This window comes from Pteropus medius, unplaced genomic scaffold, assembly GCF_902729225.1.
Source record: "Pteropus medius unplaced genomic scaffold, Ma_sr-lr_union100, whole genome shotgun sequence".
Lineage (NCBI taxonomy): Eukaryota > Metazoa > Chordata > Mammalia > Chiroptera > Pteropodidae > Pteropus > Pteropus medius.
In genome coordinates, this window is record NW_024340699.1 from 14,094,982 (window position 1) to 14,151,831 (window position 56,850).

The 56,850-nt window shown below is 55.1% G+C and overlaps 2 protein-coding genes across 2 annotated transcripts in view; both read left to right on the forward strand.

The window, feature by feature from the left end:
* The first annotated feature begins 14,689 nt into the window (after nt 1-14,689).
* On the forward strand, nt 14,690-38,781 carry MMD2 (monocyte to macrophage differentiation associated 2). Its single transcript, XM_039878796.1, has 7 exons — nt 14,690-14,773; nt 29,766-29,847; nt 30,393-30,553; nt 31,198-31,272; nt 34,579-34,680; nt 35,430-35,499; nt 37,924-38,781. Exons 1-7 carry the CDS (start codon nt 14,727-14,729, stop codon nt 38,125-38,127), a joined length of 741 nt encoding a protein of 246 aa, XP_039734730.1. The 5' UTR covers nt 14,690-14,726; the 3' UTR covers nt 38,128-38,781.
* Nucleotides 38,782-53,624: 14,843 nt separating this feature from the next.
* RADIL (Rap associating with DIL domain) overlaps nt 53,625-56,850 on the forward strand; it is a 50,381-nt gene continuing 47,155 nt past the window's right edge. The window contains exons 1-3 of the mRNA XM_039878840.1: nt 53,625-53,770; nt 54,612-54,752; nt 56,236-56,815. Of these exons, the coding sequence (XP_039734774.1) occupies nt 53,765-53,770; nt 54,612-54,752; nt 56,236-56,815 (727 nt within the window). The 5' untranslated portion in view covers nt 53,625-53,764. The remainder of the gene's footprint in view (nt 53,771-54,611; nt 54,753-56,235; nt 56,816-56,850) is intronic.

Below are 56,850 nucleotides of genomic sequence, written 5' to 3' on the forward strand. Positions count from 1 at the left end.
CAACCTCACAGGGTGTGGTCTCTTAGCTGGCATCACAACTGAGTCTTCGGCTGGCCATTCTACTGAGATGGGACATCGCTTGTAAAATTCTTAATCTTAGCAGGAAATGAAATGGGACATCTCTTGTAGAGTTAATCGTTTTAGTAACCCTAGTTAAGTTTTCTTCCCTCCTTTGGAAAAAGGCCCTCTCCCTCAAATCTTGATAATTGCCCGGGCTACTCGGATCCCTTGGCTATTGATAAGGGTCATCAGCCCATTGTTAAGCAGAAATGGTGTTAAACCAGGCAGGGCCCTTAGAGTGGGGGGCGGGGATTTAAGCCAAAGGTCTTTCTTTTTACTCTTTAAGAAATATATTAACCGAGCCTGTTTCCCTTTACTCACTTAATAGGCAAATCAATAATAGAAATTAACAGATGTATGATTTAAATAACGAGTTTGTATTTTCTTTTCCTTGTCTAGGGACTGAGGTGGCACTTCAGAAGGAAACCTGAGACCCCACCCTGACTGAGGCAGGAAGGGAAAGATCTCCATGAAACCCCTGTAGGCAGGGACTACCGGCCATTCTCAGCAGGAAGCAGGTACAGAAGAAGAGACTTCCCATCCCCCAACATCCATACTGATAACAAGGGGGTTCATGGCTCTTAGAAAGGAGGTAGGCAGGAAAGTTAGGGGGTTTTGGGTCTGCCTGCAAAGACACTGAGGTCATCCTATCTTAGAAGGGGTCTGCTCTAATCCGCCCACAATTAAGCAAGACAGAGGCATTTTTTAACTCACGCAAGGAAACCAGTAGGCAGAGATTTAGGTACCAGCTTAAGCCAGTCACTCGCACCTGCGCAATAAAGACCCCAACAACCTTCGACTCACCTGAGTCTCATTATACCATCATTATAATATGACGCATATGCCCAGAAGTTCATTAATATCATTATAACAGACTGAATTCTGGGAACAAACATGCGCAGAAAGCAAAATGATGAATCACTGAGTCCTGTCAATCTTAGTTGTCAATCAAGGAAGCCCACTCCTCTAAGAAAAGTGACCACCCACAGCAAAAAAGGAATAAAAACCCTGAAGTCTTTGTTACCAGGCCTTTTGAGCCACGCTTCTCTTGCTCAGGCCCACTTCTACTTCTGGAAGTGTACTTTCCTTTCTAATAAAACTTTTCTACTGTATTTCGGTGTCTTGCTCAATTCTTTGTTCGAGACATCAAGAACCTGGACGATGCGCCAGGAGAGGACCCCGCTCTCCGGTAGCACTACCACCTGTCTGGGTAATACGGCATATGATAAGGACGGTGAAGTCCAAGGACGTGAGCCCGTTGTCAAACTTCTTCCACTTTATTGTAATTTTTTGGTCAGAGGGAATTGCTACGGACACCTGGGTAACCCTATTAAAAATGGTAACCTCCACGCTTTCTCACATCGCCTATCCTTTTCCCTGTTTTATATTCGTATATAACACTTATCACCTTCCAATAGACCATATAATGTCCCCTCCCGACTAGAACATAAGCTCCATGAAGAGAGGATTTTTGTCTGTGTTGTTCACTCTGTGTTCCCATTACCTAGAATAATGGAAACTTGATGCTCGAAGAACTGAACTCTGGACCTCTGTTCCTGGCCACCCGAATGGGCTGAAGTGGGCTGCTGTCCACTTGCCCAGTTTGTTTTCACTGCTTTATTACCTGGGTTTTATTGAGAACCACAGACAAGTGTCGTTGGAGAATAGCCTGGATTTGTGCCAGAAAGCTCGACCTGTGTGTGACTCAGTAATGCACCCACGTGTCCCAGCTCACCTTGAGCTCAGCATGAGCTCACGTGCCAGTGATGGCGTGTAGCGCAAGCAGAATGCTCGGGAGCTTCGATCATCACTTCAGACTTCCTCCAGGTGACTGGCCTGAGGCCAATGCCAGAAAGAAGAGCTTTCCTTCCTCCTTTCAACATTAGAGCAGAGCCATCATTTGTAAGTGCTGACAACAGTCCTCAAGTATTCTCATGTGCTGCGTTCAGAGATGAGCAATCCTCCCACAGGCAAATTCCTCAATAAACTCATCGGATAAATGGCATGGAGGAAGGAACTCAGGGCTGGAACGAAAAGGTGGTGGAGTGCACCTTGTGGGAGGCAAGGCAGTAGGAGGGAGGGCAGGACACGGTGAACACTGAAATCAGACGGGCATGTTCAGGTTCAAATCCTGGCTCCGGTTCTCACAAGGTGTGTGACCTTAGGTAAGTCACCTAACCTCTCTGGGTATGTTTCCTCAATAATAACCGAGGCTAAAATAATTGTCCTCTTGAGAACTCTACGAAGACCGAACGAGTGGGAGAAAGCGCTTCTAGAGCAGCAGAGCGAGAATCTCCCCAAACCGTTCGTCCATAAAAGCAGAGAGAACACGGACGAAAACGATCAAAACCAACTTCTTCAGAATTCTGGAAATTAACTAAAGGCTTGCAACAATCTGAGAAGCATTTTCCAAGGAGAACAGCTAAAGCTCAATAAAAACAGTGAGCTTGGTGGCCTTTTAATTTGCCCTGATCCCATCGCTCTCTTCAAGATCCGCGGTCGCCTTGAAAACCAGCAGACTTGCAACTGTGAGAGATACGAAAACAAGCAGCCTATCAGCCACCAGAAGGGGTGAAATAGGCTTGGAATTTCCCAAAACCTCCCTCCACAGAGAATAGTCACTATCTGACCCGTCTGTCAGTTTGCTGAAAAATGCCTTTCTCAAAATATGTCTTTATTTCACCTAAGAGTTTGCCAGTATCTGTGTGGGTAGCCCTACCCTGAAGACATTGGTCCGAAACAATCAGCAGAAATGTGTGATATGGCAATTGCCTGAGGCAACCTTACCAGTTGGGGCTAACAAGAGACTGATTAAAAAAAAAAAAAAAAAAACTTAAAAGGACTAACTGGGGAATGAGATTCCATAGAGGCTTTGAAAGGTCCCCGGCGTATTCCTGAGAATCTAAGGGGCTGTGTGTATGTGCAGGACGGTGCGCATGCCCAAGAAAGACCCGAGAAGACCGTACGATCTCACCTCTGGCCGACTTTGAGGCCCTGAGTAGGAAGCGAGGCCTGAGCGGAGTTGAAAGATGCCTGCTGGAGTGTTGAAACATAACCGATATGCGCAGAGAGCCCTTGGGAAAAGGCTGGCAGACTGATCGATTCAAGGAATTTAAAGACATCTCAGTCCAATTATTAGCTGACCCTTAAGATAACTGAGCAATGACTTCAGTGTTTACACATGACAAAGAATACAGACTTTATAGAATTAGTCCAGAAAAGTCACTAAACAAGCAAAAAATAGGAACATCAAACCCCAGGGTGGGAAGGAGAATCTGATTTCCGGAGCTGCTATATTATTTTAAATGTCAAGTTTTCAACAGAAAACTATGAGACACACAAAGAAACAAGGAAGCATGATTTCAAAATGGGGAAAAGCAACTGCCTTTGAAGAGGCCCAGAAGGTGGACTTAGTGGATGAAGACTTGAAAGCATCTATTATAAATCTATTCAAAGAACTAAAGGAAACCATACTTACAGAATTAAAAGAAGGGTATGATAACAATATCTTACCAAAGAGAGAACCTCAATAAAGAGACAGAAATCATGAAAAGAACCTAACAGAAAGCAGGAGTTGATAAGTACAATAACCCAAATGAGAAGTTCACTAGAAGGGACCAACATCAGATTTGAGCTGGCAAAAGGAAAAATCAGCAAACTTCAGAACAGGTCAGTTGAGACTATCCGGTCTGAGGAACAGAAATAAAAATGATCGAAGAACATGGACAGAGTCTCAGAGAGCCATGGGACACCATCGAGGATGTAAACTTATGCATAACGTGATTTCCAAGAGGACGGGTTAGAGAATAAGGCGCTGGGAGCTGTGCGTGCATGCGTGTGTGTGTGTGTGTGTGTGCGTGCGTGCGCGCGCGCATACGCACACGCCGCAGGTGATGTTGGTGCAGAGGCGTGGCTCAAAAGCACAGACTCCCACTTTTACAGACGCTTAGCAGATTTTCTCGCATGAACATTTCTCCGTTCGCTGTGTGCCCTCACTACCAATTCCAGAGACTCCGAATGACTGTTTTTGGATATCGCCCCCAGTTTCGTTGCTTTGCTGGAGAGAGTCTGCGAGTCCCCTCCTCCATCACTGTGGAAGTTCCAGCCCTGCACCTGGCTTCCTCACCTGACGACACACCCTGGGGACATTTCCAGGCCACTTCGGAATGCACGCCCTCTTCTGCGAGTAGCGTGGGTTTCCCCCGCAGGGCTGTCCTCCCGCAATCACACGGCCTTTACCTGGCGATGGGTGTCTAGACTGTTTCCACGTTTTCACTACCTCAAGCCATTTGTACCTTCTCTTGTACCATCATATTTATGACTTCTGGATTTATTCCTTCTGTCCAGACCTCTCCCCTGAGCTCCAGAACGTTCGCGCCCACTCTTCCCTGTTGGGGAGCTCCACGTGGAAGTTTCACAGGCGTGGCTAACTTAAAAACCCCACACAGGTTCTCAGTTTCTCCGAAATCTCTCCTCCCTTAGCCTTCCTCATCACCATCAGTGGCCCCATTCTCTCACACCTGTGGGCATGGACAAAACCACCCAAACGAGGACGAGCAGACTATTTATGCAGCACCTGCTATAGCGAGGGAGTCACCCGCTGTCGCTTGCCCTTGGAGAGATGCGGGCAGGCGGAGGAAGGGGGAGGCTTCACAGTGAGAGACGAGAAGGCTTGGGGGGGGCTCAGATTGGAGGCTGTCAGCTGAGGGCTGGTTACCTAGAGGCAGGACATCCCACGTCACCGGTTAGGGGAGCATATTTGGCTTTCTCCAGTTAGTCCTAAGTTGGAGGTAGGACAACAATGAGGGAAGCTGCCACTTGTTGATCAAGTCCCGAGTCTGGGGCCGATGCTACGGGAGTGGCTGTTTGGTGTGCTGGGCTGGTCGCCACCGGTGGTCGGTCACAGTTCATCCTCATGTGCGGACTGGCCATCATACATTTGTATACTCCGTCTCCATGCCTCAGTTCACAGTGCAGATTCTACTTCCAAGATAGTTAAGCCCTCCCCTCCCCCCCCACCCACACATGTTGTTAATTTTGAGCTTTCCTGCCTCTACCTTGGGGTGGGAAAAGGCTTCTATCCGGTTTCCACACTTCCGCCCTCGCCCCCTTTCCACCTCTTGGGAGCAGCGCTCAGAGGAATCCTAACGGCGGTGGGATCACGGACACTGTCCCCACCCCGCCTTCCAGGAAAATCCAGTTCCTCGCCAGAGTCTACCGGGGCCTGTTCTCTGCGACTCGGCTCACCTCCTCCACTCGCCCGGGACCACCTCCCCTCGACCCCCTCTCGACCCCCTCTCTCCAGCCCCGCTGTTCTTCTTCCAATGTCTCTCTCTTCTCTCTTCCATTATGAACGCTCTCCCTTTGCTGAGCACCTGTCCCCACCCCCAGCTCCCCTCTCTCAGCTCTCAGCTTGAATAGAAGCCCTGGAGACCAAGGCCGGCCACCCGCGAGGCCATCCCAGTCAGCCAGCTCCCCATCCGGATGTCTTCTCGGTTTCCCTTTCAGCCCTTAGATTTTTAAAAATTATGGATGTTTTCACATACACCAAAAGCAGAGAGAAAAGCACACGGATTTGCACATACCCGTCACCAGCTTCAACGGTGAGCCACGTTTTGCTATGCTCATTTGCTATACTCCCCGACATCTGGTAGGAATATTGGAGAAGTAAACCCCAGACACCATTTAACATGGCCGCGATGCCATTATGTCACCTCCCAAAATGAACAGGTATTCCTTAATATCACCTAGCATGCCCTCGGGGTTCCATTTCTCCTGAGGTCTCAGGAAACTCCTTTCACAGTTGACCCCTTCGAACCAGGATCCCACACGCAGCTCTGCATTGTATGGGTTGATGAGGCCGGAAGTCGCTTTTCAATCAAGAGTCTCCCCACTCCCTGCTTTTATGCCAGGTGTCTGTTGAAGAGGCTGGGTCAGTTGGCCCGCAGATGGCCGCACGTTCTGAATTCGGCTGATTACTTTCCTGTGGTTTCATTTAACACAAAGATAAGAATGTTCCTTTTATAGGGAAGAGAATCAATAATGCCGTAGTAACTACGTGTGGTGACAGATGGTGGCTAGACTTATCGTGCTGATGACTCTGTAAGGTATATAAATGTTGAATCGCTATGTTGTACACCTGGAACTAATGGAATATGGTATGTTGTATGTCAAAAATAAAATTTGAAAAACAATGAGAAAAAAAGAAGTTTCCTCTTATCTCTTTTATTTAGAACTAGAGGAAGTAGGTTTTGGCCAGAGTACTTCTCTATGATCCCCAGAGGTGGGGTCGATAGGCCAAAGGGCACGTGCGGGTCTAATTTTGACATGGAGAAGGTTATTCGGATTTACAGTAACTGCCCTCCCTGCCCTGCTCCGCTGCGTGGATGAGCACACTGGGTCTCCACCCCAAGCCCCATTATTATAGACAGCCCCCAGAGGATCACATTTTTAATGTATGATAATTCTACTTTTGGCCACAAGAGGCCAGCAAGGCCCAGCACATTGGACCCGTAGGTACCCACCAGGGTGGCTCCTGGCCTTTGGCTCCTCTCTTGGGGGCCCCGGGATCAGGGGTGTCCAGTAACCAGGAGGTGGGTAAGTGGGGCCAATGAGGCAGGGGTGGGCGAGGGGGCTGGCGTGTCACAGAGCGCCCCCCCCCCCATGAGAAAGGGCTGAGTGTCATCGCTGCTGGAATCTGATTACTCCAGCTTTGTTCTCCTTTTGGTATTGTTAGATTTTAATTTTACGATTTTAGAGCTAGAATGCCTTCATCTTAGAAATGAAAACTGAGGCCCCGATGGGGAATGTGAGTTGTGTGAGATCACACCACTGTCAGAGGCTGGACCAGGCCCAGGCCCCCAGTCTCCCACCCCATCCCGGCCCCCCAGGATCAGCTGCTCCTGTCTACCCAAACTTTACATGTACATGTGCAACAAAAAACAAAAGTTTTGATAAGCAGGGTCAGGCCTGGTTAGTACTTGGATGGGAGACCACCTAGGAAGACCAGGTGCTGTAGGCTTAAACATAAAAAAAATAAAGGATTGTAAGCTGACAAGGTCCTGCAATCTGGGAGGTCAATCAAGGGTTGCCTCACCTGAAGAAAAAAAAATTTAAAAAGTTTTGAAACCTATTATATTATGCTGGTTTTTGTGACTCTTTCGAACATGGTATTTTTGTCTCTGCCCCACATGGAATTTTAAATAAAAGTCTGGAGGATTTTCCCAATGTGGGGAGCCACCTCACCTTCTAACAAGATGTCTGGTAGTCTTCTTACGACGAGTCAGGTTCTTATTATTGAAACCACCTGCTTGTTTTTTTCTTTTGCTCTTTAAAATTTTTTTTTTTTTTTTTTTTTTTTTTTTTAATCTAAACGTCGAAGTCAGTGGTGAGCCTGGATTTGAATTTGGCTTCATCTTCTAGGACAGTCTCTCCAGCCCCAGTATCGTCTTTGCAAATGAGCCTGTTTTTGATTTGCATGTTGCCATTGGGCACTTTGCAAATGCAGACAGGATGCCAGTTTCTCCTGCTTGGGGTCTGGACAGCAACTTCTGGGCACACGGGTCTGAGATCAGAGGTGTCCAAAAGCTGAAAACCGGAGGACTCAGCACCTGGCCCCACGTGGCTCTTCCCCTAGTTTGCATCCTGCTCTGGAAGTTGGGGTTTGGATCCCCCCGGCTCGGTCAGGAGTGGAGCAGAGGTGAGAAGGCCCTTTTGTCTGGAGGAAGTGGGAGGCTGGGAAGAGAGTAAAGGGGACCCAGGGAGAGGGTGGGCAGTTCAGAAAAGTAAGGTTCCCATCAGAGGAAGCTCTGATCGGGAATGGGGGGGTGTCCCCCCCAGGCTGTCAGCCTGTCCCTCGCCCTTTTTCTGCAGTGGAACCAGTGACTGACGGGTGGGGATGCAAAGATCCAACTCGCTCAGCCCTTGGGAAACCTCTGAAGGGGCTCCCCAGCTTCAGAACCCCCTTCCAGGCCTGCTGAGGCCACTGTCAACAGAGCCCTGCGGCCCAGCCTCTCCCCTCCCCCCCTTGCCGTAACCCCAAGAATAGCCCCTTAATAAATCCCCTCATGCTAATCTTGTCTCAGAGCCTGCTTCCCGGGAACCCAGCCTGTGACAAGCTGGGTCCTGGGAGCTGCTTCTCTCCTTTTTGGGAAAACCGAAGCTGACTCGGTGTTGGGGGGCAACCCCTGGAAGAAGGAAGAGCCCCCCATGGCTTCCCTAGCTGGGCAGTGGCTGGACAAGGCCTGTTCCATCAGGCCCAGGGCCTGGCACACAGTGGGCTGAGCGAAGAATGAAGGTTGGGAGTCCAGCCCTTGGTGACGACACAGGACAGAGGAGCCTGGCTGGTCTACCTCTCCCGCAGTTATACATACACATGTATAAAATAAAATCTGGAATATACATTATAAAATATGAGCTATATATGTACATATGTAAACTATTTTTAATATATGTGTATGTAAGTATGTACACACGTACATAGATAAGATATAGGTATAGATATAAATAGAGACACTATTTGAAAGTAGTGGAGAGTGACAAGAACAGACAGAAATGAAAGAGGATCTCGAAAGAGTGACATTTGCAAGTTTGTGGCTCTGTGCCTGAGGACGCTCCCCAAATCTTATAGCCTTTCTGGTTTGGAGTGTCAGAGGCCAAAGTTAGGGGCTGACAAAAGATCCAGAAAGTTTTTTTGGGTGGTGATTCTGGAAGGGAAGGAGCTATAAAATCTGATATAAATCCACCTAAACCTTGGCTGACCCCTAAACTGAGTGGAGATTTCCACCACTGAGGCGAAGTTTTGAGCAGTGTTAACTTCCCGTTAAAACAAAAAGTCAGCGCTTCCGAGGAACATGACAAAATACAGCATCTCCGCAACGTACCATTTTTAATGTCCAGTATCCAATAAAAAGTCACCAGACTTGCAAAGAAATGGGAAAACGAGACCCATCACAAGAAAAAACAGTCAAAAGAAATCAATGTGGCCCAGATGTTGCAATCAGCAGACAAAGACGTGAAAGCAATGATTATAAATATGCTCAAGAACCGAGAAGGAGCTATACACATGATCACTGAAGAGAAAAGGGACTTGGAAATAGAAACACAACAAGGAACCACAGGGACATTTTAGAGCTGGAAAGTATAATAACTGAAATCGAGAAGGAACGAATTCCTTCATGTTTTAAGCACGTGTGTGGTTGTTCCGAGGTTGGTGGGCCCAGAACCTTGTATGAAGCTGGATGACATGGCATAGTGCTTGTGAGCTTGGGTCCCAGAGGCAGATGTTCTGGTTTCTAACCCCAGCTCCATGTTTATTAGCTCTGTGTCCTTGAGTAAGTCAACCAGTCTCTCTAAGCCTTGGTCTCTTTACCTCTAATGCTAGGTTCACAATATAGTTGAGTGCCTTGTTGGGAGCCTGGAAGGTCAACGTGACACGTGGTTAAGATTATCCCGAAAAACCCCTTCGGTGACTCATACAGTACAGCGACGCGCTCAGCCAATAGTATGATTTTCACCCCAACTAAGTTTTGAGACCCACTCAGGCTAACTTTGAGGAGGAAAGCAAAAGTCAGCTTCAATGTACATATTGGAACTTTCAAATATATTTGTGTTCAAGATAGCCACGTTGTCCCTAGTAGTGATAGGTGGTGACAGAGGATTTATATATCGTTCGCTCAGGCACGCTGAGCGGCCCCCTCCCTCGTCTCTGGGGTGGGCGGCTCAGCGGTCCGGACCCAGACTCTCTGGGCTGGCCCCTGACTTCTCCTCGCTTTGCCATTCGACTTCCCATAAGAGATTTAGCCTCTTTCGTATCTTGGTTTCCTCCTTTTGGACGCTAGAAAGATTCAATGTGTGAACACGCACAAGCGCACATGTGCAGGTAGCGAGCACCTGATTCACGATGACTTGTACTGTGCTTCTCATCTTGGCAGCCCCCAAATCAGAATGTGTCTTAAAACCGATGGCCTCTAATTGGCAGTAACAGCCAACCACTGGGAACAGCCCAGGTGTCAATCAACAGCCCGGAAAACGACGTAGCAGTAAACAGAAATGAACCGCAGGTATACGCAAGAGCTTGAATGGACCTCGCAGGCTGAATTATGCTGAGTGTCAGAGGCTATCGAAAGATATCAAAGGCATTATTCTGAATACAGATCGATTCCATTTATAGGAAGTTCTAGAATAGGGAAATCTAATCAGAACAGAGGTGGTGGGGGGTGGGGTGGGGACAGACTGGCACAGGGCATGGGGTTCTGTATCTCGAAAGGCGTTTGGCTTACACACGTGTCTGCGTTTATCAAATATTAGCAAGCGTTTGATCAAGATGTGTGCATTTTGCTCTTTGTAAATTTCCCCTCAAACAAGGACCATAAGCATATAATCAACCCTCGTTAATGATATGCATGCTAAAGGGTCTTGTGACGTCTGCAAGCTACTTTGAAATCCATCGGAAACAAAAGATAGATTGATGGATGGATCGAGGAAGAGATTCATGATAAGACAAGATGTTAGGGGTACGTTCCGGGTGGTGGGTACATGGTCCCTGTACAATGCTCTGGACTTCTCTGCGGGCTTGAAAAAGTTCAAGGACGTCTCGGCAAAATTAATCACCAGTGATTTATCTTTTTTAGTGGTACGCAAAACCACACCTTATAGTGGATGCTGTCTTCAATTTGATGAAATATGGCATTATCGTTAAGAATCTGGGGCTCAGCCAGGAACTGGTGGACCGCCCCCGATGACTGCTTTTCCCCCATTTCTGCCCCCCGCTGCTTTTCTATTCTCTGTTCCCTCAGCTCAGCTGGGTGCTCCCCGCTCCTGCGCTAAATGGCAGCCCCCCCATCTCTGAACACCAATGCCATATCTTCCTGTAGCATGGAGAGTGTCGCTCACTCACTCCCTTGCTTAATACTATTTGCATCCAGACTCCTCCCTCAGGTTTCAGGAACCAGCATGCTGCTCCAGGCCACTGAGCCTTTGCAGATGCTGTTCCCTCTGGCTGGAAGGCACTTCCTCACTGGGCTGCCTCGTGTCCTCCTGGCTAATTTCCAGCCACCTTACAAGCCTCAGCTGGGAAGATTTCCCTGTCTTCCTCCATCCTTGTCCCCCCACCCCCCAGGCAAAGCTGCTTCCCTTTCCTGCTCGGACCCCTCCTAATACCTGGTCTGCCCCTTAGTTGCTGCTTCAACAGGCGCGCCACCCACATCCGTCTGTGCTCCCAGAGCAGGGAGGCTGGGACATTTAAAGGGCAATTCTGAGAAAGAGCAGGGCGTTTGGAATGAGGGCAGCCTGAGTTTGAGACCCAGCTCCATCCCTTCCTACCTGTCACCAGCTGCCTCTCCAAGCCTCAGTTTGCTGTCAGTCAGTCAAAGGGGAATCATTTTCTGGTTGTTGAAAGGATTCGTGAAATGAGGTATGTGAGGGCACAGGCATGTGACATTGACTCGAATTCGCTGACTGAGCGAATGAACAAACGTTCGCAATTGTCTCGTGTCCCTTCTTTCGTAACAGAGCCTAAGGTGGCCAGGATTGTGCCTTCTTCTAGGTCCCCTCCAGCACCCCATTACTAGGCACACAGTAGGCATCCATTTCATACCCACTGACTGGGAATTAAAGTCACCAAGGGTGGGGGGAGAAGGAGAAGCAGGTCAGAGAGTGAGGTGGGGGTCCCAGGGACAGACAGCAGAGGCTGGCTTTGTGCGGAAGCTGATGCTGTGGTCAGGGCTCCAGGGATGGGGAGAGAAGCCTGGGAGTTTGGGGGGCTTTACTCGCCTACCTGCTTCCCTCTCTGGCTCTCTGCAGGGCCGGGAACTCGGTAAGCTCGATGGATGTTTGCTCAATAGCGCAGGGGTTTCGGGGCTCGACAGACATAGGTCTGATTTCCAGTCCGGCCGTGTGGCTTGCCGGCGTGTTTGGCGTGTTTCTTGGTCTGTGAGTTAGAAACGGCAACATCTACCACAGAGAGTTATGGAGTGGATTAAAGGGGAAACAGTTTCAGTGATAACCTCCGCCTATGCCACAGAGCCGGCAGGAGGTGGGCTTGCACCAAAGGCAAGTCCTCAAGGACCACCCACCAGGCCAAGGGGGCTCGGCGGTGAGCAGCGGGGGACTTCTGATCTGGGGGCGGACAGGGCAATGTGGCGGACCCGAGGCTTGTCTACCAGCCGCTGCTGCGGCGGACCCGAGGCTTGTCTACCAGCCGCTGCTGCCCTTGGGCCCGCCTTGTCACCTCCCCCTGGCGCACACACAGTCCAACCCTGACTCCAGGCTCAGGAGTCAGGCCCTCGGTTGCCATAACAACCGATCCTGGCAGTAAAAATAGTAACTTATTTCTTATTCAACTTCTTTTGCTCCTGGAGAAAAAGAAAATCCGTTTCTAGCTTGTTTCCTTTTAGGGGTCTTCTACGGGTGCCCTGCTGAGCCCACTGCCAAGGCTGCTTGAAGGTTGACTGTGGGCGGAGCCAGGAGCCTGGGAGACCCAGTTAAGACCTGTGCCTCCTTCAGCCTCCAGGAGCTGTGGTTACCCCTGCACGCCCTGGGAAGAGGGGGCCACAGGAGGTCAGGCCTCTGGGGGCTCCACCTTTTGGGGAATTGAGGTCGAGGGCTGAGGAAGGAGGTGTGGCTGGCTCCTGGGTATAGGTGTGTCCTGGTGCAGCTGACAGTGAGGCCTGAGGTGGGGGCGGGAGGTCAGAGCCATGGTGATGGAGGTCAAGGTCAGGGAAGAAGCCATGAACTCAGGGCCGGGCCCGACCTGCTTTGGTTTCACTTTGGCTCCTGGAGTTGTGTGTTGGCCATGAGCTCAGAGCCTGGAGAGCTGGGCTCCAGTGCCGGTCCTGCCCCTCAGGCTGTGTGACCTTGGGAGGGTCCCCTGATCCCTCTCGGCTTCATTTTCCCTCCTTCATACAAGGGGACAGGAGCCCCTGGTCACGACAGTCATGAACCTCACCTGCTCTTAACCACGACCCCCAGTATACACCTTCCATCCTAACCAAGCACAGACGACTGAAGCGAAAGTTTCCTGAACGTGACTGCTCCATTGCTACTGCAATGCTGTCCCACGGAACTTTCCATGGTGTTGGAAATGGCCCCATGTGATAGCCATTGGCCACATGTGTCTGTTGACACTTGAAATGTGGCTCACGCGATCGAGAAATTGCATTGTAAATCTTATTTCCTTTTATTTAACGGAGAAGTCTCATGAGGCTGGCATAAGGGAAGTCACAGCTCTGGGAGGTCCAGATGGGCGATCTGAAACCCATGCCTCTGAGAAATCCTTCCAGTACCGTCCTCCGGCCCCTCCTCACTGGTGAGCGCGCTGCCCTGCCAGCCCCTCTAGCCCACCGCACTCTATCCCTTGGCCTTCTGTTCATATCAACCTTGACCTCAAGTTCACTTGGCCAAAACCCAACTCACGCCTTCCTTTCCTTGCCTTCCTGCTGCTCCCCGTCTGGTCTCCTCTCTCTGCCCCCCAAATGGTACCAGTGCCTACCCACAGGGCCAGCGGTCACCCTCCACCTCTAATCCATCAACGGGGTCTGGTGGATTTTACCTGTAAACGTCCCTGGAAACCTTTTCTGGTCCCCACCTCCAGCCGTACCTCCCCTCAGCCACCACCCCCAGCCCCGTGGTGGCCTCTGACCGCATCTACCTGCAACCCTCTGGTCCTCACCAATAACAGGTGTGGGTGTCCGTGGATGCCCAGGCTTTGGAGTGCAGAGATGAAGTCCATGGAGTCTCTGTCTTTTTCCTTCATCTTGCTCTAGGTACCTTGGGGATGATTTTCTGAATGTGTAGTAAGATGTCAAATAAAGCGTGGGTTATAAAAAGTAGCAGGGGGCTGGGACTTGGGAACTAGAGGGGAGGGGAGGGGAGGAGGTTGACATGTATGGGAAGGAGGGAACCTCTCTTTTAATTTGGGGACCTGTCCTTCCCCATTGAAGACTGTCCTGCCTCCAGCAACCCCCCAGGGTGTCACCCCTTCCAGTAGGTGGCTTCCCATAGCCCAGAATCCTGGCCAAGGTCTACTGAAAGAGAAAGCTGGATTTCACAGAAGACAGAAGGCATGGGCAGATCATCGGCGCCCAGGAACCCAGCGACCAGTGCACGTGCCCTGTCTCGGGGTTCTGAGGGTCACAGCCTCTGGGAGTAAGGGGGTTTCCCCAGAGACTGCAGCCATTCGGGGAGGATCTTTTGGGGCCGCGCGCCTCAAAGGGACCAGGCAGGTGGCGCTGGCGGTGGGAGAAGCTACAAGTCCACGCGGGGGGCCAGCCACGCCGGGCCGAGGGCGGGCGCGCAGGCGGTGTCCAGGGCCGGCAGCCTTCTTGCTCGAAAAGCTACGGGCGGAGGGGACCCAGGGAAAGAAGGGGTTGAGGTGCAGGAGATCCCCCCCAGATCTCCTCTCCACTCTCCCTACCCACGCCGAGAGCTGGCGGGTCCGCCCCGCACTGGGAGGGCGCTGGGGCCGCGGGGACCAAGGCGATTGGCCCGGAGCCCCCGCCCCGCCCCGCCACCATCTGCCGGGGCTTTGCATCTCCGGCTCCTGGCGCCCCCGCTCCGCCTCGGCCCGCGCCCCCCGCCTACCTGCTGCGCCCGCGCCCCGCGCCCGCCCGCCCCCCGCCAAGTTCGCGTTGCCTGGGCCCCGGCCGGACGCCCATGGAACCGCCGCGATGTTCGCCCCGCGGCTCCTGGATTTCCAGAAGACCAAGTACGCGAGGTGAGCCGGGGCGCGGGGGGCTCCCGGCGCAGGGGGTGCGCGGCCGCGGCCCCGGCGCTGCGCCAGCCGCCCAGAGCGTCCCCGTCCGTAAGGGGACCCTAACCCTGCGGGAGAAACCAGAAACCCGACACCGCGGGCTTTGTCCGCGGCTCCCGGCCTGGCGCGGCGCCCTGGACCCGGGGCGCGCGGGTCCCAGCGCCTCCACTCGGCGGGGTGCCCTGAGGCCAGTCGCTTCACCTCTCTGAACCTCAGTTTCCGTGTGTGCGAAACGGGGGTGAGAGTCCCCAGCCCCGGGGGCTCCGCGATGGCGCCGCCTTGAAAGCACTTGCACAGCCCGGAGGCAGAGTCCTCGCTTGGTGTCTGGCGCTTTTGTTAGTGAGGAAAGCGTCGACCCTGTCCCCACCCCCCACCCCGCCCCCGTCCCTGTCCCCAACTGTCCTGTGCCCCCGCACCACCCCCGAGCCCGCTCATAGCAAGCAGGAGGAATGGGGAGCTGCTCTTCTCAAGTGGGGAAACCGAGGCTCAGGACCCAGGAAGAGCTGCCTGCACCTGTTGGCCGGTTCAGTGTGCGGTCCCTGGTCCCCTGAGCCTCTCTTTTCCTAAAATGGTGATGGCAGATACTCCCGCGGGATCGCCAAGCTCCTGTGGCTTTTGATTCCTAATTAGGGGACGGCAGCGGGTGGGGGACACAATTATTAAGTTCCCCTAAGAGTTTTGGGGGTGGGCTTGCCTGAAAGCTGGCATGAAAACATGAAGTTGCCCCTCAGCACCCAGGCGTTTCCGGGGCGCGGGGGGTGGGGGGGAACAGCCCTCCTGAGAGAGCAGCCCGGGCCTCTCCTTCTGCCCCTGCACTGAGGGGGCATCCAGGCCCCCTCTGCCCCCCCGCACCTCCTACGCTTCCCCCCAGCTCTCCGCTTTTGTAGGGAGCGGCAGGGGGTGAATCTGAGCGCTCCGGCATCACCTCTGAGATCCTGTCCCGTGGCTCACTGTTAAGGGTCCCTGGTGCCATGAAGTTTCTACAAGTTCTGGTCAAACTGAGCACAACTGACCCCCAGGGGGCGGGGCTGAGTGTGGCCCGGCTTGGGGGCAGGGAAGGCGGGAGGCGGGGCTGGCCCTTCCCCTTCAGGCTCACTCTCCATTTCCTGGGGGAGGGGGCTGAGTGTCTTTTTCCTAAAGTGGAGAAGTCCCACAGGGGAAAGGGGGCGCCAGGGAGAAGGTCGTGAGGACCAGTTCCCGTTGGTTTTCTCCTGGTTTGAAGGTGGGAGGGGCTGGCTGCAGAATCGCGTGGTGTCTTCTAAGGTGTGGTCACTGGTGTTTTCAAAGTTCTCAAGGGTCCTGTGTGTCGTTGTTAGATGTGAGTTGGTGGCGTGTTCACCCAAACGGAAGGGAGAAGCCCAGAAATCGAGACAGGAGGGGAGAAGCCTCCACCAGGGGCCTCGCCTGCCCCACACCCGCTGCGGGATCTTGGGTAGGCGTCCCAAGGTCTCTGGACCTCAGCTGGTTGATCTATAAAGACAAGAGGCTTGGTCTCAGTGACGTCCAGATTTGAACACTGGTGCTGCCCCCTCTGTAGTCGGAATAGAGCTCTCCAGCCGGGCTGGGGGCTGGACCACGAGCTCCTTCTTTTAAGCATCTTCTGTGGGTGGTGAGTCCTTGTGAGAAAATGGGATGCGTCGATAAGAACTGTTTCCCTTCCCTTCTCATCGTGGGGTCCTTAAAACCATGCAGACCACAAATTAGGTCCTTAAATAAAGGCTTCGTGATTGAGTGAATATAATAGTTTAACCCAGTTCTGTCTAATAGAAATATCATACAAGTTTACAATTTTCTCGTAGCCGTTCAGGTTAATGTGTGGCAAATTTCCTATTTCACTGTCCTAAAAAGGAAAAGAAGAAACACGTGAAATTAATTTTAAGGATATATTTTAGTTAACTCTTTATAAAAGTGCTATCATTTTAATATGTAACTAAATAAACATTTATGAGACATCATTTTACATCCTCCCCCCCGCACCGCCCCGACGAGTCTTCGAAATCTGGTGTGTATTTTGTACTTACAGCCCATCTCACTGTGGACTAGCTCTGTTTCAAGTGCTCAAATGCCACATGTGGCCCACAGCTGCCATGTTGAACAGGACAAGAATATTCTCCAGGGCAGAGATGAGTGTTTATTTTGGTCTGTTCTGGCTGCTATAACAAAGTTCCACAGATCGGGTGGCTTATAAACAACAGAAAATTATTTCTCACAGTTCTGGAGGCTGGAGATCTGAGTGCCAGCACGGTTGGGGTCTGGCGAAGACTCTCTTTTGGATCACAGATTGCCGACTTCTTGCCATATTCTCACACGGCGGAAAGAGAAGGAGCTGGCTCTGTGACCTCTTTTTATAAGAGCACTAATCCCATTCATGAGAGCTCCACCCTCATGGCCCAATTATGTCCCAAAGTCCTCATCTCTTAGTGTAAGACCATCACACTAGGAAGTAGATTTCAACATAGGAATTTTTTTGGAGGGAGAGGGACACAAACATTGCATTTTTAACGGCGCTCCTAGTTAAATGCTGTGCGTCACTGCAAAAGATGATTTCCCTCTCTGAGCCTCTGTTTCTCAATGGATGGTTGGACCGGCTGATCGTTAAGGTTCTCACTTATAGAGTCTTCGAATGGTTTACCTACCTCAAGAAACATACTTGTCATAAAGGCCAAGAAAACTGGCTGATGGAACAGCACAGAGAGGCTGGAAACAGACTCATGCCTGTAAGACATTTGATTTTGACAAATGGGATGTTGCTGATCAATGGAGGCAAGAAAGGTCTATTGAATAAATGGCACTGGGACTGTTGGTTATCCAGATGGAAATAATGAAACTGGAGCCCAACCTCACACCACACAGAAAAAAGTATTTCTAGATGGATTAAAGATTTAAAAGTAAAAATTAAAAAAAGACTTGAAAACTTTTAGAATATATAAAAGAATATGTTTAGGACGTCGTGATAGGTAAAGATTTCTGAAGGCATAAAAAGTATAAACCATAAAAGGAAAGATGGATAGACTAGACTACGTTAAAAATTAAGAATTTCTATGCACCAAAAAACGCCGTAAAGAAAGTAGAAGAAAAGCCACAAACTTGAAGGATGTATTTGCGGCACAATTAGCCAACAAGTAATTAATATTCAGAATATGTAAAGAACTACGATAAGAAAAAGACAAACAAGTCAATAGAAAATGTAAAAAAAGACAATCATTTCATGGAAGAAAGAACACGAATGAGCGGTAAACCTGCTCTCGTTGAAAAACAAGGTGGGGGAGAGACGCCGTTATCGTATTCAGTATATAAGAAGTGTGACAATACTGTATAAGTACTTTGGGAAACAGAAATTATCATGTGACTTTGGACTGGACAGGTGCGCATCCCAAGGCACAGCCATTCTCTTCTGGGCGTCTGCCCTGGAGAAGCTGTGCACAGGTGCGCCAGAGGGAGTGGACAAGGACCTTCTCGGTGGCATCGCTCGCGGTCAGCAAGACCGAGGCGACCCAGACGCCCGGTGTTGGCGGAGTGGTGTGTGTTCGCATCATGGAGCCGCATCCCACAGACAGCAACGTGGGTGCAGCCCATAGACGTGTTGAGCGGGAGCAACACGTAAGAGAAAGTACGATTCCAATTATGTGACACCCCAAAACAGGCGACCCCCTGTTCTGTTTAGGAGTGCAGAGGAAGGCGGGTGAAAAGCCAGATGATGGTTACTGCAAAATCAGGTCAGTGGTTACTTCTCAGGGAGGGAGGGAAGAAGGCAGGATCGGGAAGGGGACATGGGTGCTCTGGATTCTGGCCATGTTCTCATTCTCGCCGTGGGAAGAAAAACAAGCTGGGTTCTACGTGCCCCAGAAGATCGCACAGTCTCACCTTCCCTGGGGGAGACCTACTCACATGGCCACGCCTCCCAGCAAAGGAGGCTGGGAAGAGTAGTCCAGCCGGCTGTCCGTGTTCCCCGCTGCGTCCTCCATGCCCGGAACAGCTCCTGGCATCTGCGTAGGGACCAGACAAAATCCGTTGAATGAATACTGGCTGTGTGACTTTGGATAAGCGAATTAACCTCTGAAGGCATCGGTCCCCTCTCTTGTTGAATGCAATGTCGCTTTCAGCAGATCTTGTAAAACAACGTTACAGTTATAAACGCAGGACATGCTCCTCGGAGAACACTTTTTAAATCATGAGAAGTGGGTATAAAAATGCAAGAAACGGTCACCACCATCTCGAGGTCATCACGGTAAACATGTTGGTTTGTTTTCTTCCAGTCTTTTTTCTATACTCTGCAGCCAGCCGTTCGTCCTAATTTTTAATATTTGACCTGCTGTCGTCTCGTCTCCCTAATCTTTTCGTCATTATTCGCGATCTCAGTTTACTGTGCACCAATTTTCTATTCGATCACCGTACCCTGCGCTTACTTTATCTCCCAGATCTCACTTCTGTAAACAGTGCGGTGGGGACATTTCTGCGGCGAGGCGCCGGCGTTCAGGAGAACGCTCTGTGTGGACACACGCCCGATCCTTTGTCAGCTCTGGCCATTGGCCAAGTCCCGTGGGTCACGAGGGCCATGTGCTGCTCGCCGACTGCCCAGGTTACAATGACCAGGTCCGAGGGCTCCCACCGGGGGCGGCCCCCACAGCGCAGTCTTGTCGTGAGGCCCGGAGTTGCTTGTCAGGTCACACAGAGGTTGGGTCCCAGCGTGTCCCGCGTGGGCGGTGGCCTTGGGAAGTGGCAGGGGCTTGGTGCTTGTGCTTTGATTCTACCCTCCTCCTTGCTGGATTCTCTGGGGCAAACGACTTACCCACCACGCCTTGCTTCCTTCCTTGTGAATGAGGCTAATGTGGGGGTGGTGATGCTCGAGGTGGCCATGGTAGGCCTTCTGTCGATTTAGGTCCTGTCCCGCTCTCTCATGTCCCTTCAAATCCACTTAGAACCAGTCCTAGACCAGCCACGGCGCTGAAATCCTGAAGGTTACGGGTTCGTAAACACGTTTTTGTTCTTACGGCGATTAAAACAGTGCAGGCGAAGCATTTGGCGCAGCCGTACGGTCAGTGCTATGGAGCGGTTAGTTATGTCATAGCTGTTGCTTACAGCCTGTCTCTCTCCAGAGAGGACTCGACCAGTTTGTAAAAAGGAAGTTTCTGAAGATCCACGGGACCGTCAGGGAGCTGAAAGTCGGCTTTCTCCGACTTCAGGAGGCCCGCGTGGAGGGAGGGGTGCTGGGGAGGTGGGGTTCGCGGGAGTTTCGCCGTGCTGGGCTACTGCGGGCCGGGCCGGCACAGCACTTCACGGAGTCGGGGACATGAGCCCGAAACCCTTTCCACACATCGGGGAGATGAGCCCAAAGCACTTTCCACACGTTGTCTCAGCTCATTGCTGGCAGGCCAGCGAGCAGGGACAGTCTTGTCCCTGTGGGGTTTGCTCAGGGTTGTAGAGCTAACGGTGGGGTTCGCACCTGGGTGCGCATGGACTCTGCTCTTCTGCCAACCACATGACCATGGGGACAACGGTCATCGTGATTACCCAGTCGTAGAGTGTCACCCCACCCGATCGCGTCCATGCGCCGCTCCGAACCGGACGCGGAGGTTGGAACTCTGCATCCTCCCGCCGCCCACGCCTTGCAGGGCCTGGCAGGGCTGGCAGAGCGTGCCATCTGTGCCTCAGCCCCGTCCCTTCATCCGCGGGCAGGCCCGCCCCGCCCCGCCCCGGACGCTCGCGGCCCACGTGCCATACGTCCTACTATTTAAAGTTAAAAATCACGCCGACGACCTTTTCAACAAGATGGGCTCTGCCCTCCTTTCCGACAAAGATACTTCCATAGTGACGAAACGGAACAAACAGTAGCACGGTGGCCGTTTTAGGATTGAGGGCTGACCAGTGTCAGAAACGGCCGAGTTTATTTTTACACGTGTCTCGGCATCTGTTGCTGGGCCAGCGGCAATGCTCGGGTGAGAAAGAAAATACAGACGTACGTAATTGATCAGTTATGATGTATATAATACGATTTGTTATTTTCTTAATTTTGTCGCGGCAAAATTACTAACTATGTGGTTTATATTCAAGGTTTTCACTTACATGCGGGTTCTGTTAATAGTAATAATCGAACGAAATGGAATTTAAAAGCTTGTCCCTTAGTCACACTCCCCACGTGTCAAGAGCTCAGCAGCCACGTACAGCCGGCGGCTCCTGTACGGGACAAGGTAAACACATAACATTTCCATCGCGGCAGAAATTTCTCCTAAAGAGCACTAATCTAAATAATTAAAATGAAAAATATAATTTAAAAAAATCCCACAAACGTAAATTAAAACACATATAAAAAATTGGGAAAAATTATTTTTGTTTTAAATTAGCCAAAAATTTCTATTAAATGTAAAAAGTTAAGATGAATTAAGTACAAAATTTAAAGTTAAAGAAGAGAAAAAAAGAAAAAAAATTTAAAGTCAAAAAGTATTTAAGCAAAGCCGAAATACTTTAGTTTCGTTTATTAATGTATTTTTGCAAATGTGATTGAGTCTTACTTTGCAAAAATGGAAGCATTCGCATCTGGAGTTTCAAGCCCACCTGGTCGCCAGTGCAAAGAGCAAGAATCCTGCCGTGTGGACGTTAAGTCTGGCTCTGCACAAACACGGGTGTTGTGACATCCGTCAGTGTTTCTCGGCTGCATGGCACAGTGATGGCTGAGCTCACGAAGTCTGAGTGCGGGCAGGGGCTGGCTCGCCGTGACTAAGGGAAGTCGCTTCTCAAACAGCAGGGCACCCGAAACTCATTGTGGAATCTAGAATTTCGTGCTTTGAGGGCTCTGTGGGAGCTGGGTTTGCCTTGGCCCCCCGCCCCCCACACGTTGGCTGTGTGATCCTGAGTGTGTTACATGGTCTCTCTGTGCCTTGGTTTTCTCTCTTGGAAAATGAGAAATAATAGTAAGTCGTACTAACCTCGGTGATTGACTCTCTGAGCCTCAGTTTCCTAGTCTGTACAATGGACAGTTTGGAAGAGGGCGAGTGTTTGGCCCAGAGCCTGGCACACACTGAGTGTTCCGGCGGTGTATTGTCCATCCCGGCCCCTCTGAAGGTGCCCTTGAACTGGTTCCCTAGCGTCCCTGGGCGCCTGGTCCTCCATAGCTGCATGAGGGATGGGCCAGGTGCACGCACTCACAGAGTGTGGGACGTGTCCCTCTGGCCTGCAGGGGTCTGGGTGGCCACAGAATGGACAGTGAAGAACATAGAACGAAGCAGAGTCATGCAGACCCCCTGTCCTTAAGAGATCACCAAGAGAAAGACTCGTCTTGGGACTAAGTACCTGTCCCGCTTTTCAGGAAGCTCTGTCGTGCGGGCGGGCCTCCCCAAACAGCCGGCAAGAGCCCGCACGCCAAGGGCGAGCTGGGAGGAGTCTGTGGCTTTGATTTTGGTAATTACTGCATTGGTCGAAGTCATCAGCTGGGGCTGGGGCTGGAGAGGGAGGGAAAGAGGTTGGGGCTGTGCCGAGCGTGTTGTTTGATTGACCACAAAGAGGACAGACAAGCAACACCCGGTCCCTCACCAGGGACACTTGGCGGCACTACGTGTAAATCTGCATTCCACTAGTCCATCGATTCGGCCGGTAATCGCCGAGCACCTGTGACGCGTCGGGCACTGTCCTGGGTGCTGGGGGTACGTGCTCTGGCCTCACGGAGCCCGCGCTCTGCTGTGAGAAACAGACGACAAGCAGGTGACTGTGACAGAACTTCAGGTGGAGACGTGGCCAGGTGAGGGGCTGAGGAGCAGGGATAGGTGAAACGGGAAATTTGGCTTTCCTCACGGGGTGGTTCGGAGGGCAATGTAAAGAAACGCATATGAACCGCATGCCGCGGGTGCCAGGTAAGTGACGGGCCGCAGTGCAGAAACGCACCTTCAGATTCGCCCCGACACAGTCACCGTTCCGGGTTTGTCCCAGGTCCCCATAGTGGAGCAGGGCAGAGCACGGGAGGTCCTGGATCTTTGTTTGCCATCCCTCAGCCAGACCGTGAGCCCCTTGGAATAGGGGTGCTCTGGGGGCTGTTCAAACCCTCTGCGTCCCCTGCGGGGGGGCCCGCATGGTCGGCATGTGGCAGGCATGCCAGACTTGTCCACTGGGTGGGCACCCACTGTTGGTTAGTGGGTTCATTGATTCATTCAGAAACTTGATTGAGAGCCAGGATCTGGGGTGCAAACCTGGATCTTTTGCGGAGCTTGCCTCCTGCCCTCCAGAAGCTTCAAGTTTAGGGGAGGGCTCAGTCTGCCAACGGCCCCGTGCGATCAAGCGCACAATTGAGATATCGACTAATGTGCTGGAAACGCGGGTGTGGCTCCTGCTTGCGTGCCCAGGGGAGGCGGGGTTTGGAGGTGAACTGGGGGCTCTCAGCTACAAGGAACAGAAGGCTCCTCGCGAACTGTCTGTCGTAAAGGAAAAAGAGAAGAGGGGGTTGGAGGAGGAGAAAAGAGAGAAGGAAGAAGCGTTGCCGGCCTTCAGGAGCGGGAAGTCGGTGGGTCTGGGCGCAGCTGGGTCCAGGATCTCGGACGGGACCCGCTGTCTCCCTCCTTCTCCGGGCGCTGTTCCCTCTGGGGCTCCGCTGTCTGGACCACTCACGGTCCTCATGACGAGGTTCCTTCCCTGCAGCATCGCCTGGCATTGGTTTCCCCTGTCCTGCCTTGCATTACATGCCCATTTCAGAGCTGTCACCGGGCCAGGTCTAGATCACAGCGCCCCCTTTTGGAGGTTGGGGATTGGGAGTCAGGCATGGCTTGGGGTGGAGATGGGGTGTAGCTCCACCTGAACTGGATGGAGAGAGGAGGGAAGGTGGGTGCTGTCATAAGACCGAGTGGCAGTAGATGCTGGAGGAGCCGGCCCCCCCTCAGAGGGCTGGGGAAGCCCTGGGGAGGGCGAGGCACTTGGGTGGGTAATTCAGGGCAGATAGTTCTTTAGGGAGGCTGGAGGGGGTGTGTGTGGGAGAGGGAAGGGTGGTCCGGGAAGAGGGCAGAGCATGGCAGGGCCGCCTGGGAGAGAGTCGGGGAGGCCGGGCCGTGGGCAGGATGCTGGCTCTGGTCCCTTTGTAATCTGGGTGCAAAAATTGTAGAGGTGGGAGCCTCACCCCCAGGGTTTCTGGCTCGGAACGTCGGGCTTCCTGTGAGCCCTCTTACCTGTCAGCTTCTGGCGAGGCAGGGAGGCTGGGGGTGGTCCCTGCTGAGAGGTGGTCGCTCACTGTCACAGTGGGAAGCGCTCCCCAGGGGCTGCAGCACGCGCACACCGCAGGGCCGCCCTCCCCATGGCCCGCCACGTGCAGCGTCCAGGCCTGCGTCCTCGCCTAAGGGCCGTGCCCGCGTTCCCCAGGCCGGGCATCGGGCTCAGCCCCCGCGCTCCCACCCCTTGTCCAGTTTCCCCTTCCTGTCTCTGGCCCGCTCTACCCTGGGATTCGGATCTCACAGCCCTTCTGAGGTGGCACCAGCCCAAGGGCTGTTTTTCTTCCCACTCTGTTTCCCAAAGACTGAGCCAAGATGCTGTCTGCCTCTCAGGAGCCGCAAATTCATGAATGGACACAAAGGGTGCCCGAGGCCAAGCTGGGGGCAGGGGTGGGGGGAGGCCCGAGCCTGGGGCCGGCTCGGCCCTGGGCTGTCCTCGCCTCTGCGAGACGGACAGACAGACCCCTTTTGTCTCCCAGACAAACCTCCTTAGTCCTCTGTGCTGGGGATCCAGAGCTGCCACTGCCAGGTACCAGCCCAGCCCCGAAGGGGCCGCCTCACAGCTTTCCTGGGCCCAGGCTTGTTTAGGGGAGAAGGCTGCTTCTCTCGGGGGGCTCCGGACCCACCCGCCCCAGGCCGGAAGGAGAGGGAGAAGCCGCAGCTCTGCGGCTGGGCCTGGCTGCTCCACATTGAAGGAGGGACAGCAGCTGGGTGCGCTCAGGGAGGGAGGCCCAGGTGGTGGGGACAGGGGCAGATGGGGGGTCAGCAGGTTTGGGCTGTGTGTAGTGACCGCAGGGCAGTGGTCTGAAAGCGCCCCGCACCCCCAGACCCAGCCAGGCAGCACCCGAGGCAGCGTGCCTTTCCCCCACCACTCGCGAGCTCAGCGTGTGTGTGGAACCGGCATTTGGACCAGGATGCCCGCGTCGCCCGTGTTTGGGGACCTCCTCACATCCCCTCTGGTCTCCGCCCCCACACCCGGGGGCAGCCGCTGTGCTGGCTGTGACGCGCGAAGCCCCCGCTGCTGGGTCTCGAAGTTCCTCTGTGCGCAATCCAGTCGCACGCGCCGTCATCCGGTGCTGTGTCTGGGCAGCGCCCGGACTTCGGGCGGCGGTCACCTTCCCTCATTCTCGCCGCGGCCTGGATAGTCCACAGCTTATTCTCATTCTGCGGGAGTGGGCATCTGGGGCTTCCCAGAACTCTCTTGGGGACCAGCCCCTCCACTCCCCTCCCCCAACTCAGACGAGGCAGGTTCGAGAATGTCTCAATAATTGATTTCAAAGGCAGACTTTCGTATTTAACGTGCGTTGCTTGACGAGATGTTTAAAAACATTACTAAAGTATAAGTGAACATTGCAGTCAATGAAGCAACACAGAAATAGAAAGAAAAAAATAATATTCCCCCCCTCTTCCCCCAGTCTCGCCTCTGGAGCGTCTTTCCGCTTTTCCGAGTCAGCTGACTGAACTTGTGTGGCCTTGGGCGAGCCGCGTGTCCTGGCGGGGTTCACCCCTGCCTCAGGAGGCTGCTGGCTCCAGAAACTCGGAAGGGTTTAAAAGGCTGGACTGTCCCTAACTTGTCATCTCGAGGTGTAGATTTTCCAAGGTGAGAGGGACTGACAAAGTCGGGGTCCAGGGGACGGGGTGTGGGCAGCCCTTGGCCGGGGCTACGCTGACCACCGGCTGAGGAGGCGGTGACCTCAGGAGCTGGGGTAGAGCTCTGGCTCTCCCCTCCTTTTGCCTCCAGAAGGACGAGCTGTGCTCCACCCTGGAGAGGATGCCCAGGTACGTTATACTATAGTGTGAAAGACAACTGGCAGGACCTTTCCCGTCAGAACCACGGACAGGGCCACCCAGGCCGGGCGGGCGCTGGAAAGCTTCCTAGTTTGTGGCTTCGCTTCACTGGATCCCTGGGTAGGATGATGGACACAGTCTCAGCCCCGGTCAGTGTGTGGCTTCGTCATGAGGCTCAGAGAGGAGGAGGGCAGTGAACTCTCAAGCCAGGATAGCTTCCTGGTGCCTGCCCTGTGCCCACGGCAGGAGTTCCAAATCCGTCACCACACCGAGTCCTTTGCGATGCAGAGGTCCAGCAGCCTCCACCGCCCGATCGATCGACTTGGCGTGTGAGCCGAACCCCATTGGCTGCCCCCCGCTGAGCCCGGTGCCTGTGGCAAACCACACCCTACTGTGTGGATGGACCACATTTTGCCGATTCATCCCTCTGTTTCCCAGGCCATTCTTAATGTCCGACCAAGACTGAGGAACACTGGCCTAACCTCCTGTAGCCTCGTCTTCGAGTCGGAATAATAACATCTACTTTGCAAGGATGCTGTGGGGTCTAAATGGGACATCCATGTGAGGTTCCTGGAGGGGCCACGCGCCAGTAAGAACAGAGCCTGGGCTCTCTGGGGAGTTCTCCAGGACTCGGTGGAAAGAATGCCCGCCCTTCGAGTGTTGGGTGTGTCGGGCACCCTTGTGTGGGCTGTTGAGTCCCATTATTTCATGGTAGCTGCAGGCTGGGTGATAAGATCTCCCTCTCTGCAGAAGGAAGCCGCAGCCCAGAGACGTTACGCAATTTCCCGTCGGTCACACAGCAGCTAAGTGACCTTGCAAGGACTTTTCACCCAGCCGTGCCTTTCGCCAAAGCCCCTGCCCTTCCAGTTTTGGAGGGAATTCGCCCTTCTGTCCTTGTCTCTCTGCCACCATCTGGCTCCGGATCCTGGCTGAGTTTGGGAGCCCTCCACGTGGAGCCGCCCTCCCACCGCCATCAAATGCCGTGGCCACATGGTCATCTAAGAAGCAAAGGCTGGCCGCAGGCTGGGGCTTCTGTCCTCCTGGGGGAGGTAGAAAGGTCCATTGCTTCCTGTATTTTATCTGCTCATAATGTCAACTCATGTAGGAGACATTTCCCACAATCTCGAAGGCTGCTTATTGGACTGCCAGCTCTGTTCTAGAACATTCTAAATTTTATCCGTGGATTTCGGCTGTTCAAAATGACTCCACTGTGCCCTGGCTGGGGAATGGATAAGCAAGCGGTTATACGTCCACGCACTGGAGCATCCTAACAGCAAAGGGAAGAGAGCCACAACCCAGCACGGACGAATCTCGCACGCAGCGTGCCGAGCGGAAGAAGCCCGCACAGAGAAAAGCCAACAAAAACGAGAGCGTGGAAGGGTTGAGAATAATTGCCAAGATGAGTAATGTCACATTTAGGAAGGTCCATTTTCTTCTCGCATAAAGCAAGTTTGTGTTCGATGCATTTCGAACGGAAAGTAAGAAACTATGGCATTCAAAACAGTCTCTTTTCACCTAAGAATGCGCTTGGACTTTATACAATAAATTCTCTTTAGACTTTGAAAAAAGGCTTAGGACGACTGTATAACTCCATTTTCTCTGTGACATTCTGGAAAAGGCAAAACCGTAGGGACAGAGAACAGGCTGGGGAGAGGGACGGGGACCAAGAGTACATTTTGGGGGGGACGATGGATCTACTATTCATCGTGATCGTGGCGATGGTGACACGATTCTCTATAACTGCTTATAATAAAATTTAGAATAACACTGTATAGTAAAAAAAGGAATGAAATTTTACTGTATGTAAATGAAAATAAAAATGAAAACGTAAATTAAACAGTCAATGCCCCGTCGTCTTAAAATGCCTGCCTAGAGGTTTACGAAGAAAGGACTTGGGCCACAAGGAGTTAAAGAGAAGTTCTTGGTTCTTGGGGGCGGTGGGAACTTGATTTCTTGGGCGTCTGCCCCTGGCGCCGGGCCCCGAATCCAGACCTCGCTTTCTCTCGCCGGCCTTTGTCTGTCCTGGACATTCAATAGCTGCCACTGCTCTGGCGAGAGACAAGGAGAGTTTTGTAGAGCCCAGAAATAAATGAATAACTGCCCATCCTGGGTCGCCATGGCAACCGTGACATCACCCTCGAGCCCCGCGTGGCTGGCACCATGGGTGGCTTAGGGTGTTCGTTAAAGGGGCAGAGGGAGAGAGGGCGGTCAGGCTGTGCCTGGCAGCCACGGAAGGTTCTGGTCGGAGCCTGGGTTCCCGCCCCGGAGAAGGAAGGGCCTTAGCTGCATCCCAGCCCAGCTGCAGGGGCGTAAATCGGCACAGCCCCCTCAGGGTGTTTTGGGGCAGAATCTGTCAAAATCAACCCTGAGTGTACCTATGTTGGTGTCTCTAGAGCTGTGGTAGCAAATGACCACACACGCTTGGTGGCTTAAAACAGCAGAAGTTTATCCTCTCGCAGTCTGGAGGCCGGAAGTTCAAGATGAAGGCGTGGGCAGGTCTGGCCGCGTCCACGGGCTCAGACTGACCGTCTGCTCTCTCCCGGCTTCTGGTGGCTGCCGGCAGTCTTTGGTGTCCCTCGGCTTGCGGACGTGTCACTCCGAGACCCGCCTTCGTCCTCACATGGCCTTCTTCCCTCTGCGTCTCCCTTCTTACAAGGACCCCAGTCGTACTGGAAAAGGGCCCCCTACACCCTGCAGTGTGACCTCATGTTCACGCATTCCATATGCCGCAATGACTCTGGCGCCACACAAGGTCACGCGCTCAGGTTCTGGGAGTTCGGACTCCAACACAGGAATTTTTGGAGGGCACAGTCCACCCCACAACACTGTTTTTGTTGTCATTATGCATTACTTTAGAAGCCAGTCTTGGCCGTTGATGACTTCCTCCCGGGCCACCTGTGAAGAAGGCGGGCTGACGGGCTGGTTGTTCTGTGCTTCCTTGGGGTCTCCGCTTCTAGGGGAGGGTCCTCCATCCTGTCCATGACTGTAAGCCCAGCGTTTAATCTGCCTGTGCAGGGGGGCACAGATCCTACGGGAGCTGGCGTGCTGACGTCAGCACTCCCTCAGCACCCCGAGAGCACTGCCACCCCCCAGCACCTGGCAGGGGCCCACAGACATTCCCCAGAGGGTACAGAAAATGTCAGCTCCACTGAGTGCATGGACCCAACCCACAGAGGGTGCCCGGGGAGTGCTCCGCGCCCTGCTGCACCACGCCCTCGCTTCCCGTCGTCGAAGGTCTTTCTAGTAATAACTGGAACCTCGGGGGGAACGTTTTTGGTGTTTCCGAGGAGTTTCACCCCATCTGGCGGATGATGATTCTTGGCGAACTGCCCACCCGCCTGATTCTGAGCCAGCGTGGTCCAGCCCGTTGGCCCAAGAGCCAGGCGTGTGCCGATCTCACCCACTCCCTGCCCAGCCGGGCTCACCCTCCTCGCCTGACTCAAACACCCCTGCACAGAGTCCCGAACCACCCGGAGGTGTCCCCTCCTCACCTCCAGACCAGCCCTGGTGATCGCACAGAGGGATGTGTGCCGTGTGAGCCTATAGATAGAAGGTTCAGGAACTTCCAACCTACGATGACGGTGACGATGAGGATGGGGGAAGGGGCGTCAGGGCACTCTCCGGCGGTGGGAGGTGAGCTCTGGCTTGTCCTGGGCGATGGTCATGTGTCTGTGTCCTAATGTAAAAGTTTGTCAAGCTGTACCCTTGGGGAGCTGCACTGTGTGTCAGGGATGCGTAAAGAAAATTAAAAATAGGAAATGGAGAGGATGCTGCACCCTGATATTTAGCAGAGTTCTGGGACAAACACCATGCTGGGGATGAGGCACAAAGTATCGGATAGTCCAAAACGATGTAATAGAGAGAAGGAGGAAGGGAGGGAGGCAGGGAGGCAGGGGGGACCCCTCCCTTCCACCTGTAGGGCTGAGGTCTTCGGGCCTCCTGGGATTCTGTGACCGAGTTTTCAGGACCCGTGCTCCTTGTTTCAGGTTCATGAACCACCGAGTCCCCGCCCACAAGAGGTACCAGCCCACAGAGTACGAACATGCCGCCAACTGTGCTACCCACGCTGTGAGTTGACTCCCGGGGGGCTGAGTGCTGAGAGAAGACCTTCCAGGTTGGGGTAGGGGGGCAGTCTCTTCGTCCTTGGAGAGATTCAGCGTCCTGACCACAGGTCCCCACTGACCCCATTCCTCAAGTCCTGCGTGGCCCTCAGGGGAGCGAGCGGGATCTCGAGGGAAGGCCGCTGGGTACACGGGACGAGGATGCCCCTCTGCCGTGGGGAGTTCCTAGCGCTCTCAGGGGAGACGATGGGTACACCACGGCTTGAGAGTGAGGGGTCTTCTGGGTAGAAATCCATTAAAATGAAATAAAGTTGAGACTTTTGTCCTCAGTGGCACATGTCACAGTGCAGGTGCTCAGGAGCCTTGTGGCTCCCAAGCTGGACAGTGCAGGTTAGGACAGCCCGGCTGTGGCGGGCAGTTCTGTTGGGCCGGGCGGGTCTGGAGAAAAGGCAGGCCGGTGTGCGTGGAGGGGCCTCCTGGGCTCTGTACTGCCCTGGACCCCAGGCCAGAGGCCGGCCCTGGAGCACCTGTGTGTCCCCTCCCTGCTTCCAGCTCTGGATCATTCCCAGCATCCTTGGCAGCTCCAACCTCTACTTCCTGTCGGATGACGACTGGGAGACCATCTCGGCCTGGATCTACGGCCTCTGCCTCTGTGGGCTGTTCGTGGTGTCCACCGTGTTCCACACCATCTCCTGGAAGAAGAGCCACCTCAGGTACCTGCCCAGTCCACGGGAGGGGTGCGCGTTGGGCAGGGGACGGGATGGGGGCCCACTGTGGGCTGAGGGAGGCAGGATGTGGAGTTTGCCTCGGGGATGCCGGCTCACATCATGGAGCACTTCCCGTCTGGCCCTGGGCTAAGTGCTAACTCAATCCTCCCTCGCAGAGCCCCGTGACACCTGCCGACATCGTCCCTGTCTTCAGACGAGGGGACTGAGGGGAAGGGACTTGTCCACGGTCACGGTCCCTGAGCGGGAGGGCTGGGATTCGAACCCAGGCCCCTGGCTCTGGAGCCTGGACCGAACTACAGTACCAGAACCCAGAGCACCTGCAGGGAGCATAGTTTAGTCATCTTGGCATGCTTTTTTAAGCCACCGAATTCTTTCATCATTTGAAAAGTCCGGTGTATACAATAGAAATGCAGAGGAGAGGAGAGGGGGTCCTCAGTGGACCCCCGAGGCGTCTCCATTCAACCCCAGGGTGGGCGGGAGGCAGATTTGAAAACCACTGCCCTGGCCCTCACCGCCGCCGGGAGGCCTGGGGTGGTGTCTGGATGGAGGCGGGCGCGCCCCGTCCCGGGCCCTCCCCGGCTGTGGGAGAGCCCGGGGCTGCGGGGCCCTGACCCGCCCTCTGCGCCCAGGACGGTGGAGCACTCACTGCACATGTTCGACCGCATGGTGATCTACTTCTTCATAGCGGCCTCCTACGCGCCCTGGTGAGTACCGCGCCGGCGCCGGGAAGGGCCCGGCCGGCTCCCTCCCTCTCCCTCGTTCACGTGGCTTGTCGTGTGCGGCTGGCTAGCACGCTGCCGCCGACGGGGCACGACACAGCAGGGTGAAAGACGCCCCCCGCCCATTCTCCCGCCCCGAAGCGACTGAGCAGCATCGCCCGTGTCCTTCCAGAGTCATTTTCCACGTGGGAGAGGACACGCGTGAGTGTGAACGCGTATCTGTGTGAGCTCTCTCTCTGCGGGTGTGAACGCGTATCTGTGTGAGCTCTCTCTCTGCGGGTGTGAATGTGTATCTGTGTGAGCTCTCTCTCTGCGGGTGTGTACAGGCGCAAACTCGCGTGCTCACACCGTCTATTCGGAAGTGCGTGTTCACGCGTCTACTTTCTCCCACGGTTCACGCGGCAGGAAGGCCGCGCGCCCACTGCCGTGCGGGCGGCTTCCATTCTCACAGCAATGCGGGGGGAGATCTTCCCGCGTTTGCACGTCGATGAGACGCCGATGAAGTCCCGGTATTTTTTACAGCAGCGTGGTGTTCTCAGCCGCCCCGTGTCTAGGGATATTTATGACATTGGGACACTGCATTCCTTGGCTGTCATAAGTAACACCGCAGTGAATAGCCTGGTTTGTGTATCCTTTAGCTCACGCGTGTGTGGATCTGTGGGCTTGAATCTGATGAAATTGATAAGAGGCGACTTTGACCTACAGAAACAGCAGCTTCGGAGAGTTGAGTCTGATCTTTGCAGGATAAATTCCGAGACTTACTCAGACTTCTCGGTGGCCGGGAGTGGGCCTTCATAATTTCGCGGACTATTGCCAGGTCGCCCTCCACAGTTTGTAGCACAGTTTAAACTCCCACAGTTCTGGAATAAAGAGACGCTGAGCCTCAGGTCACGTGCTGAAGGCCTGGGGAGCCCGCAGGATGGTCCTGATCGCATTTGCTGTGTCCTGCGTGGCTGGGCGGTGCCGGGTGCTGTTGGTGGACGAGGGTCTATGACAGGACCATGACGGCACAGTGCGATGGTCCTGTGTGCGCTCAGACATGGGAGCTCAGAGGAGGCACTGCCCTGGCGTGGGGGCCTCAGGAGGGCTGCTTGGAGGAGGTGTACTGTTCTGAGATTGGGCGGGGGGCACAGAAAGGTTTGGTGATCCATTTTCTCCAAGGAAATTCCTATTTTTGGCTGTCCTGTCCTAAATGGGGCCTTCTCTTTCATCGTTTCGGCTAACAAAGGGGTTTTGCCGTATGCGTGGGGGTGATCACTCCACACGTCGATGGGGGTGTACCGTTTCCGGCGAGCATGTGCGGGCATGAACGCTCCTCTCAGCAGCGCGTCACACGGCACCCAGACGGAGGGACAGAGCCCCCTCGTCCCTGCAGTCACCATGCCCGGGGGAAACCACGGCCCTGAAGTCTGTCTTCACGTGACGGTTTTGCCTGACCTTGAACTTCTTAGTGATGGAGCGGTGGTTCTTTTGGGTCTGGTGAGGCTCACGGAGTCCTGCTGCAGGGTGCTGGACAGCGTCCTGGGGGCCTGCCCCTCAGGCGCCCACGCTGCTGTGACAGGTGTCTGCGTGGTCTCCAGGTGTGCGGTGACTATGGACGCCTGGGCCTCTGGCATTCTGGCACAGGCAGGAGGTTGCTGGGGCTACGCTTAGGAGCGGATGGCGTTTGACTCTGAAGGGTGGCTGCCTTGGTTGCCAGGGGCCACGGAGGAGGCTGGTGCAAGGACCGAGGAGCGAAACCGTGGTGGCCTGGACTGGGTGGTGGCCGTGGAGGTCAAGAGAAGAGGATAAATGGAAAAGATATTTACAGGAAACAAAGTGGACTGTGACTGACCGGAGGTGGGGGAGAGAGACAAGGGCCAGATGGCAGGTCCCCAGGGAGTCAGTGACTGTGGGGGTGCTGGGGAGTCCCCTGCTGCTGTCCACCTGGGGGCGTCGCCAGACCCTGTTCTGCTGGGCTTCGGGAGCGGGCAAGGCTTGCTGGTCTTCTGTGTGCTTCAGGTCGTGAGATGCCAGGTGGGCATATGGAGACTTCTAGAATAAACGCAGGTCCTGGGTGAGGGGTGCAGCTTGAGCGGGTAGGTGGGAGGCCAGTGGAGTGTGCCGAGAGCAGGAGAGAAGCTGGAGGCCACGGAAGGGGCACGTTCCCCCCGACCCCCGAGTTGACCCCCAGCCTGTCAGGAGCTGGGTGACCTCAGGTTTCTTCTTGGGTGTCGACGAGAAGAGTCGAGGTAAGTTTGGTGCTCAGCCGCAGTAATGCTCCGTGACGTAGATTCGAGAGGCACCTCGGACTGTCCTCCCCTCTGCCGATCGAATGCCTGGGCTTCTTTCCTTTATCCCTGGCTGGGGCTGACCGAGCAGCGGCTCCGTGCGGCTCCGCCCCATCCTCTGCTGGTGTCTGAGGCTGCGGCCGCAAACACGGGCAGGGCTCTCTCTCCTACGGGGCCTGACGGTCCCACAGGGACACAGGCGTTGACCGTGCCAATGCTGACACGGGGAAGCGAGCCACAGTTGTGGCCGTGAGGGAGGGACGTGATGCCGAGGCGGGGAGCCGTGGCTGGCTCGAGAGCTGCTCAGGAGGGAGAATCCGCAGAACTCGGGGGTCGACTGGATGCGGGGGACGAGGACGGCGTGACGGCTAGCTTCCTGGTTGGACGCCTGGGTGCACAGTGCAGAGGGACATAAGACGAGAGGTGGTGGGTGGTTTTTCTTTGTATCGCTTGGTTTTTCAGCTCTTTTCTGGAGGGTCGGGGCGGGGGGGGGGCGTGAATGACTCCCAAGCCCCCCATCCCTGCCTCGATCAGAAAAAAACCATTTTTCTGTATGTGTTTATTTATATTTTTGACGGATCGGGCTTACATCTAAGCTCCCTGCTTAAAATCTTGACTCGAAGGAGGCACGTGCTGCGGTCCGTGGGTGAGGGGCTCTGGCGCACGACCGTACGGCGTCTCCCTGGCTGGACGCTGGGTCCCCGGATGCGTGCGGGTCGGAGCCGGTGGGTTCCGCCCCCTCCCAGGCTCCCCTCGTTCAGGCTCCTGGCACTGTCGGATGGCCTTTCCCGTCACGCTGGGACGTTATCGGTTTGCTAATTTAATTTTCCTCTAGTCATTGCGTATTGTGTCAGGTTTTCTTTCTGTCTTTCCACGTGTCTTCTCACGAGAGCTCAGGTCCCACCTGTGCAGCCACAGAGGACGGGGCTTCTCCGGGGTCGGTTTCCCGTGACGGGCCAGCCGTGGAGGGTGAGGTCCCAGGGGGCCCCCGTCAGGCTGTGCCCCCGGCTCTCTCTCCCAGGCTGAACCTTCGCGAGCTGGGCCCCTGGGCGTCCCACATGCGCTGGCTGGTCTGGGTCATGGCCTCGGTCGGCACCGTCTACGTCTTCTTCTTCCACGAGCGGTAAGCAGGGCTGGGGGCTCTGTCGGGCGGGGTGCCCCTCAGTGCCGCAGCCGGGCCTCCTCTTCCCTGCCCCCGGTGACGTGAGGCCCCAGAAGCGGGAGGGCAGTGCCCTGCCTGGCGTCCCAGTGCTGAGGTGCAGGGATGGCCACCAGGTCCACAGCACAGGGTCAGTCTGGAGAATTTTTGAAAAAGACCTTGTGGGTTCCGAGACATGCTGAACTTTTCATGTGAACTTGAACTTGAACTTGTTACCTGCCCTGCCTAAGCTGTGTTAGCTGGTGAGGGGAGAGGCTCTGTGCATCTGGCCTGATGAGTGACAGGACGGGGATTATCGAGAGGGGAGGGAAACGGGGCCGTAGAAGCAAAGGGAAGGACACGCTCTCGGCATCTCCAGGGAGGCAGGAGATGTCGGCCGATGCAACCACTCAGGTCCACGGAGAGTGGCCGCAGGGCCCCGTGGGCAAAGGTGCTGGGGTCAAACCCTTACGTCTGCCCTGGGCCTGCGCTCGGGAAGTGCCTGGACGCACCCCGCACTCTGCATTTGCAACCCTCAAATGTCACTTGCGGAAACCGAGTCTCAGAGAGAGAAAGAGACCGGTCCAAGGCCACCCGGCCCTGCCGGCCCCCGCGTGGGGTGTAGCGGGGTGACACGTGAGCCCAGGCGTGCTCTCACCCTTCCTGTCAGGGTGTCTTCTCATGCTCAGAACGGGGAGCTCTCCGGAGGCCAAGGTGGCTTGTCTTCCTGCCAGGTACAAGCTTGTGGAGCTGCTGTGCTACGTCGTCATGGGCTTCTTCCCCGCCCTGGTCATCCTTTCCATGGTAAGTCCCACCTGCCCGGCGTGGGGCCTCGCCTCCAGCTGGAGAGGACCCAGGCTGTCCCCCGAGATTGTGAAGTTGAGCCTTCTCCTCTGAGAGCAGAGGAAACTGAGGCACGGCGTGTCAGCGTGACTCCCCCAAATAGACAGTAGACCCTGAGGGCCTCTTCTGGCTGAGCCTCAGTTGCCCTGTCTGTCAGCTGGACACAGGAAGCTCAGCCTGTCCGCTACCTCCCCAGGCCAGAGAGCAGCATTATTTTTAAGTTATTATTATTGGCAGATGTTAACATTTTATGTATTCACATCTAATTGATTTTCTTTTTTCTTTTTTTCTTTTTTAATTTTATGGCTTTCGCTTTAACAATTATGGCTATTCCAAGCTCATATAAATATTTATCTATCTTTCCTCCTGTTCCTTTTGTGGTTTAACTTCTCATTTTAAACGCTTTATCCCCACCGCAGTTTCTCTTATATAGGGTGATTCCTCCCCAAATGATTGGCCAGTTATTTCATTTATCTACCATTTAAAGATGCTCATTTCATCACGTGTTGAATTCATATATACACATGGGTCTGTTTCTGGAATTTCACTTCTGTTTTATCGACCGGCCAGTTTTTATACTAGTACCAAACCGTTTTACTGATCGTCGCTTTCATCGCATTTTAATCGTCGGCAATAAAATCTTGTCCCATTCGGTTTTCTTGCTCAGCGTTTTTCCTATGATCCGTATTCATTTTTACAGGTCGCCTTTTTCCCCAAGTTTATTTTTGTTTTAAATATGTATTTTAAGTTACATCTATTAAATTATATAATCTCCACCAAATTCCATATTATACGTTTAAATACGTATTTGTACTTACATATAGTAAATGTACATTTAAACACATACTCACCGCGAACGGTAAGTCCCGTCTGGAAGTGGACGGCAGTGGGCCGCGGTCCCCTCCCGCTTCCTCCAGGCCGCAGCCACCGTTAACCGTTGGCCGTGGGCCTTTTCCATTTTCTCATTTGCATGTGAGTCTCTGTGGATATGCAGACACACGGACTTGTCGGTTTTTCTTTTCTGAAAATGAGATGACGCTGCATGTGCCCTTCTGCCGCGTGCTTTTTTCGCTTCGCACGATGTCGTACGTGACTGTCCCTCAAGGCGATTCCCGCCTCTGAGGCCGTCGTGAAGATGGCCCTAGAGGACTGGAGCGAGGCCCTTAGTACAGTGCCCGGCACGTCGGAAGTGCTAACAAGTGCTGGGTAGTGTGCATTTTATTATCATGTCATTCATATTTGAGTAGCAGACACTACACGGGGGTGTGGACGGAGCCCCGTCAGCCCAGCGAGCGGAAGATGAAGCTGCAGGATGCGGGCGGGCGGGGGGCGCCGTCTCCACTGGCTACCTCCCACGCATCTGTGCACGTGGTGGATTGTGCGTGCAGAGGCAGCTCCTGGAGGACACCGCAAAGCACTGTCACCTGTAGGACTGGGCCGGGGAGACAGAGGGACAGCGTGGCGGGTTCTCCTTACTTTCCGCCCCCTCTCATCCCGCCTGAGTCCCTTGGACAATGACTCCACGTTAAGGGCAGTCATCTCCGAGGGCTGGGACCACGAACTTTTCCCTTACTCGTTTTTGTTGGTTTTCTCTGAAGTGTTTTGCCACGCGCATGTTTGACTGTTCAAGCGTGGCGCTAAAATATGCATAACTTTATGATCTTAACCATTTTAAGCACGTGCGCATTGTCGTGCAGCCACCGCCACCACCATCTCCGGAACGTTCTCATCTTCCCAAACTGAAACTCCGCCCTCATCAAACACTGACTCCCCACCCTCTCCCCCTTCCCCTCCCCCAGGTAACTTCTATTCTACCTCCGTCTCCATGAATTTAGCCACTCTAGGGACCTCGTAGACGTGGAATCAGACAGTATTTGTCCTTTTGTGTCCTTATTTCGCTCGGCACAATGTCCTCCAGGTCCATCCAGGTAACAGCACATGTCAGAGCTTCCGTCCTGTTAATCCTGAATAGTATTGCATCGAATGCGATAACACAAATGACATTCTGTTCACCCATCTGTCCCTCCACCCGCTGATGGACACTTGGGTGGCTGCTTCCGCCTCTGGGCCGTTGTGAATAGCACTGCCTCAAACCTGGGTTTACGAGAACCTGCTCGAGTGCCTGCTGTCCCTTCTTTTGGGTGTAGACCCAGAAGTGTTGCTTTTTAGACAAGATAAAAACGCTATAAAAGATTCTTTGAGATTGTGATAGAAACGCGTCACACGCGAGAGCTGATCCGGAGAGAACCGGTGACCTCACGGCGTTGACACCCCCCCCGGGAGTTTGGGTCTTTTCGATTTGGGTGGGTGGGGGCGATGGCCGGGTGCTCGTGACGTTGCTGGCCGCTCCTCTGACCTGTGCCCCACCCTTGCCCTTGCCGACAGCCCGACACCAAGGGCGTCTGGGAGCTGGTGACCGGAGGCGCCTTCTACTGCGTCGGCACGGTGTTCTTCAAGAGCGACGGGAGGATCCCCTTCGCCCACGCCATCTGGCACCTGTTTGTGGCGTTTGGCGCCGGCACCCACTACTATGCCATCTGGAGGTACCTCTATCTGCCCGGCACCCTGCAGGCCAGGGTGTCCAAATGAGGCGGCCCAGACTGGTGACACTTGGGCTTCTGCAGACGTGAGCCCGGAGCACAGCGCCCAGGCCTGTCTGCTCTCGCACCGGCAGAGCCTTCGCCGGGTCCCAGGTTACTTCTGGTGACAGCCAGAAGTCCCCTTGGGTCCCAGATGAGAAAGGATGCGTTTCGTCATTGTTGCAGAGGCGACGTTAACCCTGTAATGCGTTTCTGTTGTAGACAAGTGTTTCCTAATACAGCCGACGTCCACGTCTTCAGAGCAGGGAGCGTACGTCTTCCGGGCGAAGTGGACACGACGGGCCAAGTGTGTTTCCTAGGGTCCTGAGAAACTGGACAAGGGGTCTGGTGAACTGTTCCCACCGGGCGGCCAGGGCCGCCTCTGCTACCGAAGCCCTGGCTGGGAGATGGTCCCCTGTCCAGGGAAAGTCGCCAGCTCATAGGGCGGGAATGACGAGGATCCGAGACCATGCAGACATCGCCAGTCAAGTGCAGCGTGGGCGACATCAGCCTTCTCCAGCCGGTGCTCTGGGCAGCCACGGGCAAGTGGCTCGATGCTCACTCCGGCACCCCTTTGCCTCTCCTGCTGTGTGCCCTGCGGTAGGCACGTGGCCAGGACAGTTAAATGTCCCCATGTGAGGGAGCATGCCTGTCTTCGCTCCCTCTCCCTTGCCCCTTTTGGGGAAGCTCCTGGAGTGGGCGGGGCAGGGGCATTGCGCGGACACCAGATGCACACTCTGAGCAGTGCCTGGCTGGCCGTGCTGGTCTTCAGCGCAGAGGGCAGGGTGGCCAGGGACGGGGAAGCTACAGCTCAGCCGTTTCTTCTCATGCCGAAAAATCCAGAGAAATTCTGAGCCATTCGTTGGAGGGGTGAGCAGCTCCTGGGGACATACTAACCTGCTCCAGATACAGGTTTTCACGATGCCAACATGCAGATTCTTGCTCGGTGCCGATTGGTGGCACTGGGGGCTCCTCGGCTGTGTCCCAGAGGGGAGGCCTGGCTCGTTTGAGAGGGACCTGGGCATAGCGTTTGCGATACCCCGACCCCTGAAGCCCCCGGTGGCCCAGCGACAAGGCGTCTGGGGCCGGACCTCCGTCCCTCCCGGGGCCGGGCCAGCTCCAGGGTCTGACCTGGAAGCTCAGAACCTCCGGATCAAGGCTCTGTCTCAAGTGGGGTGAGCCCGGTCTGTGGCTCCCAGCCAGAGTCAGTGGGCGAGACGGGGTGCCGGATGCTTGGTTCTGGTACATTCCGGGATATTTCAGGGCTCTGGTTCCTGAACCCTGTGTGTCCCGCACGGGTTCTGCAGGCGGGGCCTGAGCGAGCAGGTGCTGGGGGATGGGTTTTGTCCTCTTGCTCGTGTGTATACGCACGTGTGTGTGCATATGCGTGTGTGTGCGTGTGCGTGCGTGCATGTGTGTGCGTGCGTGCGCATGTGTGTCTACACCAGCACTCCCAGCCCCCAGAAGCTCCTTCATTCCATATACCTGCCCTACAGAGCTCACCAAGTATTTCCCATCCGTAGGGGTCAGGCGTAGAGGTGGGGACAGTGTTGGAGGAAGGGACACTGTCACTTGACCTGAGGCCCGAGGTCTGAGGGGGTGGGGTGTGGGTCCCAGAATGCTGTTTAGGTGACCTCCTGGAGCATGGCACCATGTTAGTCTGGGACGGGAGTCCCGCCATCAGGTGCAGATGGGGACCGAAACCCTGTTCCAGGGCCAGTGCTGAGCGCTCGGGACACTGACCTGGGACTTCTCTGGTGGCATCTGTGGAGCTCCTTGCGCCCGCTCCTCTGGGTACCCGATCTTGCATTTTCCCCATGACAGCTGCCCCGTGTGTCCCCGCACCTTGTGAGGAACTGGCTCAGCCCCTCATCCACCCGGCTTGCTCCTACTCACCCTTCCAAGCCCCGGCAAGGAACATTCTAGGCTGTGTGCGGAGCGTGCGGGGTGGAGGGGGCACAGCACTGAACATTCAGACTCCAGTTCCGTTTCCTGTCCATCCTTGGGGCCATCACGTGCCAGGATGACCCAGCAAAGTGGCCGGCATGGCCAGAGGAGCCGGGGGGCAGTCGGCAGCAGACTGGCCTGTTAGACATTCTGGCACCTGGGCACTGCTGAGTTGGGCCAGCAGTGCTGGGCAGGGCGAGGGGTGGGAGCGGGTGACAGGTCCGGGACGAAGGCTCATCGAGCCGTCTTCGCCGTACCCGTCTGCAAACGCTGATGTGTGGTGTACGTTTCCCCGAGGCTCTGCCCGGTTCTGCATCTGGCCTCAGGCCTCTGTGGGGATGGAAGGGGCGTCCCCATGTGGGCCCACTGTGCTATAGGTACTAAGAGGGCAGGCAGAGGTCAAAGGGCTGAGATGGGTCTAGTGACAGTCAAAAAGGCACTTGTCAAATTTGCCACCGCATACTGTGTACCCAGATGCTGCAGTGCAGACTCTGGGAAGAGCATCGGGGGTTCCTGGGAGAGCTGTGAAAACCCAGCAGCCACCTCCAGGCCAGCACAGCGACACAGGATGCTCACAGGTGCGCGGCAGGTGTGAGGCGGGGAGCCGGAAGCCGGAGTGGGCAGAGGCTTCCCTGTGTGGATCTTCTCCTGGGGGCTGGCCTCTGTGCTGGTGGCTTTACAGACACCCCACTGATTCGCAGTCTCCCTGTGAGTCTGGAGGTTATTAGCTCATCTGACAAAGCGGGAAGACGGAGCACAGAGAGGTTCGGCGACCTCCCCAAGGACACCCAGCTTCTGGTCGGAGAGCAAAGGTCCGAAGCCAGGACTTTCTAACTCCCAAGCGTCCTGTCTCTTGGCCAAATCTGCTACATCCAAGGAAACCCAGTGCCCTCAAGTCTTTCCCCAAGGAAAGCTGGCTCAAAAATTTTAATGATAAAAAACCCAACCCTGGCATGCAGCGTTTGCTGGTTTCCATGGTGTCAACACTCCCATGGCCAGGTTCAAGCTACCGGGGCAACGCCCCTGCCCACCTGCTTCCCGGTCACCCTCACGGAGCCTGGCCAGGATCGCAGGGGACGCGAAGCCGGTGAGGACAAAGCAGCTCTGAAGGGTCCTGTCCAGGGTCACGTCCGTCACCGAGACACATGGAAACCTCATCTCAGGGAGTCTGGACTTGGAGCCAGTCAGTCGGACCTGACCCAAGTCCGCCCTGCTGTGACCGGCCTGCCAGACCCTCGGCCAAGGCCCTCACCCTCTCTGTGCCTCAGGTTTCTCGTCTGTACAGCGGAGAACCCCTGTGGGGTTTGCTAAACCAGGGATCCCAGAATCTGCCCCCCACATGGAATGCCAAGCCGGGGCGGGGTCACGGTGGGACTCTCAAGTCTGAAGCTGCGGCAAGCTCCTGGGTGGTTTAGATGCGGTGCAGAAGCCTGTTCTGGACGCTCCACTTCGAGGCTGTGCCTGTCTGTTAGTGGCGAGGTTCCTGAGTCTGTGTCCGGGGACAGAGCTCGGGCTGGGGGCCTAGACCCATAGCATAACAATCCCGGGCTGCCCAGGTTCATGCTCAAAGCCATTCCTTAAGTTGGGCCCTGCCACTAACGTTCCCTAAGCTCCGTCCCAAGCCCTGCGTAACTTACGGCGGCTTTACAGTCACTCCGAGGTGGGTCTGATCCCATTAGACCGATTTGGACCTTGGGCTCAGAGAGGCTCAGCAACGTGTCCGAGGGCACACAGCTAGTACGCGGCAGATGCGTGCTCTTCCCCAGCGTACCGCCTGCTCCCTAAAACGCCAGCAGCCCCGTTCCGGTCCCCGGCCCATGAGTGCAAGTGGCTGAAACGGTGCTGGGCTCCACGTGTCTGCTCCAGCAAAACCAGCGGCCCGAGGCTTCCTTCCATAGCTTCTTGTTCAGGGTACACTTCTGGCAAGAGATCCCCACCCCGACTTTCAAAGGACGATTGTTTGGGGGACGCGGTGGTGGGGTGGCTGGGAGGAGCGGTCTGCCTCTGTCCCTGTGTCTGCTCTGAGGACACTCGGGCCCGACGCCGATGCTCGCTGCAGGGACCTGCGTGGCCCTTTACGAGGCTCTGAGCAACAGGTCCCAGTTGGACGCTCCTCTGGGCACAGCTGGCCAGCGGGGTCCCACAGCCTCTCTGGTTGCTGCTGTACTTGAGGTTTAGTGTCCAAGGCCGGGAGCTCAAACAGCGCTGACCTTGAACCTGAACTAGAAGGAGTAGGACGGGGAGTGGGGGTGAGGGCAGTGGAGTGAGGTGCCCGGGCTAGAGCCGGCGGAGCTGCACCAGAAGCTGGGTCGGCCTGATCCCCGGTCCAGGGCTCTCTCCTTCCCGCATCCCCTCCTATGTTTTCCGGGGACTGCTGCCCCTGCCCTAGGTAGAAGGCTGTGTCCAAATCCTGCCCAGTCCAGTGACAGGATGTGCAGCTTGCTGCCTCCTCTCCCGGCTGGAGGCGCAGGTGGCGCAGCTCCTCCCGGCCTGGGAGGGAGGAAACGCCAGCCTCCCCCGTGGCCTCGCCTTCCGACGTGGATGTGGCGTACTTGCGCACACAGCTGCCTGGACACGTAGGCTCTTAGTTCTAGCTCGATTGGCGCTGAGTCAGCGGGCTTTGGGCATCTTGAGAAAAAGGCTCACATTAGCAGCCAGGAGAGCCGGGTCCTGCTTCTGGGCTTCCCATTTGCTGTGTGACTTTGGGCAGATTACATGCCTCTCTGGGCTTTTGTCTGATCAGCTGTAAAAGAGGCAAGTGGTCTTCGGTCGTAAGCTGTTCGTCCATCTCTGAGCTGTGCCTGCCCAGGGATGAGCGTGGATCCAAGACAGGGGGCCGGGCTGTCTTGTCAGCATGGGGCCTCCTCCCCAGCTCGAGGAGGGGTTCTCGGGGGAGCAGAAAGCCTCCTTCCTGCAGACACATCTGATAGACACAATGTAGGGAAAATTAAGAACCCAAATGGACAGAGCACACCATCGGACACCAGTATGGCCGCTGCTCAGGGCAGGTGGCTATTTAAGTCAATTAAAATTAAATAAGAATAAAAATGCAGTGCCTCAGTTACACGAGCCACGTTTGAGAAACGTAGCAGCCCTTCTCAGATAGGGCGGATACAGACCACCGCCATCACCACAGAAAGGCCCATTGGACGATGCTGGTATGTCAGTGGTTCTCAGACTGTTTGGTCTTGGAATCCCTTTGTACTCTTTGAAAACACCAAAGAACTTTCGTTTAAGGTCTATGTCTGTCAACAGTCATCATACTAGAAAGTAACACTGACGGCGCTTAGAAATACCTATTAATTCATTTACGGATAAGCTTATTACACATGAACACAAGTAACATATTTTTCTATCGTAACTATATTTTTCTAAGACAAAGAGGGGAGGCACTGTTTCACGTTGTTGCAAGTCGGAGTGGCTGGCTGCACGGAAGACGGCCGGATTCTCCTGTCAGCTTTTGCGTTTGGCTGTGACATCACCACCACCGTCACGTCGCCTCTGGAAAACCACACGAAAGCCTGAGCGGGAAGACGACAGATGAGCTTGCAGTACTGTTACGAGACCGGTTTGACTCTGTGAACCCCTCACAGGGGTCTTGGGGACCCCCGGGGGCCCAGACCAAACGTCACCAAGAACCATCCACCTAGAGTTTTCCCTTTATTTTGCAGCCGGGGACACGCCGTCAGGGTGGTTGTGGTAGACCACCACCGTCCCATGTTTAGCCCATTTCCGCTGATCCTGGAGACGTGGGCCGGACAGGGAGCGGAGGGTGTGCCCTGTCGAGACTGCGGGCAGCCCCGTGTCTCCGTGGGGTGTGTGTCGATCCTGGGGCCCAGCATGGGGCCAGCACTCAGCAGGTGCTCATGCAGCCTGTGGGAGGGCGGGGGAGGGTGAGCTTGGCCTCGGCTTTGACTCCATCCCCCGCTCCCCTTCTGAGGTTGGGAAGGCCTGGCTAAGGAGCCTTGGGTACGTGCTGCCCTTTTGTGTCAGGTCGGGGTCGGAAGAGGCAAGGTCATAGCCACAGTCTGCGTGGGCACCGCCCTGGCCTTTGTTCTTGGTGGCTCTGAATAAGCAAAGACAAACCAGATGCTCAGATGCTCGTGGGAGACTCCCAGGTGAGATTCTCCCCACCCAGGTCTGCAGCGGGCTTTGCCTCCACCCTGAGCGGGGTTCGGGCCTGCCCTACAGGTGGTCTGGTTGGCGGGCAGACAAGCCAGGTGCGGTGGGGCAGGGAACACTGCCAGAGGCGGAGCTGACGGGCCCTCACCCCGCCCGAGGCCGTCTGCTGCGGGTGGGAGGTGAGCCGTCATTAAGGGTATCTGTGTGCTCCACATGCTTCTGGCATCCCGGAGACCGATCGTTAAGATTCTGGAACTGGGCAGGTTGTTAACCCACCGGTGGTGCCAGGCTGGCGGGAGTATTCACACCATGGGAACCGGCGAAGGCTCCCGGTCAGAGCGGACTGTCTTTGGAGAGCTGGTTACCAGCACGCCGCTGCCTGCACCCGCTACGCGTTTCTGCGGCCCACCGCCCCCATCAGCATGACAGGTGACATATGCAGTCACGGACATGCACGTTCACACCCGTGTTCTCACATGTTCCTCCCTGCGAAACATGGCGAGACAAAATGATCGCTTCCAGGTGCGTGGGGAACCGGCTGCTCAGAGAGGTAGGGGACCTGTCCGCGGTCATTCGGTGGTGCGGGGCAGGGTCCAGCATCCGGGTCACCGTCTCTGGCTGTCACACGCTTCTTCCTTCCGTGGTGCTGGGCTGTCCTGCTCCCCCAGAGCTCAGCTCTGGGGCAGCTGGTGACGGCATCACTTTAGCATCCTCTGCGGCCTCGCTGCTCCCGACTTCAGCCATCCCCTTGCTTGGCTGCTGAACTCCCGAACGTGGTCCGTTTTGCCGGACCCTCGAGAGGTCTGAGGATGAAAACGCTGGTGATCTCCGCTGCTGCCTTTGGGCAGGCCGCCCTGGGGAACCGGCGAGGGCTGGACTCTCTTGAGGGCAAGGATGCTCGTGCCCAAAGCGTCCTGCAGGGCCTGGCAGCCCTTGAGCCCTGAGTTCTGGGGATGTCTTTTGTCACTGGGGCCGACTGGACAGGGAGACGGCGCAGGTCTGTCCCTGATGGTGTTCTCCACCAGCACCCATGAGATAAAGAGACATTTAAATGCCTTAATAAGGCAGTCTTTTCTAAAAATGGTTCGTGGGTCCGTACATAGAGAAGCAGCTGTGTTTCTCCGTGTGACATTATGGGGCAAGGATTTGGGGTCTGCTGGGCCAGGCACAGCCGTGACCAACTATCTCAAGTCCTCCTGGAGTCTGCCCACACACCCTAACCTTGGCTATGTCCTGACAGCCTTCTCTTTGCAAACCTGGTTTTGTGATGGGCTTTCAGACGGACTCGTTGTGGGTTAGGAGGGGAGGTGCCATGTCCCAGTGGTGGCCCGTCTGCCCGCCTGGGAGGGTTACATGTGTGTCACGGGGTCTGCCTGTCCCATCACATGGGATCAGGCCCCAGGTCATGTGTCAGCTGGCCTCTTCTGTTATCCCCAGATGTCAACATTTTGCAAACCTTTTCGATTAACACCATCCTAGGAGACACATGTCACCGGGAGTCCGGTGTATACACCCCCCACGGACAGGGCCTGCTGTGCGCTGTGCTCTGAGGTCTCTGCCCGACCCTGTCCGTCTTGCCCTGTCTTATCCTATCTTGACCAACGTTACCTTTTCAAGCTGCTGATTGCTACCCCTAAAGTGATTTTATGACCTGCAGGCGGGTCTGAACGCTTGGTTCTGGAATCTGCTCTTGGAGGTCTCTCCTGGAAAGCCAGGGACATTGGTGCCAGGTGCTCGGTGCCTGTTGATTGGTGGGGGTTAGCATGGTGCCATCCCTCAGGAGCCTGGGCGCCCTAACGCCATATGGGGACAGTTTAGGAGAAAGAAATTCAGAGCTTCTGAGGACCTGGTCACTCAGAACCCTGACCTCACTGAGAAGAATACAAGACCAGAATTTTAAGTTTCTGGTCCCGGAGAAGGCCCATGTTCAGCGGGGGCTGAGGCTGGACGGTCACACTGGCTGCCATTTGGGTGGGTGGCATTAGTTCAGGCAGGGCTGGGGGAGCAGGAGGGAGAGGGTGGACCCATTCGAGAAAGGAGTGGACCCAGTTTGGGGAGAGGTGCTCTGCCTGGGTGAGCAATTTCAGATTCAGGCCCTGACACCGCAGAATGAATGGCCACCAGGCCTGTCGACAGGGCCAGGTTTCACCAGGAGTCTCCACCTCTGGGCAGGTACAGCGCCCGCTGCCTGCGAAGGCCTTTTATGCGGGGGGACAAGGGCTCAGACTGTGTTTCATACTCATGTTTATAGAACTGTCATGTCTACAATGCTCGAGAATGGCATTTGTGGCATGAGTTTTTAAAAATGTCCTGCTGGTACTGGACCTTTTCTGTGTTTGCAAAATTGCTATTTTGTATTAACACAACATTTGATAAACATTTGTATTAAGAATAACCCTGCCAGTAAGTATTATTGTCTCCGGTGGAGTAGAAAGAACTTAAATAAATACAAATTCAAGGTGCCTCACTCTGGCCCAGTTGTCTTTTTAAAAATAATGTTTGGCAATTCTTTTTTATCAAAGCAATCTCTGTTCATTGTTGAAAACTTGGAATATTTAGAAAAGCATGAAGTAAATTAGAACCACTGACGTCGCTATCTCTTACTGTATAACAAAGGATCCTAAAATATAGCGCATAAAACAGCAATAATCGTCAACGCCCCTCGTGGCTCCGGCCTGTCAGGAGTTTTGTCTGGGCCTCAGCTGGCAGAGGTGAAGCCGCGTCCACTCACGTGTCTGGTGGTTGATGCTGGCAGATGGCTGGGGCCCTCATTGGGGCGGTTGGCCAAACGCCCTGTTTGAAAATGTAGATTTGATTATTGTTCAGATATGGTGAGGCCACCAGATCAGGAGATGATTGCCATTGAAAAGATAGTTTGTTCCTCATGGTTCCCAAGAGAAGGGCCACGCCATGCCACGTGGGGCCACACGGGGAAGCTGCAGGGTGGGCACGAGGCAGACGGATCGAGGCACAAGTACGAACATGGTTTCTGTGCCGAGGAACGAGTGAGGCAGGGTGAGCGGGCGTAGGGTTGGCTGTTTGAATAAGTTAAGCGGGCTCTGGGCACAGGGGCGGACCCCAGTTATATGGTGCCTGGCCCTGGAGTGACGGGGGTGGGAGGTTAGTGGCCTGGAGCCCCATAGAGGCGAGGAGGGATGGCCTCCAGGTTGATTGGTTTGCTACGAAAGGCGAGCTCACAGGTGCATTGTTTACTATCTATAAGGATTGGCTGATCTGGGAGGGGCAGTCCCCCCTCCCCCACTGCCATGCTCAGTAAGGCCCCAGGTAACAAAACATCAGAAGAAAAGACGTGCTTGATACACACCCACAGGTGGCTTCCTCCTGTGGTCTGGGCTTCCTTATGACATGGCGGCTGGATCCCAAGGGAAAGAGAGAGCCAGGCAAGAGACACGGAAGTCGTGAACCACCACTTCAGCCATGTCCTGATGTCCAACACAGACCGAAAGGCTCTCCCAAGGCCGAGGAGAGGGATGCAGACCCCCTCCCGCCACCCGATGGACGAGAGTCCAAGCAACAGTGTCAGAAGAACGTGTGAGATGGAACGTGTAAGTGACATGGATGGTTTTGGAAACAGTAACCTGCCACAGACTCCATCACCCAGGAGCAGCCACCGTTAATACTTCTCACGCAGCCTGCATGTCTCTTTGAATGTGATTTTACAAAAGAGAGGTAATTGGTTATTCACGGCATGTCGTGGTCTTGGACAGGTCCTTTGGCCTCTCTCGGACACTGGATTAAATTAGCGCCACTCCTACATTTCTTTCCTTTTGAACTAGAAAGAAGACCCTCCAGCCGGACGAAGCCCTTTCTCCCCAAATTTGAAAAATGGACACTTGTTCTCAATTCTCAGTTAAAAAAAAGTTAATACATAGTATTTTCTCAGGCTTAATTATTTTCCTTATATGTCATAAACCAAATGATACCATCGAACTAATGCTCACAGGCAACGGATCAAGTAAATAAACAAAGAATTGATACTAATGGAAATGTCAGACCCAACCAAGACTATCTGGTTCTTCAGTAATGTTTGCCCGAGGCCACATGTGCCCATGTCTGGGACTTCACGTTATGGCCGTATCGCATGCTCACACTTTTGGCCGATGAAGTGGATCCTAACTCCCACATGGTTTGAGATACAACTTATCAACATGTCCCCAGTCTCAAGAGCACTGGAATTTCCAGAGGATTCACTACATGGATGGTTTAGTGACCACCAGGGTGGGCGATCGCTTCAGTCTCACGGAGCCTAAAATTTTTGACAAGTAAGTGTGGCTCGAGGTTCTTTACAGCAGACCAAACGCTCAGCGTAGGGTGACGTGACATGATCTATTTCAACAGCGTCGAAGCCTTTGCTTGTTCCAGCTGAACGTGGCCACGGTCCCGGCTCCACGTCTTGTTTCCATGCTAATGACTTTGAACCAATGTTTTCCAGTGAAACGTCTCACCCGAGCTCCAGATCCCTTGAGCCCGCCGCCTGCTGGGTTGCCACAGCAGAATAGACACATGCACATCAAACGCAAGATCGAATATCATCGCTCTGCGTCCTGCTGGTCTTATTCTGGTACGCCAGACAGCACCGGTGCCCGGCAGCACCAAATCGTTGACTGAAAGTCGCCGGCATACGAGGTGGGGGATAATAACAATCGCTGCGTTGGGCTGATGAGTCTACATGGCTCTGAAGCACCGCTATTTATAGGTCCTGGTGCTGAGTTCATCCAGAGGGAAATCTGAGGATTAAATCACGTGTTTTGCCAGCCCCTTCTGTTGAGGCCCGTGTGACGGTCCCTGAAAGAAAGGTTGGGATCTAACGCTGTCTCCGTGCGGGCCACCACTGCCCTTCCTCTCTTCTGGTCCCCAAGAGCCCCCCACCCGTCTCTCTGGCCATTCCCTGGGAACCTGCACTTTGACCTAACCAGATGCTTTTCCCTTGGGCTCAGCCCGGCTTTTCACGTGATTGACTCCCAGGACTCTGCCCCCCTCTGGTGGCCATGGAGGGCATCAGCATCCCATTTTTGTCCTGCAGATTTCCAAAGATTTCCAAAGATTTCCAACGCTGAAGTTCAAAGACTGGTTTTGTTCACCTGCCCATGGGCTGGGTGCCGGATACCAAGATGAATACAGCTCAGTTCTTGCCCTTGAGAAGCTTCCAGTAAATATTTAACAAATATTTACTGAGCACCTACGCTGTGCCAAGTTTAGCAATGGAGAAGACAGATGAGTGTCGCAAACCCTAGTGTGTGTGAAACATACGAGCAAACAAACAGTAATAGAGGCCTGCACTTCAAGAAAGCAGATAATGAGATAGAGAATGGTCGCAGGGGTGACCGTCCAGTAAATGGTTGGGAGCCAGTGGCAGAGCCAAGTTTTAATGAGGGAAAGGTGCCTGCGAGCAAGCACGCCAGGGAGAGCATTTTAGGGAGAGGAGACAGCAAAGAGAAAGGTTTCGGAGGATGAGATGAGCTTAACGTGCTTGAAAACAGAAGTCTGGGGGCTGGTGCTCCTCGGAGCAGTCAGTGGGGCCAGCTGGAGGAGGGTTTTGCAAGCCCTGCTTTACTCTAAGTGCAGAAGGGGTTCGTTAGAGGATTTTAGGTAAGGGGCAAAAACCTCTGATTTGTTTTTAAGGAACATAGACTGACATAATGTGGGCTTGGTTCAGTAAAAACTGAAATAAAAGATGAAGGCCGTGGCAGCTGAGGAGGGGTGTGGAGCCAAGTCCAGAGTCGGGGGGACCTTCCCGTGCAAGGTGCATTAGTTACCTATAGCTGCACAGCAAACTGTCCCAAAGCGTACTGGCCTGACTGAGCAATGACATGGCTCGTTTGCATGCAGGGTGAGTTGGTGCTGGTTGTTGGCGGGAGGCCTGGGTTTCTTTCTAGGGTGGCTGGCTTCCCCTAGGGAGAGTGATCTGAGAGGGAGCAAAGGCGGAAGCCATGTCCTTTATGATTTAGCTCCGGAAGTCACTGCTATTTGGGCAACATCTTATTGCTTGCACTGGTCAGCCCTATGTAACAAGGCGGGTGTGGGGACCCTACGCGGGAATGAAAACCAGAAGTCGTGAATCTGGGGACCAGTTGGGGGGTTGGCTACCACGCAAGCAACACCTAATCTGAACCTTAAAGGACGAGCTGAAATTGGCCGAATGAAGTTGGTGTGATGGGCCTGTGTCCCCTTAAAATCCATATAGCATCTGACTGTATTTGGAACTAGGGTCTTTAAAGAGAGGATTAGATTAAACTGAGGTCACCGGGGTGGGCCCTCATCCACTATGACTGGTGTCCTTGTAAGAAGAGGCATTAGGACACAGACAAGCCCAGAGGGACAACCACGTGAGGACCCAGGGAGAAGATGTTTACCTACAAGATGAGGAGAGAGGCTTCAGGAGAAGCTAACCCTGCTGGCATCTTGATCTTGAACTTCTGGCCTCCAGGACCGTGAAACAATAAATTTCTGTTGTTTGAGCTGCCCAGTCTGTGGTATTTTGTTACGGCAGCTTGAGCAGACTAATACAGTTGAGAAAGGAGTTTCAAGGCCAAGAGTATGGCCTGAGCAAAGATGTCAAAGCGTGAAACAGTGAGGTGATATCGAATGGTTGGCATCACTACACCCCAAAGAGGGGGCCAGCCAACGTTTCTTGTAAAGGGCCAGATAGTCAATATTTTTAAGCTTTTTGGACTGTCAAGTCTCTGTTGCATGAAAAATTATAAACAACATGTGAGCAAATGGATGTAGCTGTGTTCCAGTAAAACTTTATAAAAACAGCGGGTCAGATTTAGCCCACAGGCTTGCAGTTTGCCAAGCCCTGCTAAAGAGGGTGGGAACTATCTTACAAGGAAAACCCCTCACTCTTCAGGTCAGGGTGAGGGGAGAATGCAGATGGATACGAGGTGCTCTGCAGAGGTGCATGTGAGGGGGTCCCATAAAAGGAATTATTCAATTGCGCAGTCTCGGGCTCAGCTCTGGGCTCTCCCTCTAGCTGTCCGATCTGAGCCCCTATTTCCTCAGCTGGGAAGTGGTAGCATCAACATCCACCTCGCAAGAATTGACGTGTGCTATAAATGAGGTGACCCGGCATAGGGTCTGGCATACAGATCGATAAGGTCTCTTCCCTCTGTCCACTCTCCCTTAGCAAATACAAGGTTCATACTACACCGGCTGTCAAGGAACAGGCTCATTCCCAGGGTCAGAATTCTGCCACTTTATGCCCAAGGCCACGTGACTCCCCAACTCTAGCGTGGTACGAAGGGACCTGTCTGTGAAAAGCCTTTTTCTGAGGTGAAACCCCAGCCCCAGGGCTCGTGCCAAAGTGAGGACACGGTTACCCCAGGAGGGTGGTTAGGCCAGAGCCTTGGAGCTGATCTTGCTCAGTTTTGCATTGTTTTAAGCAGAGTGTGTCATGATCTGATTTGTCACTTAAAACTCTGGCTGCTGGGTGGGGGACAGATTGCAGGGGTGACAGAAACCCGTCACCCTCTTCTCCTTTCCGTGTCTCATTTTCATAGATCTGGCCGCCCGCTTCCGGTTAGCGCTTGCCTCAGTCTGCCGTCTTCCATCCTTCGCCCCATTCACTACAGGACTAATAGGTGGGGACACAACACAGTCCACTTGCCCCCCAGAGCCTGAGGCTAGGACTCGCACCCGAGCTCAGCACCGATCCCGCCCCTTCTGCCGAAGCCCCGCCCCTTGAGCTGCTAAAGGGGGCGCGCGGCTCCGCCTCGCCTCTCTGCAACCAGCCCCGCCCCTGCCGTCGAGGCCACGCCCACACCCATTACTTGGCCTGCAGGGGGCGCTCAGCCTCACCCCTCGGCGTTTCCACGCTGCTCCTTGAGGCCCCGCCCCCTCGAGGTCTCGGCCCTGTCTATTGGGTGGCCTGCAGGAAGAGCCCGCGCCCTGCCTCTCTTCTTGCCGCCGGCCCCGCCCGAGGCCCCGCCCCTCCAGGCCCCGCCCCCGGCCCCGCCCCGTCTGTTGGGCGGCCGGTAGGAGGCGCCGCGCGCGGTCACGGCTCGGGCTCAGGCTAACGGCGGGAGTGGGAGCTGAGCGGGAACGCCGCGGTGGCGGCAGCGGGCTGGGCTGGAGGTGAGTGCGGGGTGCGCGAGGAGAGGCGGCGGACGCGGGGGCCGCTCCGTGGCGGCCCGGGCCGCGGGGCACGGAGACCCGGCGTGGACGACGCGGGGCGCGCGCTTGGGCAGCGGGGCCCTCACGGGGCATCTCTCCAGCTGCCCAAGCCAGGTTTGTCCAGTTGCCATGGAAACCGGCTAGCTCTCGGGGCCTGGCGCGGCCCTGGGAGGGTGGGACCCGAAGGCGAGCCACGAGGATGAGGGTGGCCCAGCCTTCGGGTTCCAAGGGATCTCTGCGGCCACCGCCCCCTGCGATCCTTGGACCTTGACCCTCCAAACTAGAGGACCCCGGGGCTTCGTCTTCCTGGTTGTCTTCTTGGAGGCGGGTCTGGCGGCGCCGGCGCCGCGGGGGAGCAGTGCGCAGGGGTCCAAAACCCCCTCCGGGCTCGGCGCGGCATTCCCCCCCCCACCCCGCCCACAGCCTCTCCTGGTTTTCCTGTTCGCACAGCAGCGCGTTCCCCACTCGTGTGCCAGCCGAAAGCATTGTTTCCCAGCTATTTCTGTACCACTTCCAGCCCAGGCTACAAACACCGCATCTAAGAAAACAGATGCTGAGCTGGAGCTCCTGGGGGCCCCGCGGAAGAGACCGGCTTCTTTCCCATCAGGGAGCCGGTTGGTGGAGCCCTGGGAGCTGCAGAGCCCGGGCCTCAGGCCCCAGCACCCTGCCAAGTGTTTGGTTAATCTGAATTGCCCAGAAGAATTTTCCAAGTCTCCTGTGATTACAGGTGTCTCCGGTTAGCTGGGGTCACCTCTTGTGCAAGCTGGGGTCACCTCTTGTGCATTCCAGAGAGGTGCCAGTCCTTCCTCTCCAGTGTCGGAAAAAGTCCCCTCTCCAGAGGCTGGCGTGTCAGAATTAAATCTGATTAAATTATTTCGTCTTTAGAAGCATCGCGGTGGCTGGCGCTGTCAAGATAGGATTTATGGACGGTGGGAATAAAGCAGAGCCTGCAAGTCTGCTCCCTTCCTTTCCTGTCCTGGTGGCAACTAATGGATTCCACATTGCAGTGCTGGATCGGCCACGTCCTCCGCCCATTTTGTCAGCCTCGCACTGACCTCACTGCGCTCGCTAGTGTGAATCGAGCTTGTTTTCGTCAGAACTTGGACTCTTCCCTGAGAACGAGAGGAAAACATTCTCTAAGAGAAGCAGCAGCCAGCGTCCTACCCCCTTGGGCCCGTGTTCCCCCAAGTATTTGTGTGAAAGAGGAGGGAAGTAGCAGAAAAGGAACAGGCAGGTCCTGCCTCCCCCAAACCAGAGCTGGCTCCCCAGGGCGTGCCCTGCTCTGTGGGGTATTCCTGCATTCTCGCCCTTTCCGAAAAAAAAAAACCAAAATGGTCCATCCCATTGTGACAAACAAGCTGTATTCTGCATTCGGTGACTGTGAAGGACGGTGATGAGTGGACAGGTGACTGGCAGTAGTGACTCTCTGAAAGTCGCCAGAGAGAATGACCGTAAGGAGAAAAGAGCTTCCTGATGAAACAGATCAGGGTCTGTTTACTGGGAATTATCGAGGCTTCAGGAGTTACTGAGAAGGCGCGAAGCTCGTTCTGCCTGTTGTTTCTGCTCTTCTTTCGCGATACTGCACACTTTGCCTCAGGATCTGGCACAGGGGACCGCTGAAAACGAGACACGGGCCCTCACTCCCAGGGCCCCGGGAGGGACTAGCAGTTGTGTATTTGTGATTTTCGATTACTTTCTTATTAGAGCAGAATTGTATACGCTTCAGACCTTACCGACCGAGCGCAAAATAGCAGCTCCTGTCCCCTTGTGCCTGCGGCCTTCTGGGCTCTTGTGTTCACTTCATTGCTTTTCTGTGACACGGGGGTCTTTCGGCTTAGACACAGATTCCGGGCTTTCTGCATTGTATTTAAATCTGCGTTCAGACATCATCTCGAAAGGCAGAGGTTTCTGAGCCACAGCTGCCACTTTGGGTTTGGGTCGCGAGCCTGGGGCTCTGCTTGAAAAGGCCAGGTGAGGGGACTGTTTGTGGAGGGGTCAGGTCCTCGGAGCAAAGGGTGTCCCGGGAGGCACGCGTGAGCAGTTTCAGAGGCAGGTGGTGTGCGTTTCAGAAGCTCGGGCTGGAACCAGCAGTGGCGTGAGCTGCTGGTGGGTGTGCACAGCCACGCAGTCGTCACGTGCGTCCTCTCCGATGCTGTGCTGTAAATTAAATTGAAGCCTGTCTGTCGAAGGCCCACAAGGGGAAGCCACAGCCAGCGGTGGTCCCCGAGGATTTGGCAGGGAGACTTGTGACACTTTTCTCACGAAGCCTTGTCCGTGTTTATTCCTTTACAGCTTCACTCCCTCGAGGCCCTCGTTCGACGTGCGACACCCACATCTTCGGAAAGCCACTTCGCAGCACACGCTTCGCGGCGGTCAAGCGTGAACACCAGGCTGTCGGATCAGGGGGCTGTCCCGATCCCCCAAAAGGCAAAGGTCAGTGTCGGAACCCTGGTTTTGGTGCGCGAAGCCATCGGAAGTATTTGGGAGAGTTCGCGGTCCTCTGACGGACAGGCCAGTTCTGGAGGAGAGGAAGGCGGGCCTGCTTTTCGGCCTCCAGTCATGGAGCCCTGGAGGGAGGGACCTGGGCAAGTCCCACCCGGGCCTGGGCGGACAGCCAGAACAAAGCCCAGGTCACAGTGGCAGTACCACAGCTCCGGACGGCTGCCCTGTGGGGGCGCCTCGGGGTCAGTGTGGGCCCTTTGCTTTGCTTTGGGGGCTCCCTAGTGCCTTCTTCTGCCCTGAGCGGTCACCTTCATGCCCCAAAAAGCCCTTGTCAGCGCCTGCAGAGCCACGAGTGAGTGGGGACTGAATGTGTTGACTTCAGCTGGGTTTAATGTCACAGTGGCACGTGCCCAGTGCTGCCAGGTCCTCACTGAGACCTGGGCACTGTTTCCAGAGGCTTCTAGGAAATGGGCTTTACTCCTTCGCCTGTCTGCTTTGTCTCTGGTGAGGACACAGCAGAGAAGTAGGGTGCTGTAGTTAGGCGACGTGCAGTGTTCAGCACGCCGTCGGCTTGGTGTAGAGCTTCGTGTTTACGAAGCAGACATCTTCCTGGCCACGCCCTCTGTTCCCACAGAGCTCTGGGGGAGTCCCATAAACTGGCTCTTTAGAATCTAGGCCCTGGGGGCACGAAGTGCACTAGACTGAGGACTGTGTGATTCACCGAAGCGTCCAGGAGCCGTTTCCCAATTTCCCCACCACGACGGCATCTGTGGCCTGGACAGGGCCCGAGTACCAGGCCCTGCATTGCAGTCACGCCTCCCCCGGTCTGGAAGAGCCCTTTCGTGTCCTCTGGGGTCGGGTGGACTTTCTGCTGTCCCAGGGACGTGGCTCCTCCAGGCCAGGGCCCGCAGTTGAGGGCCAGCGTGCTGGGGTCTGTGTTTGTAACTCGGATCGCTCTCCGCCCTGTTCGCAGGGCTGCGGCTGGCCTCTCCCCTGCCGCACCTGGGTTCCAGCGGGTGTTATGGGCGGGCGCGGTCCGTCGGGTGTGGTTTATGGCTTTTCTTTGGGTGCGTGTGGTAGGCGGTGGGCCGCCTCGCAGAGACAGGGCCCTGCCAAGGTTCCGCCCCGCATGCAGCTTGTGCCCACACGGCCGCACTGTGTCCTGGCTGCCCCCCGCCTCGGGGACCCTGCAGCACAGCGTGTCTTACCTTTTGTGACCTCATTTTTCTCTCTAGCAGTGGTTTTCCTCGAAGGGCACTTCGGCCCATTCATACCTGCTTCGTTCCCTGGCATCTCCACTGTCTTCAGCCATGTCCTCGCTTGTGCTCTGTGGGGACTGGCCAAGGGTGGCATGTCTGCTGCTTCCATTGGGCACTGGCCCCGGGCGGCCCGTTAAGTTGGTTAAAGTTCACGTGCGCCGCTTTGCCCTTGGGACTCCTGATGGGCGATGCTGATCCCCTCTGCTTCCTCCCAGGACACGGCTTTTTCCCCACCGCCAGCTGAACCCGCAGCCCTCGCCCATGAAGACCGGCCCACCATGTTTTATGGGACACACTTCATCATGTCCCCACCCACCAAGAGCAAGCTGAAGCGGCAGGGCCAGCTGCTGTCCAGTGTGCTGTCCCGGACGCTGAGCCACAAATACCGTGACCTGGACGCCACCGGCGATGACCCCGCAGAGCTCTCCACCCAGCTCTCAGTGCCCGGGGTCCTGAAGGTGTTCGGGGACAGCGTCCGCACAGGCACCCACTACAAGAGTGTGCTGGCCAGCAGCACGTCCAGCGCGCAGGAGCTGGTGAAGGAGGCCCTGGAGCGCTACGCCGTGAGCCCCGAGTGCGCCCGCCAGTACGTGCTGTGCGACGTGGTGGGCCAGGCCGGCGACGCCGGGCAGCAGTGGCGGGCCGAGTGCTTTCGGGTGTTTGGGGACAACGAGAAGCCCCTCTTGATCCAGGAATTGTGGAAACCGCGAGAAGGCTTGTCCCGGAGGTTTGAGCTGAGAAAGAGGTCCGACGTGGAGGAGCTGGCAGCCAGGGATGTGGACACCGTGACAGCAGGTGAGGAGGGGGTGACGGAGGGGAGCGGGGCCGGT

Coding starts and splice junctions, on each gene's coding strand:
- MMD2 (XM_039878796.1), top strand. CDS start 14,727: ATGTTCGCCCCGCGGCTCCTGGATTTCCAGAAGACCAAGTACGCGAG. Junction 31,273..34,578: donor GCGGCCTCCTACGCGCCCTG/GTGAGTACCGCG, acceptor TCTCTCTCCCAG/GCTGAACCTTCGCGAGCTGG. Junction 34,681..35,429: donor GTCTTCTTCTTCCACGAGCG/GTAAGCAGGGCT, acceptor TCTTCCTGCCAG/GTACAAGCTTGTGGAGCTGC.